Source organism: Papio anubis, chromosome X, assembly GCF_008728515.1.
Source record: "Papio anubis isolate 15944 chromosome X, Panubis1.0, whole genome shotgun sequence".
In the NCBI taxonomy this organism is placed as follows: domain Eukaryota; kingdom Metazoa; phylum Chordata; class Mammalia; order Primates; family Cercopithecidae; genus Papio; species Papio anubis.
In genome coordinates, this window is record NC_044996.1 from 132,796,553 (window position 1) to 132,868,641 (window position 72,089).

Below are 72,089 nucleotides of genomic sequence, written 5' to 3' on the forward strand. Positions count from 1 at the left end.
GCAAACGAATGTAACAAAAACCTTCCTTTGTGTTGAAGGCTGGTCCTCAGTACATACTAGATTTTTCCAGATGAGTCCAAAAGGTCAGATGCCTTGAAAAAAGGCCCCCGATGCAAATAATCAAGTAGTTGACCTGGTAAAAAAGAGGAAAGACTATTCATGCATGCATTGGTCTTTGAGCGGTTCCACCTGCTGTCTTGTAAACTCAGAAGCAGTTTTCCTGAGGTGGGTGTTACTGACAATCTAGCTCACCATCTGAGACCCATAAGTAGATTCATGAGTGGTGAGGTATAGTGAAGACCTTCACTTGTTTGGGATTCAACATACATGGCCAGCCAATGAAAATGTTAACTCACACCTGCATATGCCTTCATCTTGTTATGGAACTCGAGGCGCCATCATTCATAATGCTTGAAAATAAAACACCTGCAAGGCAGCTATTGTTAAAACCTAACTTGCCCACAAGAAAGCTGATGCTCAACGAAGTCAAATCTCTAGTAATAAAACCGGGTTACTATTCATATCTTGACTCTACTGCCCAAGTTCTTTCCGTAAGTCATCTAAACAGCCAGGACCTCAGCAATCTGACTAGATAAAAACAAAAAATTCTTCTTGAGTTTATGATCCTAAGGGTTTCTTTTTCATATTTAAAGCAGGTATTTCTATTAGATGCTGTCACATTTTGCTTATCTCTTGCTGTATAACAAACCATCCCAAAACGTACCTGCTTAAAACAGCAACCATTTTATGTGTTCATGATTCTGTGGTTGACTGGGGCTCTGCTGGGCTGTTCTTTGGTTGGTTTCAGTTGGGGTCTCCTGTGAGGTTGCAATCACATGGCTTTGTTCACATGTCTAGTTCCCCAGTGGGGAAGGTTGAGAGGGCATGATCTTTTCCTCTTTTCTTCCCCATGTGGCTAGCTTGGGTTTCTTTTCATGGTGGTTTGATCCTGAGAGTAAGCATTTCAAGAGAGATAAGCTCCAATGTGCCAGCACTTATCAAGTGTTTGCTTACATCATTCTTGCTAATGTCCTATTTATTGGCCGAGCCCGAAGTTCATATGGAAGGATACTCCACAGGAGTGTGAATACCGGGAGTTATGGTTCATCGGGAACCACCAAAGGAGCAATCCACCACTTGTAGTATATACAACAGAAATGTTAAAAATTTCATATTCAAGCCAAGATCTGTTGTTTCAGATTTTTTTGAAGAATATTGGATTTAAAATATATTACTTTAGAATACTATGCAGCCTCCAAAAGTCACATATTAGAATATTACATGACATGGAAAAATGTACTATGCTAAGAGTAAACCAAAAAAAGTTTTAAAACAAGTATTTGTTTGTATGTATACTCCACTTTTAGCCATTGTTATTGCTGATTATTTTCATTACTTGTCTTTGCATTTATCAAAATTTTGTCAGTGCATATATACTATTTTTAATCAGTAATAAAGTATTTTTGCTATTGAAGAAAAAATCTGAAAATAGTATTGCAATAATAGGTGATAGGTTAACGAGGTTTGAGTATGTTTATACAATATTATTTATATTGCTATATTGCTTTATAGATCCTGGAAAGTAAAATATTTGTAGTCAATAAAATAAAGTTCTTACAGAAATGCAAATAAAACAATACCCCAGTACTGTTAAATTATCAGATTGGAAAAAAGGAAAAAGATGATCAATTCACAGTGTTTGCCAGGATTTAGGGACTTTGGGTGAGAGTGCAAATGGATACAACCTTTCTGGCAAGCAATTGAAATAGATCAGGATTTTAAATGGGCATTACTTTGTAGGAATTCTTACTAAAGAGGAAAATGTTTTAAATTCTCCGAACTGTAGCTACTGACTTGTACTGATTTGTGGAATTAATGGTGGTGCTTTGTTCTTTTATATACTTTCCGCCATTCTTCATACCATCTACACATAGTTTCCCAAAGCTGATACACATAAATGTTGAGAGCAGGCGGCAGAACTTGAAAGCTTCATGGTCCATGACCTTACACTGGAGCTTCTCAATCTCGGCTGCACATTGGAATGGGATCATTACAAAGTTCCTGACTACTGTATTGACACCAAAGGTTCTGATTTAACTACTCTTGGGTGTTGCCTGAGTATTTGGAATTTTCAAGGATGCCCATGTGATTCCAATTGATAACCAACTTTGAGACCAACAGGCATAGTCCAAACTCTCTTGACTGAACTGACCTGAAATTCTGACTGGTTAACCTGCATTCTCCTTACCTTCTGTTGAAAAAAAAAAAGTTGGTCGATTTCTTATTAGTGTCTCAAGTTGATAGGCTATCAGTACATATGTCTTATTGCTCTCAACAGTTGAGTTGTTTTCCTAGAGCCGGTTGTGTCTGTTTCTAAACTTTTTATTCTCTATTTGTTTTGTTTGTTTGTTTGAGACAAGGTCTTACTCTGTCACCCAGGCTGAAGTGCAGTGGTGTGATCATGGCTCACTGCAGCCTTGATCTTCCAGGCTCAAGCAATCCTCCAATCTCAGCCTCCCGAGGAGCTAGGACCACAGGCATGCACCACCATGCCCAGCTAATTTTTAAATTTTTTGTAGAGACAGGGTCTCGCCACGTTGCCTAGGCAGGTCTTGAACTCTTAGACTCAAGCGATCCTCCTGCCTCTGACTCCCAAAGTGCTGGAATTACAGGCGTGAGTCACTGCACTTGGCCCTAAAACATTACTTTTTAAAGGCAATTCTCATATTACTGAAATCATTGGAAATTGCTTAGATATTGGGTGTTTGTTGAATCCCTTATTACAAATGACTTAAGTACTTTTAATTTCAATGTTTTTTGATAATAACTGCATTTTTGCCAATGGAATATGAATAATATAGGAACATTACCTTATGCTTTGTGCTGCTAGAAGACCAGCATTGTCTTTGTCTTTCCATAAAACCAAAGTGTTAGTAACAACTGAAATATCCCAAGCAACCACAACAGTGCCCAGCAATTATAGTTGTTGGTTAAGTGAGTACAAATATCAGAAACTTTTGTTCTAGGTACATTCAAACCTTGAGGTAAGTCAGAAGCTTGTATTCTCTGCCAATGTCCACCAAGTTGGCATAGCTTTTCAGCTGATTTACAAGATTTGCCATGAAATATAATTAAATTCGAGTATAACTTACCAGAACCAGAGCCATTTTTATCAGAGAAGGAAGTGATCTTTCCTTACGCAACAGACAGGGACCATTACATTAGCACCTAGCGTGGACTTACCTATTAGGGTGGTTTTCAATTTTCTCCTAAGGTTTTTGGTGATGCAGATGCTGCTAGTCCAGGGCCTCACTTTGAGAACCACTGCCTTATAGATCACCATTATTTAAAAAATCTCCAGTATACAGTGTTGTTATTTTGGTTCTCATGTTAGCATAATGACCTGAAAAAGGACTAGGCAAATGCAGTGAGTGAAATGAAGACCTTGTTTTTGGAGAAAGGCAAAGGACAACCAAATCAGTGGAAGCAAGTATTCAGGTTCTGATAGAAGTTATCATACCGTGTTTTTGGCTTTTCCTCACTACCCTGAGGTTTAATGATAAGCTTCTTCACTGTTATGCACTAGTGATTAGAATCATTGAAGTTGCCTGGGTTAATGCAAACATCTCTGCTTAAAGAACAGAAAAGCTCCATTTTCTTTTTGTTGTTGTTGTTGTTGTTGTTGATTTGTTTGTTTGTTTTGAGACAGGGTCTCTCTCTCTGTCTCTCACCCAGGCTAGAGTGCAGTGGCTCCATCTCAGCACACTGCAATCTCTACCTCTCCGGTTCAAGTGATTCTCCTTCCTCAGCCTCCCGAGTAGCTGGAATTACAGGTGTTTGCCACTGTGCCCAGCTAATTTTTGTATTTTTAGTAGAGACAGCGTTTTACCATGTTGACCAGGCTGGTCTCGAACTCCTGACCTCAAGTGATCTACCCACCTCAACTTCCCAAAGTGCCGGGATTACAGTCGGGAGCCACCATGCCTGGCTGAAAAGCCCCATTTTCTAACCCTAGCTTTTCCTCTAGGGAACTGTGTAACCTTACTAAGCCGGTTACTTAGTCTCTTTGAGCCTTAGTTTCCTCATCTATAAAATAAGATGGGAATCATTCAGTCATGAATGTTCCATCTAACTCCAAAATCTTATCAATTCCATGACCTTTGACAGATGTAATGGGCTCTGATTTGACCACAGATGACTTTTGCCGTTTTGGCCCATAAGAGTTAAATTACCGGGCGCGGTGGCTCAAGCCTGTAATCCCAGCACTTTGGGAGGCCGAGACGGGCGGATCACGAGGTCAGGAGATCGAGACCATCCTGGCGAACACGGTGAAACCCCGTCTCTACTAAAAAAATACAAAAAACTAGCCGGGCGAGGCGGCGGGCGCCTGTAGTCCCAGCTACTCGGGAGGCTGAGGCAGGAGAATGGCGTAAACCCGGGAGGCGGAGCTTGCAGTGAGCTGAGATCCGGCCACTGCACTCCAGCCCGGGTGACAGAGCCAGACTCCGTCTCAAAAAAAAAAAAAAAAAAAAGAGTTAAATTACCAGGTGACTGGGAAGATGGCCAAATAGGAACAGCTCTGGTCTGCAGCTCCCAGAAAGATCAACACAGAAGGCGGGGGATTTCTGCATTTCCAACTGAGGTACCCGTCTCATTTCATTGGGACTGGTTAGACAGTAGATGCAGCCCACGGAGGGTGAGCAGAAGCAGGGTGGGGTGTCATCTCACCTGGGAAGTGCAAGGGGTCGGAGAACCCCCTCTCCTAGCCAAGGGAAGCCGTGAGGGACTGTGCCATGAGGAACAGTGCATTCCAGCCCAGGTACTATGCTTTTCCCACAGTCTTTGCAACCCACAGACCAGGAGATTCTCTCATCGGGTGCCTACATGACCAGGGCCCTGGGTTTCAAGCACAAAACTGGTCGGCCATTTGGGCAGACACCTAGCTAACTGCAGTTTTTTTTTTTTTCATACCCCAGTGGCACCTGGAACACCAGCGAGACGGAACCATTCACTCCCCTGGAAAGGGGGCTGAAGCCAGGGAGTCAAGTGGTCTAGCTCAGTAGATCCCAACCCCACAGAGCCCAGCAAGCTAAGATCCACTGGCTTGAAATTCTTGCTGCCAGCACAGCAGTCTGAAGTCAACCTGGGATGCTCAGGCTTGGTAGGGGGAGAGGTGTCTGTCATTACTGAGGCTCGAGTAGGTGGTTTTCCCCTCACAGTGTAAACAAACCTGCCGGGAGGTTTGAACTGGGCAGAGCCCACTGCAGCTTGGCAAAGCCACTGTAGCCAGAATGCCTCTCCAGATTCCTCCTCTGTGGGAAGGGCACATCTAAAAGAAAAGCAGCAGCCCCAGTCAGGAGCTTACTGATCAAACTTCCATCTCCCTGGGATAGAGCACCTGGGGGAAGCGGTGGCTGTGGGCACAGCTTCAGCAGACTTTAATGTTCCTGCCTGCCAACTCTGAAGAGAGCAGTGTATCTCCCAGCACAGTGCTTGAGCTTTGCTAAGGGACAGACTGCCAACTCAACTGGGTCCCTGACCCTCGTGCCTCCTGACTAGGAGACACCTCCCAGCAGGGGTCAACAGACACCTCATACAGGAGAGCTCCAACTGGCATCTAGTGGGTGCCCCTCTGGGATGAAGCTTCCAGAGGAAGGAAAAGGCAGTAATCTTTGCTATTCTGCAGCCTTCACTGGTAATACCCAGGCAAACAGGGTCTAGAGTGGACCTCCAGCAAACTCCAGCAACCTGCTCCTCAATGACTAGTGGATAAATAACGAAATTAAGGCAGAAATAAATAAGTTATTTGAAACCAATGAGAACAAAGACAGCATACCAGAATCTCTGGGATACAGCTAAAGTAGTGTTTAGAGGGAAAGTTATAGCACTAAATGTCTTTGTTCTCAAACGAAAGCGGGGAAATACCTGAAATCGACACCCTAACATCACAATTAAAAGAACTAGAGAAGCAAGAGCAAACAAATTCAAAAGCTAGTAGAAGACAAGAAATAACTAAAAACAGAGCCGAACTAAAGAAGATAGAGGCACAAAAAACCCTTCAAAAAATCGGTGAATCCAGGAGGTGGTTTTTTGAAAAGATTAACAAAATAGATAGACCACTAGCCAGACTAACAACGAAGAAAAGAGAGAAGAATCAAATAGACACAATACAAAATGATAAAGGGGATATTACCACTGATCCCACAGAAATACAAACTACTATCAGAGAATACTAAAAACAGCTCTGCGCAAATAAACTAGAAAATCTACAAGAAATGGATAAATTCCTGGACACATACACCCTCCCAAGACTAAATCAGGAAAAAGTCAAATCCTTGAGTAGATCAATAACAAGTTCTGAAATTGAGGCAGTAATTAATAGCCTACCAACCAAAAAAAGCACAGGACCAGACGTATTCACAGCTGAATTCTACCAGAGGTACAAAGAGGAGCTGGTACCATTCCTTCTGAAAGTATTCCAAACAATAAAAAAAGAGGAACTTCTTCCTAACTCATTTTATGAGGCCAGCATCGTCCTGATACCAAAACCTGGCAGAAACACAACAAAGAAAGAAAATTTGGGGCCAATATCCCTGATGAACATCAATGAGAAAATCCTTAATAAAATATTGGCAAACCAAATCCAGCAGCACATCAAAAAGCTTATCCACCACAATCAAGTCAGCTTCATCTCTGGGCTGCAAGGCTGGTTCAACAAATGCAAATCAATAAACGTAATCCATCACATAAACAGAACCAATGACAAATACCACATGATTATCTAAAAACTCTCAATAAACTAGGTACTGATGGAACATATCTCAAAATAATAAGAGCTATTTATGACAAACCCATAGCCAATATCATACTGAATGGGCAAAAGCTGGAAGCACTCCCTTTGAAAACCGGCATAAGACAAGGATGCCCTCTCTCACCACTCCTGTTCAACATAGTATTGGAAGTTCTGGCCAGGACAATCAGGCAAGAGAAAGAAATAGAGGGTATTCAAATAGGAAGAGAGGAAGTCAAATTGTCTGTTTGCAGATGACGTGATTGTATATTTAGAAAACCCCATTGTCTCAGTCCACAATCTCCTTAAGCTGATAAGCAACTTCAGCAAAATCTCAGGATACAAAATCAATGTGCAAAAATCACAAGCATTTCTATACACCAATAATAGACAAACAGAGAGCCAAATCATGAGTGAACTCCCATTCACAATTGCTACAAAGAGAATAAAATACCTAGGAATCCAACTTACAAGGGATGTGAAGGACCTCTTCAAGGAGAACTATGAACCACTGCTCAAGGAAATGAGAGAGAACACAAACAAATGGAAAAAGATTCCATGCTCATGGATGGGAAAAAATGATATCCTGAAAATGGTCATATTTCCCAAAGTAATTTATAGATTCAATACATCCCCATCAAGCTACCATTTACTTTCTTCTCAGAATTAGAAAAAAACTACTTTAAATTTCATATGGAACCAAAAAATATACCATATAGCCAAGTAAATCCTAAGCAAAAAGAACAAAGCTGGAGGCATCACGCTACCTGACTTCAAACTATATTACAAGGCTACAGTAACCAAAACAGCATGCTACTGGTACCAAAACAGATATATAGACCAATGGAACAGAACAGAGGTCTCAGAAATAATGCCACACATCTACAACCATCCGATCTTTGACGAACCTGACAAAAACAAGCAATGCAGAAAGGATTCTCTATGTAATAAATGGTGTTGGGAAAACTGGCTAGCTGCATGCAGAAAACTGAAACTGGAACCCTTCCTTACAACTTACACAAAAATGAACTCGAGATGGGTTAAAGACTTAACTGTAAGACCTAAAACCACAAAAATCTTAGAAGAAAACCTAGGCAATACCATTCAGTGCCAAGACCAGCTTGGTTGGGGAGACCCTAACCCAGCGGCGCTAGAGGAATTAAAGACACACACACAGAAATACAGAGGTGTGAAGTGGGGAATCAGGGGTCTCACAGCCTTCAGAGCTTAGAGCCCCAAACAGAGATTTACCCACATATTTACTAATAACAAACCAGTCATTAGCATTGTTTCTATAGATATTAAATTAACTAAAAGTATCCTTATGGGAAACGAAGAGATGGGCCAAATTAATTGCAGCAAGAACACACCCTTAAGACACAGATCGCTCATGCTTTTGTTTGTGGCTTAAGAATGCCTTTAAGCGGTTTTCTGCCCTGAGCAGGCCAGATGTTCCTTGCCCTCATTCCCGTAAACCCACAACCTTCCAGCTTGGGCATTAGGGCCATTATGGACATGTTACAGTGCTGCAGAGATTTTATTTATGGCAAGTTTGGGGGCCAGTGTATGGCCAGATTTTGGGGGGCTTGCTCCCAACAATTCAGGACACAGGCATGGGCAAAGACTTCATGACTACATCACCAAAAGCAATGGCAACAAAAGCCAAAATTGACAAATACCATTCGGGACATAGGCATGGGCAAAGACTTCATGACTAAAACACCAAAAGCAATGGCAACAAAAGCCAAAATTGACAAATGATCTAATTAAACTAAAGAAATTCTGCACAACAAAAGAAACTATCATCAGAGTGAAAAGGCAACCTACAGAATGGGAGAAAATTTTTGCAATCTATCCGTCTGACAAAGGGCTATTATCCAGAATCTACAACGCACTTAAACAAATTTACAAGAAAAAAAAAACCCATCAAAAAGTGGGCGAAGGATATGAACAGAGACTTCTCAAAAGAAGATATTTATGCGGCCAACAAACATGTGAAAAAAAGCTCATCATCACTGGACATTAGAGAAATGCAAATCAAAACCACAATGAGATACCATTTCACACCAGTTAGAATGGCAATCATTAAAAAATCAGGAAACAACCGATGCTGGAGAGGATGTGGAGAAATAGGAATGCTTTTACACTGTTGGTGGGAGTGTAAATTAGTTCAACCATTGAGGAAAACAGCGTGGCAATTCCTCAAGGATCTAGAACCAGAAATACCATTTGATCCAGCAATCCCATTACTGGGTTTATACCCAAAGGATTATAAATCAGTCTACTATAAATACACATGCACACATATGTTTATTGCAGCACTATTCACAATAGCAAAGACTTGGAACCAACCCAAATGACCATCAATGATAGACTGGATAAAGAAAATGTGGCATATATATACCATAGAATACTATGCAGCCATAAAAAAGGATGAGTTCATGTCCTTTGCAGGGACATGGATGAAGCTGGAAACCATCATTCTCAGCAAACTAACACAGGAACAGAAAGCCGAACACCACATGTTCTCACTCATAAGTGGGAGCTGAACAATGAGAACACATGGACACAGGGAGGGGACATCACACACTGGGGCCTGTCGGGGTGTGAGGGGCTAGGGGAGGGATAGCATTAGGAGAAACACCTAATGTAGGTGACAGGGTTGTTGGGTGCAGCAAACCACCATGGCAGGTGTATACCTATGTAACAAACTTGCATGTTCTGCACATGTGTCCCAGAACTTAAAGTGTATATATATATATGTGTGTGTGTATATATATATATATATATATATATATGAGTTAAATGTTAAATTACCTTGGATATATTGATTCCTCTTCATTCTGGCTTCTCACAGCAGGATGAAAAATAACTGAAGGGCCAGGTAACCCAAAAACCTGCATGGCTCATCAAAAGATCTGCTCTCTTGACTGGGCGAGGTGGCTCACATCCGTAATCCCAGCACTTTGGGAGGCCAAGACAGCAGATTATCTGTGGTCAGGAGTTCGACACCAACCTGGACAATATGGTGAAACCCCATCTCTACAAAAGTACAAAAAAAAAAAATTAGCTGGGCATGGTGGTGGGCACCTGTAATCCCAGCTACTCTGGAGGCTGAGACAGGAGAATCACTTGAACCCGGGAAACAGAGGTTGCAGTGAGCCAGATTGTGCTACTGCACTCCTGCCTGGGTGACAAGAGCGAGACTGCATCTCAAAAAAAAAAAAAAAAAAAAAAAAGTGCTCTCTTGAGGTCACTGTTAAAATTAGGCTAAACTTCAATCATCTCCTTCAAGGTTACTGTTAGTATATTAATTTCTTCCTTTTTTTTTTTTTTTTTTTAATTGGAGACAGGGTCTTACTCTGTCATCCAGGCTGGAGCGCAGTGGCGCGATCTTGGCTCACTGCAACATCCACCTCCTGGGCTCAAGCGATGCTACTCCCAAACCCCCCAAGTAGCTGGGACGAGAGGCCTGCACCACCATGCCTGGCTAATTTTTGTATTTTTTGTAGAGACAGGGTTTCACCATGTTAGTCAGGCTGGTCTCAAACTCCCGAGTTCAAGCAATCCTCCTGCCTCGGCCTCCCAAAGTGCTGGGATTACAGGTATGAGCCTTCATACCAGGCCTAGTATATTAATCTCTTGATTTAAAAAAACCAAAATCCTTGTGACTTATTCTAAGGCTGAATTGTTCTTAGAGGAACTTGAGGGAATAATTTAGTGACGGATTCAAAATCTTGTGCCCAGGTCATGGCAGATGTAGAAATCAGTGCTTGTAGCCCTGCGTCAAAAGGATAATGTGGCTGGGTGCCATGCCTCACACTTGTAATCCCAAGTGCTTTGGGAGACTAAGGCAGGAGGATCACTTGAGGCCAGGAGTTCAAGACCAACCTAGTCAACATAGCGAGACTCTATCTTTACAAAAATATTTAAAAATTAGCCAAGCATGGTGCCGCACACACCACTGCACTCAAGCCTGGGCAACAGAGCGAGACCTTGTCTCTGGAAAAAAAAAAAAAAAAAAAAAAAAAAGAAATGAAACAAAACAAACGACAACAAAAAAAAACAAAAAGCAAAAAAGCAAGGATGATGGGATTATTTTGGTGTAAACCTCATTTTGTACCAAAACGCTAGCATTGAATTTTTAAAAGTGAGGTATGATTGCCGTTGTCTTATCCACTTTGTGCTAAAATGCTTTTTTAGTTGTGATTGGGCCAGGGGCCAGGATGAATCTCCTCTGTAACTCTGACCTGAGTCTTCAGGAAAGAAGATAGAGGAAGAAAGTCTTGGTTAAAATAAATCAGGTTGTCAAGCAGGGGTGATTCTGCCCCCAAGGAACATTGGCAAGGTCTGGACACATCTTTTGGTTGTCACAAATGTGGGATGGGGGCTGCTATTGGCATTTAGTGAGTGGAGGTCAGAGATGTTGCTCACCATCCTACGATGCACAGGACAGCTCCCCCAGGAAAGAATGAGCCAGCCCCAAATGGCAAGAGGGCTGAGGCTGAACAACCTTGAAACATGCTGGGAGGTGAAAGCAGGGAATCTGTCCCTGAGGAGTGTCTGGCCCCTGGGAAAGGCTGGTGCTTGGGCTAGTTTGTCCAACCTCCCTCCCATCTCTCCACCCCCAACACCCTCCTCCAGTTCTTCACATCTCTCTTACCTTCCCCCTCCCCTGTCCCCATTCTGAAATGCCTCCATCAAGGACTTCGGGAAGTTTATTGTGGATAAAATTGGCTCTCGGGAAAATACAAGAGAAACATGAGAAACTAATAAATGTAGGAAAAAAATCCTCAACAGTAGAAGTATACCAGAATTGGCTTTGCAGACAGTGGAGTATCTAGCAGGAAGTTTTTAATCTGGAAGAGATGGGGTCACATACTTTTTAAACAAGTGCACCTTTGTTCTTTTTGCATTTTAATGCTGAATATAGCTGTCTTTGTAGGCTTAAAATATAAATGATTCCGATTTCCAATTTTTTTTAAATACCAAAAGAGTAGGAACACACCAACACAAATACTAAAAGAACAAAGCCTGATCTACCAGAAAATCTGGGGAGGGGGAAAAAGTGTTGGAATCACTGCTGAGAACTGAACCCAGCAGGCCACATTCCTAGCCTTTTCCTGGTCACCCCACTGTTTCACACACTCCAAATAAATTATCCTGCCTACAGCATGGTGCCATCATACTTCTGTGTTGTTGACATCAAATGATTGTGCATAAAGCTACCTGTGTCACCTGGCGTGGTGGCTCATGCCTGTAATCCCAGCACTTTGGGAGGCTGAGGCATGTGGATGACCTGAGGTTGGGAGTTCCAGACCAGCCTGACCAACATGGAGAAACCCCATCTCTACTAAAAATACAAAATTAGCCTGGCGTGGTGGCACATGCCTGTAATCCCAGCTACTCGGGAGGCTGAGGCAGGAGACTTGCTTGAACCCGGGAGGCAGAGGTTGCCGTGAGCCAAGATTGTGCCGTTGCACTCCAGCCTGGGCAACAAGAGCAAAACTCCGTCTCAAAAAAAAAAACAAAAAAACGACCTGTGTCAATTCTGAAGGCTAGATTCATGTAAGCCTTATTCATGTCTTTTATTTATCTCGTACTTATATGACAGCCACATCCTAACACTATGGTATACTAATAGAGGTTTCATAAGGAACTGTTGAGTGAATGAATGAATGAATGAAAGAAACAAGATCAACTCCTTCATTTTGTCTGTGGAAGGACTAAAAATATGAATTTTCCGTTTGACATATGTCTAAGCCAAGATGTTCACATGAGTCAAAATACAGAGAAGCAAGTGGTATTTCTCCAATGTATTAAAATTCCTAATTTATGTACATGTAATGAAACTTCTCCAAAATGCAAGGGTTGAAAGTGTGTTTATGGCTGCACCAGTGCACATCAGTGGAGGATTATTGACTGTTCCAAAATCACTCTTGTGCCAACTGGTTTTCCTCAGAGTGCTTTTTAATTCAAGGACTTTTTCTATGAATTTTGTATTGTTAAAAAAAAAGTCATTCATCACATTCATTGAAGACACTAAGGAAGACTTCATTCAAGGGGGTCTTTGTGATAGGTTTAGGGACCACGGACTGCAATGGGGTCTTACAGTGGGGGAGAGAGATTAATCTCAGCTCTGGCTCCTACAAGGACAAGTGGAGATTTGTAAGCAACGAACAGGGTTGGGGGCAGTGGATGGAAAACCACTAAGGAAACATCAGGGGTAGGAGGGATTCTTGCTAGATCAACTCAAACAGAATTCTTGCTAAAGGCAAGCCTGGGTGATAAGATATTGACGGTGGTCAGATACAAAGGGCAGGAGTTTGTTCGATAAACTGACTTCACAGGATTCTTGCTCAAACTAAATTCCACAATGACAGAGAGGGAAGCCCAAGATAGGCCTGATCAAGGAGAGGATTCAGAGGAGCCTGACTATTGTAGGACAAAGAATGAGCCTTGGTCAGTGTTCAAGAAAGAATTGCCCTTTGAATGCTATGAATGCATTCAGGTGCAGAAATTAATGCAAGGTCAGACCACCATTGCTGTGGAGAGGGATCTCTGCCTATCTTTCTTTTGATTCTTGAGAAGATTGTTCCATAGCCTTGGTCCTAAATACAGAGTTTTCTGAGGCTTAAAGGAATTTAGGGTTGCACCAGACATGGTGGTGCACACCTGTAGTTTCAGCTATTTGGAGGCTGAGGCAGGAGGATTGCTTGATGCTATGAGTTCAAAACCAGCCTGAGCAATATAGTGAGACCCTCTGTCTCAAAAAAAAAAAAAGGAAAGAGAGAGAAAGAGAGAGAGAGGAAGGAAGGAAGGAAAGAAAAGAAGGGAAGAAAGGAAGAAAAAGAAAAGAAATTTAGGGTCACTCCTTGGTTCCTTTGGTGAGTAAAGGTCAGTGGCACATACTGAGCTCATCCTATGGTAAATGTACATTAAAATATGCCCAGAAATAATCATTAGGATGACTTTAAAGAGTGACGTGTTCAGTTTTAGTTCTTAAAATGTGTCCATAATTCATGGTCAGTCTTAGTTTCCATGCAAGAAAATACTAGATTTAGCACTCCTTATATAGGGAAAATCAGAGAATCATACGTCCTCAGACACAGATGGCCATGCCCTCACAAATGTTAAGAATCTCTTAATGTGCGGAAGGACAACGTACATCAGGTACCCTTCAGAGCACTCTGCCTTCTGTCTGGACTGTTCCCTGGGGTCTCTGAAGACCACTTAAGGTGTTAAAGGTAGCTGTGCCAAAGGACTGGTAATCAAGCCAGACTTGAAGGTATTTTCTAAAGGTGCCCCTGCTTTTTCTCTCTGATTTTGTGACTACAGCTCTTGAGCTTCTATAGTTAATTGAACAGATTTTAAAAGACCTGTAATGCCACAGGTCCCCTGTACATTGTTGGGCTCATCACATAGCCTGCTTTTTTGTTTTTGCAACCAGCACAAGATCAAAGCCATGCTCGTGGGATTCCTTACCACGGTGGTGCTGGGGATGCAGAACTATCCACCTTAGAAGAGGGAACAGGAGACCAAATGTCCTGGTTTGCCCAGGACTGAGGGGTTTCCTAAGATATAGGTCTTTCAGGGCTAAATTGAGAAAAGTCCCAGGCAAACCAAAACAAGTTGGTTACCCGATGGAGAGCAACCATCTGTGCCTTCAGTTAGCACTATTCCAACTACATCTAGAATAAATGGCATCGCCTATTAAAACTGCTGGGGACTTCTGCAACCATCTTTCCTCTAATTTTTGCAGAAAGATGCTCATACTCAGAGTGGCGTACACATTTTTCCCAAGGTCACCCAGCTTGCTAGCAGCATATCAGGAACCAGAATCTAGATCGCCACACTCCCAATTTAGGGCATTTTCTACTGCATTATGTTTTTCACTTTCTTATTCTCTTTTTTTATCACTCTCTTAAAATGTAAAATTCATTTAGCCGGCTTTTCTTTTGGCCACAGAACTCATCTGTTAGGATACTGAAGACTGTTCTTCCCATTTATATTGGGCACCACTTTTGGTTGTATTTATGATGGGATGGATGGTGAATGAGGGCTACATTGAAATCAGGTTGTTGTAAATGACCTCAATTGATTACTATCTCTATAATCACCTGGCATTCATTCCTATCTGTTGTTGCTACTGCCCACTGGAAGTATTGCTGTTGTTTTTAAGAGATGGGGTTTCTCTATGTTGCCCAGGCCAGTCTCAAATTCCTGGGCTCAAGCAATTCTACTGCCTCAGCCTTCTGTGTAGCTGGGATTACAAGAATGTGCCATAGCATCCAGCTGAAAGTTGTTGTTGTTGTTGTTTGAGACAGTCTCGCTGTTGCCCAGACTGGAGTGCAGTGGCACAATCATGGCTCACCGCAACCTCTGCCTCCCGAGTTGAAGTGATTCTCGTGCCTTAGCCTCCCAAGTGGCTGGGATTACAGGCATGCGCCACTATGCCTGGCTAATTTTTGGATTTTTAGTAGACTGGGGTTTCACTATGTTGGCCAGGCTGGTCTCAAAGTCCTGACCTCAGGTGATGCACCTGCCTTGGCCTCCCAAAATGCTGAGATTCCAAAAGCATTGTTTTTATTTATAGAGTCCTAACCACTTCAGTAGTAGGGGGAGTGGGAGAGGCTCCTTTTTCAGTCCAGGGACGTCCATAATGGTTTGATGTTACCAAACACACCGGTAAGTGGCATCATGGATTTGGTAAACTAACAACAATGTGAGCGCATCAATCTCTGCTTCTGTATGAATCCCGAATTTAGGATTTTCAACCGTCACTACTCCAACTTCTATTTCTGAAGGTTTGAAATCAATTGATAAAACAGTAGACAGGCATGTAATTGCAGTTTCCACTGTCTGTTCAAATGTCCAATCAAACTTCTTTTTCACTTTTTTTTTCAAGGAAGCTGGTTAACTCAGTTTGTTTAACTCCTGCTGCAGTGGCTTTAAATCACAGCCGTAACCTGGAGGATCACACTTTCACACCTGAGGGCCTTGTTCTTCATCTATACCAGTGAAAATCATACAACAACCAGGAGACCTCACTGTAGCATTCTGAGTAGTATCAGCAATTCCTCTACACAGAATGTCCACAGGAATCTCAGCCATACTTGTATTTCCAGTTAGCTGCCCCATAGCGTGCCCTCTGTACCTGAGATCTGCTGTTAGCTGTCATTCCGGTCATCACAGTGACAGCCAGTGTTTTCAGTTAGAGTAAGTGAGTCACTGTGCTGGAATCCGATAATTTGTCAGGTATTTCTTCTGTATGATAATTACAGCAGTCTTTTCCTCTGGCAGTTACTGATGTAAGGCCACCCTGGTTAACAGCTTTAAAAGCATGTGTATATTCTACTTGGTAGTGCTGGCCCTGGGGCAAAAAAAATTTTAATGTGGTGGGCAAAACCAGCGCTGCCACGGGACATGCTGGTAGAACCACTACTTTAAGCATAATCAAGTTTTTTTGTTTTTAACATGCAACTATTTGTCACCTAAATGCTACCCTTCACTGAGGCAGTCACATGCCAAGACAATGTAGCCCTTCTAAAATGGCAGGAGGGCATTCTGTTCCCTTCTAGGCTTAACACCTAGAAAACGCATGAAAATCTTGCCTCTTCATACCTTACATTCTTTCTAGGGGTAGTTCAGGAGACTCTCTCTAAAAACTGAAGTTAATGTACAAACCGAGCAATTCTAAACACTTCACACTCATTTATTATCCCCATCTCACATGTAAGGACGCTGAGGCATAGGGGTTAAGTAACCAACCCAAGGTCGTTGTTGCTGTTGGTTTTAAAACTCTGGTAAGTGGTGAAGTCTGTGTTCCTGGGCATTATGCTTTCAGAATAGGAAATAGAGCTCAAAGACTGCAATAAAGGAAACCACCCAGGATGTGATCTTGGAAAGCAGGGTCAGAAAAAAGGTGGAGGGATGTGTTCCTGGGGCACAGGGAGATAAATCAGGAAGATAAATATTGGTAGTGAGAAGGAGGAACCTTGTTGATTTCACGCAATTTAGATACAGGATAGCTGAGTATGTTTCAGCCTCTAACTCCCTTCTTCCCTGGGACATCCTTGCTGAAACACATCATGTACCAAACACCCTCTGCTGTCCTGCGTCAGTCCACATTGGAACACACCATAGGGCTCTGGAAAATTCTGACATGAACCATCTAATGGTGATCACCGAGCCCTTCCTGGTCTCCCCAGCGTGATTCCAACCTCTGCATGCCTTAGTACTCCATCTTTCCCTTTACCACTTCCCTGTCCCCTGTAGTTCAGCCAGCGGATTAGACAGGACTTGCCATAGGAAATGAAACATCTCTGAAGAGGTGTGACATCATTATTAAGTGCAATTGTAAAGCTGATGAAGTGTCTTTGGCTTTCACTTCTCCTTCACTTCCTTCCTCCTTTCTAGTACATTCTATCATGTTCTCTCATACACACTGTGATCACCCTTTTTCTCAGATGGACCTAGCTGTAATTCTTCATATTTCACTGTGACTTTAAGACAACATGTTGCCATTCTTAGTGTTACACATACTTTACAGCTGAGCTTCACCAGGAGCACGTAATTATGGCTTTACTTTGCACTCACGAGAGTAGTTTGAAGTACCACTGAACAGGCTGTTCTATGGAGACAGGAATCCTTCTCGGTGCTTCTGAAATCAATGAATATGAACAAGTTTTATGCAGCCTACATTTAAGCTTGGTTTGCTCCCATAGATGGATATTGAACATCACTACTCTGATGTGTGAACACACTGTACCATCTTTAATTTTATGTGGAATTAACAACTTGGACACCTTATGTGGCACAGCTGTTATGCTTTGGGGGAAAGGAGATTGCTAGTAAGTTCTTCAGGAAGAAACACCTTCAAAATGGAAAACAGCTGACATCAATTAACTTCTGGCTCTTCTGTAATTTTGTATGCTGGACTATAATCGTAAAGTAGCAAACATTTTCAGGTACTGCAACACATCACTCCATCAAAAAATATTACTCCACAATGATAATACAAACTATGAAAGCAGTCAGAATGATTTTATTGAAGTTTTTTAGTACAATGTTAGAGGATCTTAAAATCTTATATTTTAAACCAATACAAGCACTGCAAATGATATATTCCTGAATCTAGTTGATGTAGTATCTAAAAAGAAAAGTGATCATATGAATATCTATAAGTTGACTAACGTAATTTAAGATGGAGGCTAAACAACTTTGGTATATTCATATTTCTCTGGCTCCTGTTTTTGGCCAGGAAAGTGCCAAGTCCACCCCCATTCAGTAGAATTGGACAGGACCAATGTATTTGGTGGTCTCACTTAAGTTTCCACGCCAGGAGCCGCAAGAAATGTACAACTTCTGGGATTAAGTTGCTCCAAGACAGTCTTCATCACCTTTGTGAACTGGAAAAACCAAATAGTCAAGGTCTGAATTTCCATTGTGTGTGGCTAAGTCCAGTCTCATTGGTTCATAAAAGTATTCTGAAGGACATTAAAATACAAAGGTGGGGCTAAATAATGATAGAAACCATCAGTTCTTAATTCAGAGAATGACAATGCAGGTTCCTATATCCTTTTTAAAAATCTGAGATCATTATTTTAAAACTAGCTCTATACATTCTTAGGCTTTAAATTTAATGTTAGCTGAAATGATTACCTTTAAAGGTCAATTGGCTTTAGGCCTTGGCGATTGCTCAATATAATTTTGGAATTTTAGGATGCAGCATTTCAGGTAAGTGACAGTTATGTTTTAGAAGAGGTAATTTAAAAAATGATCCAGAACTACACTGTTCTGATATGTCTGATGTATACCCCCCAAAATGTGTCAGTGTCCATATTAAGCTAAATAAAATTTGGTCCAAATTAAGCACAATAACCAAGATGGTTTATATGAAACTGAGTTATCAAAAAAAAAAATTCAAAATCCATGGTATGATAATTATAAATTTTCCAAGGTTCACTCCAAAGTAAAAGGCTAATTAATTCTATACAGGGTTTTACCCAAATGTCCATAGGCATTATCATATATATTTACACAGAAGGTTTTAATCTGAGGTCACCTTTGGCAACCTCGAAATATATAAACTATGACTTCCACAATGAAATTATATACTTGAAAGTTGTCGCCTCAAAGTACTGAAAGAACAAAGGAAGAGATCACCTGTACCCGTTAAAAGTCAAAATGACAAAAACGTTTCTCATTTAAGACAGTTCACTTAAAGACCAAATAACCACCACCATTTCCCCAAAAACTGGAAAGAAATGATCTTGAGCTTTAGAAGGGGAAACAATAAATCTTAGCATATACAAAGATCGGATGCTTTTGCCAGTGATTAACCTATCATTGCTGAGTACCTACAGCTAAACATCCAGAAAACAAAAGCAAGTCAGAAGTCAGAGTAGGCTTGCTGGGCACCTCCCATTCTGGATTTATAGCGGGACATGGCTGAACAGGTAGGACACGGATTCCCCATTGTGTGTCCTTCGGATTGCTTCGGCCAAGATCATGGAAATGTCAATGACCTAAATGCCAACGAGAAAAACAAAGGGAGAAGGGAAGCAGGACATCTTAGTTAGAGTTCTTTAAAAACTGAACAGCTGGAAAGCTGAGAAACAATTTCTGTAGCATACGTGATGTGTTGCTATCAAAACCTCCCACACTTTTGAGAGGACAGACAGCTTTGGGGTATGTCTTCAAATTACAACCCATTGAACCAGACCCGTATGGGATCCTGGAAGGGAGATTTTCAGTGCAGAGACAGAAGGCTTTTCAGGGATACTGTTAACCAGAGACACCCTTTTCCAGGGGCATTTGTTATTTTAAATTAACTTTAATCATCATATGGAAGGTTTTTCTTTCTGTTTCTGAAAAGGCGCTGACTGCGTCATTTAAAAGCACAACTGTGATCTTCTAACTCAGGGATTAGCAAACTATAGAGGACCAAATAGTTAACATTTTTGGCTTTGGAAGCCAGAGGGTCTCTGTCACAAATACTCAACTTCCCCATTGTAGCGTGAAAGCAGCCACCGGCAATACATATATGAATGGGCATGGTTGTGCTCTGATAAAAATTTGCAGAAACAGATGACAGGCTGGATTTCACTTGTGAGCCATAGTGTGCCAACTCCCATCCTAAACTACTGCTAATCAGGCATGAAAATATATGACATCGCTATTCTGACCATTTTCAGACTTACTGCTTTGTGTCAAGCAAACTGCTTTTCTCTCTGAGGAATCAGAAATCATGAAGCAGATCACTGTGATGCACTTTCACGCTCTGCTGATGGGAGATGAGGCTTTGGAGCAATGAAATGACTTGCCATGGCCGGGCTCGGTGGCTCAAGCCTGTAATTGCAGCACTTTGGGAGGCCGAGATGGGCGGATCACGAGGTCAGGAGATCGAGACCATCCTGGCTAACACGGTGAAACCCCATCTCTACTAAAAAATACAAAAAACTAGCCGGGCGAGGTGGCGGGCGCCTGGAGTCCCAGCTACTCAGGAGGCTGAGGCAGGAGAATGGCGTAAACCCTGGAGGCGGAGCTTGCAGTGAGCTGAGATTCAGCCACTGCACTCCAGCCTGGGCGACAGAGTGAGACTCCGTCTCAAAAAAAAAAAAAAAAAAAAAAATGACTTGCCAAGGTTCACAGAGACATAGAGGCAAAATGGAGCTCAAACCCTTTGACTTATTTCAGGCCAATTGCTATCTATATGATTATCAGCTCTCTGTTGGCCCATGGGCATCCAATCAGCAGGGAAAGGAAGGAGCAAAGCTCTGAAGATCCTCCGCTCAGCCTGCTGCTCCCACCCCCATTTTTTTTATTGTGTGAATGTGTATCTATCTATCTATCTATCTATCTATCTATCTATCTATCTATCTCACTAAGATCAAGTATAGTGTCTGTTCTTATCAGTTTAAAATTTACATATATAACATCAAATTTGCCATTTAAGTATATAATTTATTGGCATTAATTACATTCCTAATGTGTGTAACTATCACCATTATTTATTTCCAAACTGTTTTTATCGTCCCAAACAAAAACTATATAGTCATTAAACAATAGCTAACTCCCCACCGCCCCCCTTATCCCCAGACCCTGGTAGCCACCATTCTACTTTGTCTCTATGTATTTTCCAATCTCAGGTACCTCCTAGAATTAGAAACACAATATTCCTCCTTTTGCATCTGGCTTTTTTTCACTTAGCATGTTGTTTTCAAGGTTCACCCATGCTGTAGCATGCGTCAGGATTTTTTTCCCTTTAAAGGCTGAATAATATTCCATCGTAGCGATAGACCACACTTTGGCCGTCTGTTTGTCTGTTGATGGCCATTGGGTGGTTCTACCTTTTGGTTATTGTGAATAGTGCTGCTATGAACATGTCTGTACAAGTTTCTGTTTGAATATGTTTCCAAATTTGGGGGGCATATATCTAGGGGTGGAATTATTGGGTCATATGATAATTCTAAGTTTAGCTTTAGCACAGCCCGTTTCTGACCGTTTTTCTATTGTGATTTTATTCACTCTCTACTTCTAAATAGCGAACGTTGACCTCTGCTGGTCCCGGCCTTTTTCAGGGATCTAATATGATTTATATCCTGCCATCATGAGAAGCTGCTGCCTCTGCCAAGCATGTGCCTTAGCAAGGAGCCACACACACAGAAGACATGATGCTATTTTTAGGGATCTAAAGTAGGTGCCTGGCTGCTTGGCTGCCTGCGGTATAGACACTACCTGAATCTTGGTGCAGTGTTTCATTTTGTCCTCTTGCGGAATTGTGTTTGTGACGACAACAGCCTCAAAGGCGGCATTATTTATTCTGGAAATAGCTGGTCCAGAGAAGATCCCATGGGTAAGGATAGCATACACTTTGGTGGCTCCAGCTGACAGCAGCCTGTAGAACAGCAGAAGATAAAAATTAAGGGTATGCAAATATTCTTGGCATACTCTCCCCTAGTATGAATGGTAAAAGCAAAAAGTGTGCTCTGTAAAAGAAAAATGCAACACATTTTACTCACATTTATTAACCTAAGATAGGATCATTCAAGCATAAGCAAAACACTTTGTATTCCATTAAATCGGGGACTATCAACCTTGGCACTTGAGCCAGGATAATTCTTTGTCATGGGGGCTGTCCTATGCATTATGGGAAAATTCAACAGCATCCCTGGCCTCTACCCACTAACAACACCCTACCCCTCAGCCTTGACAACAAAAAGTGTCTCTAGACATTGCCATATGTCTCCGAGGGGGCAAAATCACTCCTGCTTGAGAGCCACCCGTTTAAACCAATATAGCCAAAACGTCATTGTTTTGATGTGTAATCAATATAAAAACATATATGTAAATGAGATATTTATATTCATTGATTCATATTAAGTCTCCAAACCTAGTGGCCTTTTTACACTCTCAGCACATCTCAAGTCAGACTGGCCATATTCCAAGAGCTCCACGGCCATGTGTGGCTGGGGGTTTCCATAGTGGACAGCAGGTCTACAAATCCTTCAGACACCCATGTGGCCGAGAAGGCTGGCACGAAAGCCAAATGGAAGGAAGCAAGGGACTGAAGAAGCCCGAAAAACCATCTTTCCTTTTGTGCTCAGGGCAAAGGGAAGCACCTTCTTTGACCCTTTTTCAAGTACACTACAAGGTCACCCTGGCAAACGAAAAGGCCCATGCTTTCTTTTCTACCCGAGAAAGAAGTATAAAGATAAAAGGGCCTAGAATCTCCTTTGGTCTAAAACTCCACTGCCAAGACCAGCAATAATCAGGAGAATAGAGCCCAATTTCTAAAAGCTGATGTGCTTCCCTTTCCTAGTGAGAAGTCCTAACGCTTTCCCCACCGCCCTGCATACTTGTCCGCAGCATGGCAGATGGTGCCGCATGTGTCAGCCATGTCATCCACGAGGATGGCCACACGGTCCTTCACGTCGCCCACCAGGACCATCCGGTCCACTTCATTCGCCTTCTTCCTCTCTTTGTGGATCAAAGCAAATTCCACATTCAACCTGTCTGCAATTGACGTGACCCTGGCAAAGGCACAAATGAACATGTTCATACAGAGTCAACTAGAGATCTCTTCTTTAAAGTAGTATTTTAGGAACGTAGCAGGCAACTACACTCGAGACGATGCAAGAATCAGGCCTCTCTTGATCAGCCCAGGCATGGTCTGGGGCAGGCACTTACCAATCCACAGGGAGAAATGTGCTAACGGCAGACCTTGCAATTGGGGTGGCTGGGAATGACTGTCCGGGCACCCTGGCCACTGGATCAAACTACTGGATAAGAATTTGATATTCAATTTGTTAGTATTTGTGGGTAGCATTTTAACCATGACAGGCACAACTTAAAGCAAGTTATTTAGGAACTATTTGCCCAGTCTGTGGCACAGATAGTGGGGACAAAAGTCCTGGTTAATGCAGCCATCTAATATGTAAGCTAGTCAGGATGGGCTTCATTGCATTCAAGGTTTAAGGAGACTCTAAACTGTGAGTCCAGCTCCTCTGCTCATCTAAGGCAAATGCTCAGACATCAATGGTGCCAGGTATGGCATTGTGCCTGTAGGCCTAGCTACTCAGGAATCTCAGGTGGAAGGATGGCTTGAGCCTGAGTTCAAATCCAGCCTGGACAACATAGCAAGATCCCATCTCTTTAAAAAAAAAATCACTGGCTCAGGAGGAGTTGAGCTGCCAACAGGAAGAGAAAGTGGGCAGGCCTCGCTTGTTGGTGAGCCTGAGGCATTTCAGATTTTCCTGTGAAGAGTGGACTTAAATGGTAAAACTGATTTTAAGACAATGCCACAGGCATAATGTAACATTAAGATTTTTCCTATTCCAGTTTTTTAAATAACAGTCATTATGCAATTTAGCTGAAAAAATGCTCTGGGGACCAATACACATATAGCCCAACTTAAGACGCAGTACATGGAGGATAAAACCTCTATACACTAGTTTTAAAGTCCTAGTCCTACTCATTGTGTCATCCTCAGATGGCGACCAGGAATGGAGCTCCTCGCGTGCTCTGATGAAGGACAGAAGGGGCAGTCTCTGGGGCTGAGAGGGCAGTGGGAGGGAGGGGAGGTGCTCCAGGCTCCCCTCCCCATTTCTGAGGACTTTCACAACACAACCAGTGTTTCTTTTCTTTCTTCTTCTTCTTTTTTTTTTTTTTTTTTTTTTTTTTGAGATGGAGTTTCACTCTTGTTGCCCAGGCTGGAGTGCAATGGCACAATCTCAGGTCACCGCAACCTCTGCCTCCTGGGTTCAAGCAATTCTCCTGCCTCAGCCTCCCGAGTAGCTGGGATTACAGGCATACACCACCACAGCCGGCTAATTTTGTATTTTTAGTAGAGATGGGGTTTCTCCACGTTGGTCAGGCTGGTCTTGAACTCCCGACCTCAGGTGATCCGCCCACCTCAGCTTGCCAAAGTGCTGGGATTACAGGCGTGAGCCACTGCACCCAGCCAGTGTTTCTTTTCAACTGTGGTAAAATATACATAACACGGAATTTATCCTTGGAACCATTTTAAAGTGTATTAATTCAATGGCATCAAGTACATTCACAATATTGCACAACTATTACCTCTATCTAGTTTCAGAACATTTCATGACACCAAAAGGAAACCCCACATCCCTTAAGCAGGCACTCCCTATCCTCCCCTCCCCCCAGGCCCTGCCAAGCAGGAATCTATTTTTTGTCTCTATGGATTTACCTATTCTGAACTTTTTGTATAAATGGAATCATAAAATACGTGCACTTTTGTGTCTGGCCTCTTTCAATGAGCATAAACTGTTCACAGTTCACCCACATTGCTGCATAGATCAGTACTTCATCCCTCTTTAAGTCTGAATAACATTCCACTGGGTGGATACAGCGCATTGTGTTCATCCATTCATCTGTTGGTGGCCACTCAGGTTGGTTCCACCTTTTGGCTATACTGAATACTGCCGCTATGAACACTGCTGTATAAATATCTGTTTGAGTCCCCGTCTTCAAGTCTTTGGGGAATATACCTCAGAGTGGAATTGCTGGGTCATATGGTAACTCTGTATAACTTATTCGGCTAATATTTCCTCTTTTTTTTTTTTTCTTTTTTGAGTCGGAGTCTCACTCAGTCGCCCAGGCTGGAGTGCAGTGGCGCGATCTCGGCTCACTGCAAGTTCCGCCTTCCGGGTTCACGCCATTCTCCTGTCTCAGCCTCCCAAGTAGCTGGGACTATGGGCGCCCGCTGCCACGCCCGGCTAATTTTTTGCATTTTTAGTAAAGACGGGGTTTCACCGTGTTAGCCAGGATGGTCTCGATCTCCTGACCTCGTGATCCGCCCATCTCGGCCTCCCAAAGTGCTGGGATTACAGGCGTGAGCCACCGCGCCTGGCCTTCCTTTTTTTTTTAAATGAGAAATATCTTTCATTTCGTCTAAAGAGGTGAAAATAAGATGTTTTTATATTTCTCACTCAAAAGATTTTTAAACTCTTAAAACTGCAATATCCTCTTTTCAAAGCACATGCCATCTTAAAAAAAATCTTAGCAATGTACATTTGCACTCAAAGAAAAACATGCAGCACCACTGTCTTCTGACAAAATTCTGCATAAAAAAACCCTATGCAACTTTTTACAAATATGTTCCTTCTTTATCATTCAGGGACTTCAAACCACAAACATTCAGTGCAATATTTATTGTTTCTTATTTCTGTAGGAAACACAGGACCAATGATGTCTTCTGACAACTGTTTCCTGATGATTTGTTGGGTTTATAGGATCTGAGGATCCTCAGATCCTATAAACCCAACAAATGAATTCCCAAACAATCTTAACAAAACTATAGAAGACCAAGAAAGCTTAAAAGAGACAAAGAATAAAGACGAGTCACCTAGAAAGGATGGCCAAGTCCTCAACTTCCCCAATGGAAGCCAGAAGTTATGGAGTCATATCTTCAATGTGATATGAGAAAATAGCTGTCAGGCTAGGACTCTACACTCAGCAAAACTGCCTTTCCAGAAGGAGGGCAAAATAAAGATAGTTCCAGCCAAACTATACAACCTGAGAATTTATTTCTAACATATAACCACCTAAAGAATGCAACTTAAGCAAAAGGAAAATGACCACAGATACATTGAGATGTGGTGGGGGGCAGGGGCGGAGAAAGGTGAGCAAAGATATTGATCAATCTGTGGACAAATCTAAACAAACGTTGATTGTACAAAACCAAAATAATAATAATGTCTACTTTGTGAAGAAGGAAAAACTAAAGCATATAATAGCTAAGCATGGTGGCTCACACCTATAATCCCAGCACTTTGGGAGGCTGAGGCAGGCAGATCGCTTGAGCCCAGGAGTTGGAGACCAGTCTGGGCAACATAGTAAAACCCCGCCTCTAAAAAAAATACAAAAATTAGCCAGGCATGGTGGCATGTGCCTTCAGTTCCAGTTGTTTGGGAGGCTAAGGTGGGAGGATTACTTCAGCCTGGGAGATTGGGGCTGCAGCGAGCTGTGATGGCGCCACTGCACTCCAGCCTGGGTGACAGAGCAAGACTGTCTCCAAAACAAAAAAAGCACATGGTAAGGTGGTGGTCATAAATCCAAATATGTCAATTATCATAAAAGAAAAGGGACCAAACTTTCCAGTTAAACACAGAGACTGTGAGATAAGAGAATAAGACATCAACGTCCTTGAAGCAAAGGGAAGTATTACTACGTTGAGGTCCATGCTTCTCCTACCCTTAAAACACTCATCCTACCCTTAAAACACTCATCCTTCAGGATGCAACCCAAACCACAGTAGCCCTAGCAGATACCCTTTGTTTGTAAACTTGTCTAGCTGTCAACAGTTTCCTTACTTAAAGATTTAATTTTAAAAAATCAATTTAAAGGCTAACAAAAATTTTGCTCCATAATCACCTTAAAACACATACAGTTCAGCCGGGCACGGTTGCTCACGGCTGTAATCCCAGCACTTTGGGAGGCCGAGGTGGGCAGATCATCTGAGGTTAGGAGTTTAAGATGAGCCTGGCCAACATGGTGAAACTTCATCTCTACAAAAATACAAAAAGTAGCCAGGCATGATGGTGGGTGCCTGTAACCCCAGCTACTCGGGAGGCTGAGGCGGGAGAATCGCTTGATCCCCGGAGGTGGAGGATGCAGTGAGCCAAGATCGCGCCACTGCACTCCAGCTTGGGCGACTGAGCGAGACTCCATCTCAAAAAACAAACAAACAAAAAAGCACGCACAGTTCTACTATCTACATGCCAATGTCATAAAAGTCACTTAAACTTCAGGTAAGGAAAGCTACTTTCTGGGAACATGAGACAGGTTTTCCCAAGACACATGAACACCTTGCACAAAATGTCCACATATATTACCGCCTGCTTATTTGGTAAAGACTAGGCAGATATGGGCATGACAGGACACCAATACACAGCCCAGCACTGGGAAGCACTGCCCTTTGTGGCAGAAGTTCTATACCGGAGAAGTTGAAGCAGAACCTGTTTTCATCCCTCTGCCAGGTGATGCCTGTTCTCATGAGCCTGCTTACAAGCAAACAGCAGGGTAGGCATGGAAGTCGGACTGGGAAGGAAGGTGAGCTCTGTGGTTCTTGGCAGTGGGGGACACAGACATCTTACTTGAGTGGGGAGGCCTAGCCACTTAAAGGTATCCAATGGTAATGTCAGAAGAAGAAGATAAGGGAAAATACATACCCCTGCAAATAGCTTCCTGGGTTGTTAGAACACTATGATTTCCTGAAAAAGCTATAGATAACTCTTCTTTTCCTTGTATATCTTGGAGACCTAATACATACTCCTAACAAATGATGTTGACACAACGTACCACACTGAAATCTTAGGCAGAAAAAGGCAGAATGAAAATTATATTCATACAGTTTTGGATTTCTTCTGGGCACATATTTACAATCTTTTCTCTGTGGGTGCGTGGGCCATATCAGCTCCCCCAGGAGAGACAGATACATAGTACACCAAATTATTCATAGTGGTACTACTGGTCGAGATATAAAGTCGTTAAGATTTTCTTCTTTCTACCTTCCAAATTTCCTATAGAGCATCTCCAAAAATTATATAATCAGAAAAAAAAGTTAAACCTGAGTTATCCAGTTTTACCCTCTTCCCATACCACTTTTAGGTTGACACTTGCTATCTCAGCAGTGGTAGGTAGGTTTCTTAGGTTTAATTTGTTTTCCATGGGTAACCCAACCAAGCTACAAAGCCTACCCAAGAGTGACCTCCTGTGGCAACATTCAGTTTTATCTGTAACGCGTCAACTTTCAAAGCTTTTTCTAAAGCAACAAACTCCAATTGGTCAGACAGAAATGTACAGTATTTTCCTTTGCTAAATGTGACTTTTTGCATCAAGCAAAGAAGCCACAGATAATGTCAACCGCATGTGTCATGTATTACCTGCAAGGCTGTTCTGAGGAGACTGTCAGTTGGGGGCTAGAACATGAAGATGACAATGATGTGTTGTGGAAACACTTGGAAAAGAGAAAGGAGGTGACAAAAAAATCTGAAATGTATGTCCCTAAAAAGCTTGATTTTCCTGACAGAGGGAGCAGGGGTGGTTGAGTGCAGATTGCTTGAAAGGAGGTCTGAACAAAACAAAACAGCATCTGAACCCCAGCCATTTACTCTGTTTACTTTATTCTGCATTTTTTAAAAGTAGGAGTTGGCAAATAGCTATCTATTTGAAATGGGGAAGTCTGTATATGATGAAAGATGCCATTTCAAATCAACAGAGGTGGATTATTTAATAAACAGTTTTGGAAAAACTAGACAGTAGGGTGGGGGGGGCTGGATTCTTATTTCATTCTTTATTCCAAAATAAATTTCAGATGGAAGTAAACTTGGGACATTAAAAAAGAAAAAAATATACAAAATCATGGGAGAAGACAAATTTTAAGAGAAGGATGACTCCTACATAAACTCAGAAGCCATAATGCGAAGAAAAAATAAACATGACTATATAAGAAGGTTTTTAAAGTCCTGCAGAGAATAAAAGTACAAAAAAGGAGAAGAAATGAAAAAACTTGGAGAAATATTTGCAACACACATGAGAAACAGCTGTGATCTCTTGTCTATGCAGAACTATAGACAATCCACAAGAAAGGTCCCAGCCAAGAGAACAATAGGCAAAAGATCTGAATAGAGACCCCTTTCATGGCAAATCAACATGCCCTGGTAAGGGCACTACCCTCACCCACAGCAACCTGAGCTCACAGGAAGAGGAGGCCATAGATCACCTACCTGATCTGGAAGTAAACTGCCTGATAACCCACTGTGTGAGCAAGGTTGTGTAGAAAGTCACCGGCATCCATTCCTGATGGAACGTCAACTGGTATATCTCTTGGAAAAGACCATATTTTGGCACTGCCCATCAAACCTAAAATGGCTCATGCCTTTTGACTTGGCAATTCCACTTCTAGGAATGTATCCTACTTGCACATGTGTACAACATGTCAAAGCAATGATATTGCTTCAGAACTGCATTTAAGAGTGCAAACAATGGCACCTACAAATGGGTAAGAGGGGGCCTGACTCATAGGAGCTGTGGTACAAGCACACAAGGGAATATTGCACAGCTGTACAACACAGCTATGGAATCATTGTTAAGATACAGCAAGTGAGTTTTTTAGAAAAGCACAATGAAGAACTGTGTACATCACATTGCCATTTGTGTGAAATAAATAGGCAGATATATGCTTAAATAACACAATTCTGACACTGGAAATAACAGTGGCATTTAAAGAACGGGGATGGGACTGTACTGTCTGAATTTCTGCTAAGAGCATGTATTATATTCTTACACTATGTATATAAAAACAAGGCTGGGGGAGGAAAGAAAGATGGTCAAACAAATTTGTGGAATCTACTATTCTTTGGGCTGAGTAGCTGCCAAAATAATATTTTCTGGTTTACAAAGATATCTGCCAGACAGAAAGGCCATGTCCTATACTACCAATTGATATACAAAGCCTCCAAAAGATAACCCCAGAAAGATAGAAAGTAGATTCCTGGCTGCCAGGAATAAGGTTGGGGGAAGTAAATGAAGAGTGACTGCTAATGGGTATAGGGTTTCTTTTTGGGGTGATAAAAATGTTCTGGAATTAGACAGTGACTGTTGCACAGATCTTTGAATATGCAAAACACTGCTGAACTGGACACTTTAAATGGGTAAATTGTACATATTTGGAGTTTTTTGGTTTTTTCTTTTTCTTTTTTGAAATGAACTCTCGCCCTGTCACCCAGGCTGGAGTGCAGTGGCATGATCTCAGCTCACTGCAACCTCCACCTCCCAGGTTCAAGTGATTCTCCTGCCTCTGCCTCCTGAATAGCTGGAATTACAGGCGTGCACCACCAAGCCCAGCTAATTTTTGCATTTTCAGCAGAGACGGGGTTTCACCCTGTTGGCCAGGATGGTCTTGAACTCCTGACCTCAAGTGATCCACCTGCCTTGGCCTCCCAAAGTGCTGGGGTTACAGGTGTGAGTCACCACGCCCAGCCAATTGTACGTATTTGAATTACACTGTAACAAAGCTGTTATTATAACCCAGTTACATCTGAGGCTAGCTCCTGTACCCCTTTGGCTGGCTTCTTTGCCTCTAACCTTCCATCAGGCCAGTGCATTTGCCTCATTGAACGCAGATTCCATGTGACTTGCAGAACTTTCCAAGTCAACTGCAAGTAGATACGACTCCAAAATGTTGCTCACAATCTTTTGCAGAGGACACTCAGCGTAATTCAACCTTGATTTTTGGCCAAGGGCAATTTTGTGAACATTACACACCGTACAGTAATAGGCTAAGTGACACAGCGCTGCTCTCCACCCCGTGACTGCCCATCTAGGGTCTTTGCAAGTTAACTTTCTGCTCCCGTTTCTTATATATTTGTGTCTCCTCCCTGGCCACAGCCACTTCCTGCTGCTGACAGAGGCTGATCTCCAGCTGTATGGTCTGTTCCTTCTCTTCTGTGCTGGGAACCCAAGCAGCCGTTGGAAGGCAGCTTTGAGCAGAATGAACAAGGCTCTTCTAAGAATCAGGGCCTGTGTTTCCCTGCAAGAGTGTTAAGACAACTTTCTGGGCTACTTCTAAGCTTTTGCGTTTGATCCTAGGTCCTCAGCTGGGTTGCAGGCAGATGAGGGTGCCGAATGAGGGACAGGCTTTTGATGTCAGACATGCCGAAGGCTGATCACTTGTCACTTTCATCACACCTCTATTAGTGCACATTTAGAGCTTCCTCGCTTCCTCACTGGACTGGGGGGTGGGTAGAAGTCTCTCCTACCTCTCCCTTATAGAGGTCTCTACCTACACAATAAAACTCCCCTCCCAGCCTTTTTTCTTCCCAGACAGCATCTGCAAAGCTCTACAAGGTCATTGGGTCACCAAGCCTCAGTTTGCAGCATTCTCTTATTGTGCTCATCCTTGATTGTGAACACCCTGTACCCCGATTGCTTGTTAACACCTGGAGTATCTCTGCCAAGCCCTTGAGATGTGCTATTCAGTACCACGTTCTCACACCACTAGGTGCGTCATCACTGCCATACTCTTACTACCAGGTTGTTAACTCTCCTTCACCTCAGTTTCCTTTTAAACTTACTTATTTGATAGTCCAGTAATTGTTCTTTTATCCCCAAGTATTGGCTGCCTGCTGCCCTGTTGTCTGCACGTGCTGGGTGTGCGTGGACTGTGTTCTCTTGGTTTTCTAACTTTGGATCAAGCATCGGGTCACGTTGAGCAGGGAGCACTCACCGAGCAGCTAGGATTGTGAAATTCTCCCTCTGCAGGGGCTCTGCAGCCTGGAGCACATTTCCGTGTGTATTCCACTCCACATCTGAATGTGGCACAGGCTCACAGGCTCGTGGTTTGACTTCTCATAGGTGACTATTTCCTCCCCTAATCCAAAGGCCGAGGTAAAGACGGGCTTTCCCCTGGCTTTTGGCTAGAAATCTGGCTTTCAGCCCTCTTCTCTTCTTCTTCTTCTTCTTTTTTTTTTTTTTAGAGTCAGGGTCTCACTCTGTTACCCAGGCTGGAGTGCAGTGGTGTGATCATAGCTCACTGCAGCCTGGAGCACCTGGACTCGAGTGATTCTCCCGCCTCGGCCTTCCAAGGTGCTAGGATTACAGGCATACATCACCGTGCCTGGCTTTAGCTCCCTTCTTTATGGGGGTTTCCACGTGAGCATTAAAACCCAAGCCACCAGACTCTTCCTGGACCTGATGCCCATCCCCCAAGCCACCTGGCCATGGCTTTCAGCCTCTGCTTTATTTCTTGGTCTCAGATATTTCCCTTTCTTGGTATTCTATGTACAGAGATTTCTTTTAAAAAAATTTGTTCTATTTTGGCTACCATTTCCAAGTGCTGTTAATTAAAAGACTTATTTTCCAATTAGGCCCATTACTTTTATAATCAGAAAACAATAACTTAAAAAAACCTCAAACACATCTACCCTTTGCTGAAAACAAAGAAACCAACATATACCTATTGTGTATGTGTGTCTCTGTGTATATTTTCTTCTTTCCTGAATGATGAAATATTAACAAAGATGATGGGTTTCTGCTCTGAAAGTGAAGCCTGTGGTCTACCTACTTGCTCATTAGCAAAATAAAGTTTTAAGTAATTTACAGCATGCTTCCTTATCTAATACATGGCAAAAGGAAAAACCAATCAGCAGATGGAGAAATCTGCAAGGTGTAGCCTGCATGATACCTTTTGGCTCCCCCTGCGTCAGGTGAAACAATGATACAGTTCTTCCACTCGGCAATGTTTTCCCGAATCCACTGCAGGACTGCGGGCTCCGCATACAAATTATCCACAGGAATATCAAAGAATCCCTAAAGGGAGAAGTGAGTGTCATGTTGCAGGGTTTTGTTTTGTTTTGTTTTTTCCTTTTTTTTTTAAAACAATAATTGCTTTCATTAAATAACATTTGCATTTTTTGTTCAAAAGAAGCTTTTATAACAGACGCCCTTTTGTTAATTTTAAACAGAATTAAATCAAAAGACGGATATGTTATAGGGGCATATTTCAGTCCAATCTGTCTTTTGGGACATATTCTATTGTCTTATGATGGCCTATATTCTGAGGAATAGAATGGCTATGCAGGACAGTGAGGGAAAAGGTTTGTTGTCTCTTAGGTATTTATTATAAATCAAATACTTCACGTTCATTATATAACACAAAGTGGCACAGTAAAATTTGGCCTGTTTTAGAGACAAAGAACATAAGTTATGAAGAAGTTAAAAAATGTATATTATGATATTATGACTCCGCCATTCTAATTATTTTCCATAAGCTGAGATGGAACTACATAGAGTTTACTACCAAAAAGCCATCCCCACTCCTCCAAAACTGATTGGGCGGCAAGGTGCTGATAGAGACTGGAAGTACTAATATCAAATTATATTTCCAAGTTTAGTAAAGACAAAAATCCAAGAGAGTAGCCATATATAAACTCAAACACAAGTAATGTTACCTCTTCTAAGATTATTTAATTTAACAGACTTGATTTAACCATTTGCAAAAGGAAAACATGGATACCTGTATCTGAGAGGCATGCAGGTCCATGGTGATGATGTGATCCGCCCCGGCCACCGACAGCATATTGGCCACAAGTTTTGCAGAAATTGGGGCACGACTCTAAAAATAAGAACATTAATTTTATAACAGGAAAAGATGGATACTGTTAGATTCCTCCCATTAGGACGTACATGAGAAAGATAAATCATAGATGCAATCAACGAAGCATCAAAAAGAAAATTATACATGTTGTAACAGCAAAAGATATATTCGTTCCATCTTATTCAGCAAACATTTACTATTTACATATACCACTGCAAAACTAAGTGCTTGACGCTGGGTATAGAGAACAAGTATAAAAGAAGCAAACAGTTCAACACATGTACATGTAATGTCACAATATGTATAACTGAAATCATGATAAGTGTGTAGAAATAAAAGGTACCGAGAGAGTAAGATGATAGTAGTAGGAAGGACATAAAGTTTAAACAAGATCATTATTAGCGGTCCCTCTGAGGAAATCGTTTCTAAGGCAAGTTTAGCAAAGGTTAGGAGAATAGTGTTCTAGAAGGACCGAGTGGCACATGTGAGATCACTGAGGCCAAGAGACCCTCACACAGCCAGAGGCTAAAGAAGTCCAGCTATTAAAGAGGAATTCATGTGCCAACAGTTGGATGTTAACACTATTACAATGGAAAAAAACAAGGTCAAAGAATGAATACTGTAAGGGGATTGATAATAGTTACTATTTAATTTCATACTTAGTGTCATTTACTGACATTACATTCTTTGTAAAATTACCTAACTTCTCTATAGCTTTGGTTTCCACATCACAAATTATGGACAATACAACTGCCCACATCGAAGAAATTCAAGCGATTATACAGACACATGATTAGACCTAGGTGGCGTTCAGCATTTTGTTGTAAACAACAGTATTTCTATATATCAGCCACAAAAAAGAAAAGCTTAAAAAAAGATTTCATTCAAATGATCTTTGTTACACACACACACATAAAAAATACATTCATGTAAAAACACATGCAGGAAGGAATTACATAAAAAATGTTAACAGATTATTTGTGTTTTACCGAATATAGCACTTTTTAAAAAGAAATATATATTTTATCATTAAAAATAGGTATATATGGGGTACGGTGGCTCACGCCTGTAATCCCAGCACTTTGGGAGGCCGAGGCAGGTGGGTCACAAGGTCAGAAGATCCAGACCATCCTGGCCAACACGGTGAAACTCCGTCTCCACTAAAAACACAGAAAATTAGCCAGGTGTGGTGACGCATGCCTGTAGTCCCAGCTACTTGGGAGGCTGAGGCAGGAGAATCACTTGAACCCGGGAGGCAGAGGTTGCAGTGACCGAGATTGCGCCACTGCACTCCAGGCTGGGCGACAAAGTGAGACTCCGTCTAAAAAAAAAAAAAAAGTATATAAGTATGTTCAAAACACAAAGAAAAGAATAAGAGGAAAACACTCTAAAAAGTTAACAGATGTTTCTAGAACGTGAGATTATAGGAAAATATATTTTTCTTGTTTTTTATTTTTTCAATCTTCTCCACTAATTAGAGATCATAACTCATGTTTTCATCATTTAACTCCCCTGTACTACATTCCACGTTGCCTTTGGGATAAAATCGAATTTTCTCAGCTTTATTCTCTCAAGTTCTCCAGCTAGTCTGGCTGCAGCCTCCTAGGAACAGCTCCTTTCCTACACCTCTGCTTCAGGAAGCCTCCCTGAAGTCGGCCTTGGGATTGCTCTTCCTCCTCTAGAAAACACTTGAAGTCTGGCCATTATACCCACATGCCTGCCTTGTCCCTATTCCACTGCCTCTGCCGAGCCAATGTGTCTGATCCTCCAGGTCTGGTTCAAATCTCCCAATTTTAAGGCAGCACTCCAGGAATCATCTCTCCTTTCTAAGGGGGCACAGAATTGGTAAGCATTTGGCCCTACCATTTGGGACTGCCTTGTGATACCTGCTGAAAGATAGATGTTCCGATATATTATATGTACAAATGTCATAGTTCACAATTAGAATACATCCCTCAAGGGCAAACAATTGGTTTTGGAGATTTTCACATCATCCGCAGAACACAGTTCCACACTCTGCATTTGATAGTTCTTCAATAAATATTTACTAACAGATTAACACTAAATGTCCAAGGCTTACTCATTAGCCTCACTAATTATGAGAATTATTTAGTGTAACAAAGTTCCAGGACAATAAAAAAAGCAAATCAGTTGCTACAACTGCTTTGTAATAGAACCTGATTTGCAACGCTAATCAATTTTGTGCTTTTCCTACAATTGTCGAATCAGTTACTACGGGTTGAATGGTCCCCTCTAAAATTCAGGTGTTGCCAATGTGATAGGATTAAGAGGTGGGGCCTTTAAAAGGTGATTCGGCCCTGAGGGCTGCTCCCTTGAGAGCGGGATTAAGGTCCTTCTAAGGGAGGCTTCAGGCAGCATTTTGCAAACTTGCCCTTCCGTCTTCTGTCATGTAAGGACACAGCATTCTTCCCTCTGGAGGATGCAGCCCGTAACAGACACCAAATGCCGGTGCTTGGTCTTGGTCTTCCAGTCTCCAGGACTATGAGAAAATACATTTTTGTCCTTTTTCCCCCCCTCCCACGACACACGTTCGAAGAATATTTCTTTCTTTTTTTTTTTTTTTGAGACGGAGTTTCACTCTTGTTGCCCAGGCTGGAGTGCAATGGCATGATCTCAGCTCACTGCAACCTCCACCTCCCAGGTTCAAGCAATTCTCCTGCCTCAGCCTCCCGAGTGGCTGGGATTACAGGCATGCGCCACCACGCCCGGCTAATTTTGTACTTTTAGTACAGATGGGGTTTCTCCACGTTGGTCAGGCTGGTCTCCAACTCCCGACCTCAGGTGATCCGCCCGCCTCGGCCTCCCAAAGTGCTGGGATTACAGGCGTGAGCCACCACGCCCGGCACCAAAGAATATTTCTGTTCTTTATAAATTACCCAGTGTGTGGTATTTTGTTACAGCAGCACAGACTAAGGCGCCAGCAAAAAGAATCCTCCCTTCTCATCTCTCCTCAGTGGCATCCAGTGTTTCTTAACTTCTGGGATCCAAACCACAGGGTAATTTCTAAATTCACACTTTCTGATTTTCTTCTTCACACCTTGTTTACAAGTTTGGTTTTTGTTCTGTGTCTCAGAGTTCGGCTCATACCCAACTGAATCTTGCAGGAAAAATGATTTACTAGTTAACTGACTTGCTAGCCTATACAAAGAAAAGTACAGCATTGAAACAAAGGTAGAGTCAAGGTACAGTAGCCAAAAGTAAAACACTCAGCTCCCCTAGTGAAAAATGCATAAAAGTCAAATGTTTTGCAAGTCAGCCCAATCATGACAGAGTCCCAGGCTATTCCAGATGTTATTCAATGCATCAAACATCGCCTTTCGAAAAGTGTAAATTTGACAGGCTTTTAAAAAAATTACAAGACTGTAGAAATTCACATCAGGAAAAACTGTTCTCAATTTCTCTGGTACAAAAAAGGAAACAAAAGAAAATTTTATTGAAAAGAGAACATGATCTTGAAAATGATTTTGAAAAAAGAAATCCCCAAACTACAAGTCCTTTACCCGCCTCAGAAGTCATTATTCCCAGCCTTGCCCACAATCTACTATTTTTTTTTTTTTTTTCTTTTTGAGATGGAGTCTTGCTCTGTCACCCAGGCTGGAGTGCAGTGGTGAGATCTCAGCTCACTGCACTACAACCTCTGCCTCCTGGGTTCAAGCAATTCTCCTGCCCCAGCCTCCTGAGTAGCTGGGATTACAGGTACATGCCACCATGCCTGGCTAATTTTTGCATTTTTAGTAGAAATGGGGTTTCACCATGTTGACCAGGCTGTTCTCGAACTCCTGACCTCAGGTGATCTGCCCACCTCGGCCTCCCAAAGTGCTGGGATTACAGGTGTGAGCCACCATGCCCAGCCCAACCTCTTGTTTTTACCAGGGAAGGGAACCAGCAGTTATTGAGTGTGTTCTATAGCAGGGACTGGCAAATTAGAATCCATGGGCCAAACTTAGCCCACGGACTGTTTTTGCATAACCAGTGAGTTAAGAATGGTTTTTACGTCTTTAAATGGTTGAAAAACAATCAAAAGCAGAACAATATTTTGTGACATCTGAAGATTATATGAGGTTCAGATTTCAGTGCACATAAAGTTTTACTGGAACACAGCCATACCGATTCATGTACACATTGACTAACGGCTGCTTTCACACTAAAATGGCAGAGTGGAGCTGCTGCAATAGACCCAGTGGCCCACTGACATTGACATCCAAAATGGCATCCAAAATGACATTCAGCTCTTTTCAGAAAAAGCCTGCCCACTCATGTATTATGATATGGTAGGTACTTCATAAATAGTAGCTAGTGCTGTACTTAATTTACAGATAAGGAAACTAAAGATACAGACAGTTTAAGTAACTTTTACAAAGGACAAACTGAGTAAATAATGGTGCTGGAATTCAAATCTGAGCCTACTTGATTCTCAATGCCAGAGCTCAGACCACTTGGCACCATGTCTTTTACAATTAATATTACATCATCATCATTTTTCTATGTTAATATTATATTGTATGGATGTGTCCTAATTTATGAAACCATTCCTTCGCCATCAGAATCTGTCCCTGGTGTCTTGTACATACAACGAAAACCCCAAATAAAATGTTACGTGTGTGCAGGGCTTGCTTAAAAAGCAGCAACAAGGTTTACAGTAAAAAACAAAACCAGCTTTGAATCTGGTTAAGAGCTTCTAGATTTTTTTTTTCTGGGCTTCTTTGCAAGGAATTCCAAGTAGAGCAATTACACAGAATTTCATTGTCATTAGACGTCATAGGTAATACAGTCCTAAGGGAAGGGAAAAAGCACAACAGCAAGTCTCGGAGGGCTGCCCAGAGCTCCTCCTGTGGCTGCGCAGGAGAATTTTCTTTCTGGGATGAGAGATCAAGTGTAGCCACAGCTTCTCATCACAATCTAACACCACATGGCTTTATGCCTTCCTAAATGAAGCAAAAAGGTAGAAGTGCATTTCCCCTACCCCTCACCCCCACCCCAATCATGCTTGGTCTCCTCATCATTAACCTGTACTGGTAAACAGTAGCACTTGTCTAAGAGATTCTAAGAGATGAAGTATGCTAACAGGCTGCGGCCATCTCTCTTAGGTGCTTACTAAATACCTGTTCCCCTCACCGAAGTACAGTTTCTCAGTACAAAGCCAAGCCATGTGATCCAAGGTAAGGAAGGAATAGTTGGGAAAAGTATTATCAGTCATTTAAAAAATGCAAAGGTGGGCCAGGCGCGGTGGCTCACACCTGTAATACCAGCACTTTGGGAGGCCGAGGTGTGCAGATCATTTGAAGTCAGGAGTTCGAGACCAGCCTGGCCAACATAGCGAAACCCCATTTCTACTAAAAATACTAAAATTAGCCAGGTGTGGTGGCACATGCCTATAATCCTAGTTACTTGGGAGGCTGAGGCAGGAGAATTGCTTGAACCCTGGAGGCAGAGGTTGCAGTGAGCCAAGACTGTGCCACTGTACTCTAGCATGAATGACAGAGCGAGATTCCATTTCAAAAAAATAAAGCAAAGGCATACCTCAAATAATAGATAAAATTAAGAATTAAGAATTCCTCTTTCAGAAGTTTGGGGAGAGAACAAAATTGTCTCCTCACTACAATATGAGTCACACTGACTACACAGACATGTAAGAAATAATGGTGTCAGGACAGCTTATGTGTCTTGGCCACCTCCAAGGTCAGTCCAGAGGCTATAGAGAGGGTGGCCCTATGTCACTTGCCCAGGACAGTCTAGGCAGACACCTGTTTCCCAGCACAGTTATCCATAGAGCTCCCTTTCAATCTTGAAAGCATCCTGGCCTAGATGATAAATGATATGTACTAGCTCAAAGCCCAAAGTGTCCTTAAACTATTTGTCTCTTAACACATCAGTGACTTCCTTTAAGACCTCCTGGAGTGAGCTGAATGGTGGCCCCAAAAATATCAGAGCCCAATCCCTGGAACCTGTAAATGTTACCTTTATTTGGAAAGAGGGTTTTTGCAGATGTGATGACATTGAGGATCCTGAGATGGCGAGATTATCCTGGATTATTCAGGTGAGCCCTAGATGCTACCTCATGTATCCTTTAAAGAGAGATGCCAGGTGTGGTGGTCATGCTTTTAATCCTAACACTTTGGAAGGTCAAGGCAGGAGGATCTCTTGAGCCCAGGAATTCGAGACCAGCCTGGGCAACATAGTGAGACACGCCTTTACAAAAAGCAAAAAATATTAGCCAGGTGTGGTGGTGTGCACCTGTAGTCCCAGCTACTTGGGAGGCTGTGGTGGGAGGATCACTTGAGCCCAGAAGTTTGAGGCTGCAGTGAGCTAAGATTGTGCCACCGCACTTCAGCCTGGGTGACGAAGTGAGACTCTGTCTCTAAAAAGAAAATTGAAAATGAGAGAGTGAGCGAGAGATCTGATGGAGACAAAAGACGAGGCCATGCGCAGATTCCAGCAGAGATTAGAGTGATGTGGCCTCAAGGCTGGCAGTCACCAGGAGCTGAAAGAGGCAAGGAAGGAGGAGCCTCCCCTGAAGCCTCCAAAAGGAATATTCCTCTGCCAACACCTTGATGTTGGACTTCTGGCCTCTAGCACTTAAGAGAACATATTTCTGTTGTTTTAAGTCACCCAGTTTGTGGTAATTTGTTATAACAGTGCTAGGAAACTAATACACCCCACTGTGATTACTTCTTTCCTAGCTGTGTTCTCTAACGAGAAACCACACGACTTCCTAAGCCACTACACACACTGTCTCTCAAATGTTACCAGTGGCCCTGCTTATGTGTGGTTGATGATGAAAGACCTCTCTTCCATCAGCAGTTAAGCTCAGAAAGTCATGGAATTGTCTGACTGGGATAAAACATTAAAAGCAGCTACAATGTTATTACCAAGAAACACACTTACAGCAAAGTGATTAAAGAAAGGGTAGAAGAAAGAAAATAAACATGTTTTCACAACGGGCCAAAATGGAAAACACATTTAACTGTCTAACATCGGGAAAACTGCTACTAGCTAGTTAGACAACACAGTTCCACAAAACGGTTAAAGCCGGCTAGGTGCGGGGCCTCATGCCTGTAATCCCAGCACTTTGGGAGGCTGAGGTGGGCAGATCACTTGAGGCCAGGAGTTCCAGACCAGCCTGGCCCACATGGTGAAACCCATCTCTACTAAAAATACAAAAAATTAGCCAGGCGTCATGGTGCATGCTTCCCAGCTGCTTGAGAGGCTGAGGCAGGAGAATCCTTAAACCTGGGAGGCAGAAGTTGCAGTGAGCCAAGACGGCGCCACTGCACTCCAGCCTGGGCAACAAGAGTGAAACTCCATCTCAAACAAAACAAAAAAACAACAGTTATAGCCACTGCAGTCCCAGAAATCCATAGGACTCTTCTTGTTAGCGGTGGCTGGGAGCACTACGTGCAACTAGGGGATGGAGGCTGGACTGCATCACACCTCCTACAACAGAAGGAGTGGTGAAAAAACAGTGCTAGTTTTTCCAACTCAAATAAGAAAACATTTTGAAAATACAACTTTGTAAAAAGAGGTCACCACAAATCAGATATGTGCTAACAAAATTGTAGAGCTTCCAATATTTTATCACTTAAAGAGGAACATGGGGTTACAAATCACCTAACAGTGGAGGAGGGCATGTATAATGATAAAAGGAGTAATTTTCTAAAGAAGTTACAATATATTCAATATCTTAGGGCCAAATACAAAATATAAAATCTATTGAGAGTGAAAGAGCTTGATTAAAAATACAGCTACAGGCTGGGTGGTGGCTCACGCCTGTAATCCCAGCACTTTGGGAGGCCAAGGCGGGCAGATCACTTGAGGTCAGGAGTTCAAGATTAGCCTGGCCAGCATGGTGAAACCCTGTCTCTACCAAAAATACAAAAATTAGTCAGGCGTGGTGGTGCACACCTGTAGTCCCAGCTACTCAGGAGGCTGAGGCAGGAGGATCGCTTGAACCTGGGAGGCGGAGGTTGCAGTGAGCTGAGATTGTGCTACTGCACTTCAGCCTGGGCAACAGAGTGAGATTCCGTCTCAAAAACAAACAAACAAACAAACAAACAACAAAAAACCAGCTACAATGTGAGAATTTACTAAACCACAAGGAAGGAAGAAATAATGGCAGAAAACTAGCTCTTCTATGACATGGACAAGGAGAAAGATGCTAAACAATCCTGTGGAAACATACAGATGGGAAGAATAGCTAGGACAACAGATTATACCAATGGGACAAAATTAGAAAATTGAAACTTAACAGCTAAAAATACACATAAAACTCTAGAATCAAGTTTAAAATAAAAGGAGCTATACGAATAGCTAGTGGGAGGATACCGCTTCATAGCAGTGCATGTGACCTAAGGTTTTGGCTGCCCAAGGTCAAGTTTAGATCATAAACACACACACACACACACACACACACGCACACACACACACACAAAATCTATCAGTGGTCTAATACAGTGGTTGGCAAACTGTGGCCTATAGGCCAAATCCAGCTAGCCACCAGCCACCAGTCACTTGTTTTGGTACTGCTTGTGAGTTAATAATGGCTTTCACATGTTTAAATGGTTGAAAAAAATTCAAAATAATATTTCAAGGCACGTGAAAATAATATGAAATTCACATTTCAGTGTCCATAAATAAAGTTTTATTGGAACACAACCATACCCATTCATTTACATATTGTCTATTGCTCTTTTTGAAGTACAACCAGAGTTGAGTAGTTGCAACAGAGACCATATAGCCATTTACAGATAAAAGATGTGGACCCTTCTAATTAGATTTTAGGTGAGAAATTAACTCATTGGCCATCTTCAAGACAGGGAATGGAAACCATGACTTGAGGAGGCTGGGATTAAAATTCAGGGGGACTTTGGTATATGAATTCAAATTTATAAAGGGATTTTTTTCAAATATGAGGGGATCTTGTGTGCTACTTCAGAAATCTGTGTTGTTTCAGAAGTGAATTATGGAGATAAAAAGCAGCATATTGGGGAAAACTTCTCTTGCACTGAGTTACCAAATCAGAGAACAGCAGTGTGTCTTGCAAACTGGCAGGATTCTCTGAGCCCAGCTGAACATCTATCTATCCATAAATTATGGAACGTACAACAGCTGGGAATTGACCACTGTAGTAGGTCAAACAATATCCCCCTAAAACTCATGTCCACCCACAACTTCAGCATGTGCCCTCATTTTGGAAATAGGGTCTCTGCAAATATAACCAATGTAAAGATGAAGTTGAGTTCATTCTGGATTAGGTTAGGCCTGAAATCCAATGACAGTGTGCTTATAAGAAACAGAGAAGAGACACAGGGAAGAGGCCAGGTGAAGAGAGAGGCAGAGACCAGAGTGATGTAGCCACAGCCAAGGAATCCAAGGAGACACCAGAAGTTAGAAGAAGTGAAGAAGCATCCTCCCTTACAGACTTCAGAGGGAGCGTGCCCCTGTCCATTCCTTGATTTCACACTTCCGGGCCTCTGAAACTGTGAGGGAAAAATGTCTGCTCTTTTAAGCCACGCAGTTTGTGTAATTTCTTATGACAGCCCTAGAAAACTAATACAATCTCCTTCAAAGTTCTTCTCAACCTCCGATTTCTCTGTTGCTCTCAAAGGCAAAGGCCAATCAAATTTTCTTCAATTTTTTTCTAAAGACTCACAGAGCCTCCTCTGATGCTAATGTTGTGGAAAACATAATTCAATGATACTATTTCTACTCTTTTTAAAAGGTTAAAAAGAGATCATGGGTTTTTTTTTTTAATTAAACTTCTTATTTTGGGGGAATTGTAGATTGACTTGCAGTTGTATAAAACAACGCAGAGATCCTGTGAACCTTTTACCCAGTTCCCTGTGGTAACCTCTTGTAAAACTATAACAGTATCACAGCTAGGACCCTGAAATTGATACAATCCAGTGATCTGATTCAGATATGCTCCAGTTTGACTTGTACTCTTATGCATGTGTGTGTGTGTGTACTTAGTTCTATCCACCACCACAAAGACATACAACAATTTCATTATAACAAGGACAATAATGGTATTTTAATACCTGCAAAAATATGCATTACCTGTTTATTTGAATATTAACGTCAGGGTAGGTTCAAAGCCAAACCTTCAACAAACGAAATGAGGAAGCATATTTACTTGATCATCAAAGGAAAAAGCCAACATTTTCCAGATAATTCTAATCAAATGGATAAATGAGGAAAAACAACATTGACAGTGGCCCAGAGCAGGTTTCTAGGGCAGGACACACCTCTCCTACCTTGTCCTTTTTATCTTGTCGGGCATATGGGAAACACGGGATCACAGCAGTCACCCTGGATGATGACGCGATCTTGCAGGCATTGATCATGATAAGGAGCTCCATCAGGTTGTCGTTAATTTCCCCACAGCCACTCTGGATGATGTAGACATCTTCCCCTCTCACACTTTCACCAATCTCCACGCTAGGAAAAGAAAACTGCCATCGGTTAATATTGAAGCATATTTGCATCTTGGGCATCCCTGAGACCACCCCCAGGTTTGGTGATCACCAGGATGACTTATAGGACTCAGCCTAATAGTTGCACTCATGGCTGTGATTTATTGCAGGGAAAGGACACAGAGCAAACTCAGCAAAGGGAAAAGGTGCATAAGGTGAAGATGGGGGAAAGAGGGTGCAAGCTTCCAAGACTCCTCCCCAAGGGGAGTCAGAGGTAGAGCTTAATGCCCCAGTAGTGAGCTGTGACAACACGTGTGAAGGGCTCTCTACCAGGGAAGCTGCTTAGAGACTCAAGTCCCAGGGTTTGTATTGTGGGCTGGTCATATAAGCACCCTCTGCCTAGCACATACCAAAATGTCAGACTCACAGGCATTCAGCATGAACCACATTGTTTATCAATTGTTTAAGAGTTTATGCAGTGAGCCATTCTTACTGGGAAACGGTGGGTACCCTCGCAAAATCTAAGCTCCCAGAGGCCAGCCAAGGGCCAACCTTGCAAACAGGCCTAAGTCTCAGGCCTGCTATGTTAACTCTTTTCTGCAAAATACTATATTTAGTTTTAGTTTTTTATTAAAGTTATACAGTCATATTGCTTAAAAAATTCAAACCATTCTGTAAGACTTATAACAGACAAAGTGCCCAGAGGCCACCAATTTCAACTCTTGATAGGGTTTTTAGATATTTTCCTTCAAGTCTAGCTAATATGTGTGTATTGCCGTGTCTTGATTTTTCATTTTAGGCAAAGTGTATTGACTTCTCACTATGGAAGATGAGGATTGAACTCTATTTCCATTCAGTTCCATCACTTGCAATGCAAACTTCCCATCTCGCCGTCGTCCCAATATAGATCAATATACACATTAAAGATTGACTCTACGTTTTTAACTGCACAAATGCTGCTCAGAGCTCTGCCATGCAATAAACTTAAACGAATGTTTATATTTTCTTTTCATGCACATCTTTTCTTTCTATTTTCCCTGGAGGTCATTCTCTTACCTTTTTATCTGCTAAGTTTTCTGAATCCTGAATCCAGATTCCACCCTAAACCCTTCACTAACAATCAAAATCTCCCAAGGTCAGAGGCCTCAAGTCCCATCTGCATTTCATCATCTTGCAGGCATCCCTCCCAGGGGTGGCAGGCCTGGGTTATCTCTCTGCCTGTGCACAGCGGCCATCCGGGGATCCCCTGCCCCCTCTCCTGCACTCCATTTGCCATTTTCTGTATCCTCTTTCTTGGTATACTTCCTTGTTTTGCTGGTTGGCATCCTCACATAGCTTCTGGAGAAAGAGTAAATAGCAGCTAAGTTTTTGAAAATTGCATGTCTGGAAGTTTCTGTATTTCCAGGTACAGAATTCTGGATGTCCAACATGAGAGGGAGAGCCAGCTCATCCCTGGTATATTCCTTTGGTGGGAAGAAACAGAAAATAGTGCTGTGTGCTCAGGCACGTCCTTCGCAGAGCTCTGCATCCAAACCAAGACGATGGTCAGCTCTGCTATGTTTTGAAAGGGGAAATTTCTTTCAATGATTGATATTATTTGGAACAACTTGAGCATAGCATGAATTTCGTGTCTTCTTATGCACAACCTCTTATCCCGAGACTGCAGAAAACTGCACTGCACCCAGGTGAATGAAGCCACTTAGAAATACACAAACATACCCATGTACACACCTCAAGGACAACGAGCCACACTCATTCACATTTGGTGTCACAACTTTTCACGTCATTTCAGAGAACCCTAAACCTCAGGCATTTTTTCAATGGAAAATCCCATCTCTGTCGTAGTATTTATGTAATTTTTTTTTTCTCACTTTGTTGCCCAGGCTGGAGTGCAGTGGTAACATCTCAGCTCACTGTAACCTCTGCCTCCCGGATTTAAGTGATTCTCCTGCCTCAGCCTCCCGAGTAGCTGGGATTACAGGTACACACCACCACACCTGGCTAATTTTTGTATTTTTAGTAGAGACAGGTTTTGCCATGTTGGCCAGACTGGTTTCGAACTCCTGACCTCAAGTAATCCGCCCACCTCAGCCTCCCAAAGTGCTGGGATTACAGACGTGAGCCAATGCACCCAACCAATATTTTTTGAACATGTAATACATGTCAGTGTTTTATCATTTTGATAGGATCCCTAATCCGAAATTCTGAAATCTGAAACTTTGAATGTCGACATCATGCTCAAAGGAAATGGTCATTGGAGCATTTTGTATTTTGGATTTTTGGAGATTTGGAATGCCCAACCAGTGAGTACAATAGAAATATTCCAAAATGCAAAAAAAAAAAAAAATAAAAATTTAAAAATCTGAAATACTTGTTGTCCCAGGCATTTCTGATAAGGGATACTCAACCTGTATAACATTCCTATGATTTTTTAATGGGTCACTGAGGAAGTTTTTAAACATTATGTCCCTAACTCCATTTTTCTCATAAGCCCTGTGGTTTTGGATTGCCTGATTTTGCATAGCGTGGTAATTTTTAGGAATACATATGTCACGTTACAGCAGAATTGTCTGTAAATGTATTCATCCCAAAATGAAATATTTTAAAATTACAAATGAGGAACATGAATAATTATCCTTCTCCCTTCTCCTGCTATCAGATACTCAATACAATTGTTTTCTTAAAAGAGTCAAATAAGGTCGGGTGCAGTGGTTCACACCTGTAATCCCAGCACTTTGAGAGGCTGAGGTGGGCGGATTACCTGAGGTCTGGAGTTCTAGACCAGCCTGACTAACACGGAGAAACCCCATCTCTACTAAAAAATACAAAATTAGCCAGTGTGGTGGTGCATGCCTGTAATCCCACCTACTCAGGAGGCTGAGGCAGGAGAATCACTTGAACTCAGGAGGCAGAGGTTGCAGTGAGCCAGGATGGCACCATTGCACTCCAGCCTGGGCAACAAAAGTGAAACTCCGTCTGGAAAAAAAAAAAAAAAAAGAGCCAATTATACCTAATGAAAATTTAAAAACAGGCTGGGCATGGTGGCTCATGCCCATAGTCTCAGCTACTTGAGAGACTGAGGCAAGGGGATTGTTTGAGCCCAGGAGTTCTAGTCCAGCCTGGGCAATGTAAGCAAGACCCCGTCTCTAAAAAAAATTTTAAAGGAAAATAAAAATAAAGTTTTTCAAGTTGACATGTTGTGAAAATTGTTTTGATAACATTCACACATTTTCTTGCATGCCTTCTACTATGGATGAAAATATGCCAACCTCACAGGATGAGAGGGACAGAAAGAGTTCTATGTGCTCCCTCCTATTTCAAGATCTAAGGAGCTAAATCTAACTGCTTTGTGAACATTACATCAACTATGAGATGAACTTAATTTGGAAATTGCTGTGGTTTAAATGTGTTCCCTAAAGTTCATGTGTTGAAAGCTTAATCCCCAGTATAGGAATATTGACAGGTGAGACCTTTAAGAGGTGATCAGGTCATGAGGGCTCTGTCCTCACAAATGGATTAACGTCATCATTGCTATAGTGTGCTCACTATCTTGAGAATGGGTTTATTATATTAGCAAGTTTGGCCCTCTTGCTGTCTCTCAAATGTGCTCTCTTGCCCTTCCACCCTTCTGCCATGGGATGATGCAGCAAGAATGCCCTTGCCAGATGCCAGCCCCTCAATATTGGACTTCCCAGCCTCCAGACCTATGAGAAATAAATTTCTTTTGTTTATAAATTAGCCAGTCTCCGGTATTCTGTTATAGCAGCACAAAATGAACTACAGCAGAAATCAAGTACAGTATTATATAGCTGAGAGGTCGACAAAACACAGCACACAGGCCGTTTTTCTATGGCCTGTGAGTTAAGAATGGCGTGGTGGGCAGAATAATGGCCCCCTAAAGATGTCTACATCCTAATCCTTTGAATATGTGAGTTTATATGGCAAAGGGGAAATAAGTTTGCAGATGGCATTCAGGTTGCTCACCAGCTGACCTTAACATGGGGAAATTATCCTGGATTATTTAAATTGGCCCATTGTAATCACAGGGCCCTTAAAAATGCAAGAGGGAAACAGCAGAAGCAGGGTCAGAGCAACATTTTGTTGCTGAAATTGAAGGTGGAAGAGGCCAATAGTGAAGGAATGTGGGCTGCCTCTACAAACTGGAAAAGGCACGGGAACAGATTCTCCCCTAGAGCTTCAGAAGAGAATGCAGCCCTGCTAACCTGTGACAGACATTACTGAGGCAAGGGGATTTACAGAACTGTAAGACACAGCAGCAACAGAGACTACGCGTGCTAGCACTGCCTAAAATATTTACGATTTGGCCCTTTACAGAAAAACTTTGCCAACTCCTGGTCTTATGACGTTTATCCCACAAGATTAGATTCTTTGGCCTGTTTTTCCTCAGGAACCTCAATTCTCATATGACTAGCAGTCCAGGGGAGGACAGAGAATATCATCACCATGGCAACTTTTCCCCTAAAGCTAGTCCTGCTTCTACTCAAAAAGATGATCATGACTACCTTTATTCTAGGTCTTTAAAAAATTGTGGCCAGAAGGCAGCATCCATTTGCCGTTCCGCCAGAGGATCTTTATTGACCCCCAAATAAAAAGGCTGAAAAGCATCACTGACTCAACAATAAACTGGCATGGTAACTAAAAGATAGCCACAGACTCTTAACACTTTTCCCATCAAGGAGCAGGGTCTAGTCTCCCGCCCTTGAATCTGGGAGGGCTCTGTACTTGCCCAACAGCTTATGACAGAAATTATGATACACCAACTTTCAAGCCCAGTCCTTAATGGACTGGTGGCTTCAATGTCCTGTCTTTTGGAACATGTGCTCTTAGAACCCAGCTTCCATGCTATAAGGAAGCTCAAGCAGCCCCATGGAGAGGTCTACAGGAAGAGGAGCTGAGGTTCCTAACCAAGCTCCTGGGCAAAAGCTAGTAACAACTTTTGCTACCAGTTTTTACCAGTCATGTGAGCCATCTTCAAGAACCCTCCAGCCCCAGTTAGCCACCTCAGCTGTGACCATATGGGGCAAAAACAAGTTTTCTTCACTGAGCCCTTCCCAAATTGCAGATTTGTAAGCCAAATCAACAATTACTGTTTTAAGCCATTAAGCTCTTTATTTATTACATGGTAACCGATAACCTCGTATAACTTTGTATAACCTTGTCTCACAGTATAGCTTAAGATTCTGCCAGCAGGTTAACTGACCAGGGTAAAATGTTACAACAGAGACATCTAGACACCTGCTGTCCTAAGATGTCACCATGGAATTTCCATGGTCTATAGTGAAGCTGGAGCGGACCTCTCCCTGCATATCTGAAATGATTTAGGGATGAGAAGGTAAAATTAGAAGGCTCTATGTTCAGTTAAGTAGCGTATAAAAAATGTAAAATGGGAGGATTGATGGCCAGGAGACAGCAAACCAGATTTCTGATTCTAGTTCAGTGACAGATTCAAGAAGGGGCCCTTACATGAACTGAATGAATTTTGTCTTCCTTTTGCCCTTCAGTTTCTCCTCTCTACAATCACACAGTTAAAAGCTGGATTCCTAGCACAGTACCCAGTCCAGAGAGGGCTGTTTATAAAAATTAAGCTCTGTACTTGTACAGTTCATGGAAAAGAGAAAAATCAGGCAGTGAACCTTCTATATTCGATATATTAAAAACATAAAATATAGCTATATAGGCAATTCCCAAACTTCATGCTGAGTGGTTTTTGAGGCCCCACAATTTCTAATTATCAAGTGATGGTTATAAAACACCAAAAACGAAATAAAAGTGAGTCTGCTTTATATTTGAACCAAATGTATAAACAATCATACCTCAATGTCTGAGTGAGTTTTGCCCAACGGCACATGCGGTATTTTTAGGAGAAACTCAACACTGACTTAGCAGTGAACTGATCTAGATTAACCATGCTCCTTAGCAAAAGATCATGCAGCACTGAGTACATGGAAGGGCAACATACTTGCTTTCAAAATTTACTTCACCAAGAAATTTCTCCTTTACTCATATGACAACACCTTCTGAACAAAAACTATTCTTCTCATGTTCCTAAAGCGACTGAAACTTGAACAAGACTGGCAAAATATTGCAACACTCAAACCTAGCTCTATCCTTCTCCAGAGCCCTAGACCATCCTCTCAGACTTCTGCATTAAACACTGCAGAGCGGAATTCTTTAGCCAAAGTCCACCTGCCACTCATTCACAATGTTTCTTCACTTATATTATCATCGGAGCCATAACTGGAATTTGCCACCTGGAGGAAGTCACATAAGATTCACATATCCTAAAAAGCCGACTTGCCAAAAAATAGTACCTTTCCCATCAGTATTAACATAACTCCTCATTAAGAAATTTTTGCCTGACCCCAAGTCATCAAGATTTTCTCCTAGAAATTTTATAGTTCTAGATTTTACACTTAGGTCTATGATCCACTTCAAAGTTAATTTTTACAAATGGTGAAAAGTATGGATGGAATTTCTTATTTTTTGGGCATATGGGTGTCCAACTGTTCTGGCACCATTTCTAGAAAATGCTGGTTAAATTGGATCTTTGCCAAAGATATAAAAATTATCAGTAACCGTGGACAGTTAACGGTACTAGATATTGGAGGAAGAAGGGGGAAAAATGAGACCAATTTGAAATGAGTCAAGGAGCTGTGTGGACTCAGGCAGGTGGACAAAGGAGCCCCCCAGGTCAGCTTCCGAGGATGGCCACCACCTGACCCACAGGCAGAGGCGACCACTTCTCCTGGGCTTGAGAAATGGGTGTAAGTTACAGTCGAATCACGGCATTGTTGCTGTACACAGCAGAGTCCCAGAACAAGAAGGAAGCGGAAAGTCCATCATCTTTGAAGCAGCAAGAGTAGTGGGAGCAGAGGGGAGCCCAGCACGTGCGCCCTGGGGTTCTCACAGTCTTTCAAACCTTGGCACAACTCCACGCTCTGGATAACGCAGTGGTCTGCGCCCTGGCTGCTCGGGAGAGTCAACTGGGAAGCTGTAAAATCGCTGATCCTCCGCCCGTTGGATCAAACCCTTGGGGGCAGGTGGGGGAGGCAGCGTTCAGACCGTCCCCAGGTAAACCCACTGTGCAACCGGAGTTGGGGTCGGGAGAAACCTTTAGTCGCACGCACTGGTCTGAGGTTCAGCTTTGCAGGGACGCGGAAACTGGGACCAGCCAACCCTGGACGTCCCTCCACCGCGCGCTGACCCGATGCGGTTCCCGCCCGCTTCGCCCACTCTCCCCGACGGTCTGTGACCGCCCAGACGTCTCCCTTCCGGGATGGGGACGCCAGGCCCTGCAGCGCCGCTGGGAGGCCGGGAGCGGCTCGGGACCGCGGAGTCGCCGCGGTCCCAGGACCGAAGGCCCTGCCGCCGGGGGTACAGCCGGGGCGCGCACCGGGACGCGCGGCGCCCAGCCTCGGCTTCTTCGCAGGCGATGGCGCGGGGGCGCGGAGGCCGCGTTGCCACCGTCCCGCCCCGGAAGGGGGAGCGCGGCGGCCGCGGAGGTGGCCCGGGCAGGCGCCGGCCCCCAACCCGGCCCCGCAGCCGCGTGCCCTGCGCTCTCCCTAGCCCGGCCGCCGGCGTGGCCCCCACCTGGTCTCCTGGTTGCTGAACTTCTTGGTGACCACCTTGCCCAGCTCCAGGCCCAGACGGTCGGCCACGCGCTGGGACAGGTCCTGATGCGAGCTGCCGCTGAACAGCACGATGTTGGGCATGGTGGGGCGCGGGACTCCGAGGGGCGCGCGGCGGCGGAGGAGGTGGCGGAGGCGACAGCTACAGCGACGCGGGGGGCTGCTGCTGCGGGAGCGGGAAAGCGCGGCGGCTAGATGTAGGGAAGGGGAGGAGCGGAGGGGGAGGAGCCAGAGGAGGAGCTGGAGGGGGCCGAGAGGGAGGAAGAGCGGCAGTGGAGGGGGAGCTGGAAAGTGCCAGGGGGCGGGGGCACAGCCCTGGCAGCAGTTTTGGACGCCCTGGGTGGTCCTGAAGCCCGAAGGTGTCCTTGCTCCGCGAGAGAGCTCCGAGCCTCATTCTTGACCTTCCAGACCTGCCTCGCGGGGAGAGCCAATGAACCGCGGTTAGCTGGGCTCAGAGGGAGAGTTCGGGACGGGGCGGGAGGCTGGGGGGATCCCTCGAGGTGCTTCGCAGCCCGGAGCGACTTCCCACCCCGGAACATCGCAAATCCAGTGTGGGCGACTGGTGTTCAACTATGGCAAGGGTCTGCAAACTACAGTCTATGGGCCAGATCGCGAGAGCTCCCTGTGTTTGTACCAGAGAGCTAAGCATCGTTTTCATACATGAACATTTGCACTTTATGTGATGATAGCAGACACCGCCTTTGAACTCCAATGAAGAGAACTATCCCCCCGGCAAAAGAATTCCTTTTCTCTTATTAATAGATGTGGGTTGCAAATAATTGTACTCAAATATTATTGTATTTTGGATTATATCAATAAAAACATTGTGACAATTTTTTTTCTCTCTTGTTATGTAAGTTCCTGCGTAATATCTTCCCTTTTGTTGCTTGGTCTGCAAAACGTAAATATTGGCCATGTGGTCCTTCATAGTTCAAACTTGATGACCCCTGAACTACAGTTGCCCCCGCACCATGTGTCCTTAAAAAAATCCAGCCACTATGTGAGTCCTCATCACAGGCTGAGGGGAAGTGTTGCTCTTGATGGCTCACTGGATCAAACCAAGTCCCCCACATTCACCATTTTTCGGTAGATGTGATGGTCCTTGGGCCACTTCACAACCTTCCGCCTGTCGGATGCTCAAGGGCCTGATCCCAGGAACACAGATCTCCCTAGACAGTCCAGCTCAGTCCCTCCACATCCCTGGAGTCAAGGCCTCCTTCCCCTCTTTCCTGCTAGAAACCAGCAAAAAGGTTTTCTCAAGATGCCAATGCAGTACCAGAGCCAACTTCAGGGCGCAAACCAAGTGTAAGAGAAAGGAAACCAGTCCCTGTCTATAGAGGGCTGGTTGGTGATGCTAGTCACAGTTTCACACTCCTCAACAAAGGCTGATTCAACCGGGTAGATAAATGGCTTGGTTTTACTAATGTTTGCCAAGAACTGGCTCTCCATCAACAGCAAAGCCCACTTGCAATTGGGTTGTAGCCTACACTAATCAGACTTCATAATGGGATTTGGGAGATTGCTGGGGTGATTCGTATCATTGGGATTTTTCATCTGGGTCCTTGTACTTTGCAAGGAAATTACTTTGCATATCGAGTGTTTCTTGTAAACTTTTGTATCTGCCAACCTATCAAAAAGTTATTTAAACTAACAATTTTAGCAACATTTCTGGCCCTTTTTCATTCCGCCTAGAGATGTGTATGTGCCCTATTATATGAGAAAACAAACAAAAACCCCTATCTGCAATGGTTTATTATCTATGTATTTCACAGTTAATTACCATAGCAATGAGATTTATACTTGACCACTATGTTTAAAATTTTTATTGAGTGAGTCTGCTAATGTAGTTATATTTAAACTCTTCTAATAAAGTTTACTATCAGCAAATTACTATAATTTTTATATACTTAAAATTTCTCTCATAGATAAAATTGACTAATAATGGATTCCTCTAAATATATACATGCTCTTCTCAAAGGGAAAGTGGCATCCGCTTAGCATGATGGGGCTGTGGTTCTTTGGTAACACAGAACCAAAGCTGATGGACTATAAAACAGTAAAAGTTAAAGCCCCTGGCCTTTGGGTGGGTAAATGGCTGCAGATTTGGAAGCTTGGATTGAATTGTGACAAACCATGGCCTTGATAGCACCAAGGAGAAACAATATCTCAGTTGGGGCATCTAATACAATGATTGTTGGTTCAATAGTTTGATGAGTTACTCTGCTTAAATGCTGAATGTAAACAAGGTGAAATGTGCCATTGGGGTTGATGAGAATACTAATGGGAATCATTGAAAAATCATCATGAGTCACAGACTGTTCAGAAAGCTGTCACTTGTAAATGAGTAGCTACAGATGATTTTATTTAAGTGCGAACACTTTCTCTCCCAAGTGCCTTTATACTTGATCCATAGGAGCCAGGTTGTGGGAAACGTTGGTCTAGAGCAGGTTTCTGAACCTCAGCACAACTGATATTTAGGCTGGGTAATTCTTTGTTGTGGGACTGTCCTGTGCATTGCAGGATGTTTAGCAACCTCCCTCGCCTCTACCCACTAGATGCCAGTAGCACCTATCCACCACTGTGACAACCAAAAGTGTCCCCAGACATTGTCAAATGTCCTACAAGGGGCAAAATCACCACAGGTTGAGAATCACTAGTCTGAATGAACCCCTGGCCCTTCTCTCCTCCATGTGGGCCTTTCCTCGTGGTTGCTTGGGCTTCCTTACAGCATGGCTGCAAGGTTCCAAGGAGTGTTCTAAGAAGGTAAGTCTCAATGAGCAAGTGCTTATCAAGCCTCTGCTTTTATCTTGCTTGCTAATGTCTCATTGACCAAAGCAAGTTACATGGCCAAGACCAGCCGTCAACATGGTATGGGACAACAAAAGGACAAGAGTACTGTCCACCAACTGTCTACCACAGTGCACTTCTTGAACAACATTTGAAGTTGGGGAGCCTCTGGAAAAGAGGAACACTTGTTCAAAGACCCAAGACTTAGAAGAGAAAAAGAACATATACTCTGTGCATATGTGATCCAGGTCTCAGACTGTTTATAAAATATACATTATCTTAAGATGAAATGTTAGTTTAAAAAATAAAAATGATGAGATATTTTCCATTGTTGATTTCTATCTTCATTGACTCATGGATAGAAATTAATGGTAAAACAATGATTTGAATTTATGAACAGTTTCACGTCTTCTATTTCCTACATCATCTGGCCAAGTTCTTTGTATGTAGTAAGAAGTCTAAGTATTTGCTGAGTGAATTTATCCCTGACTATTTTAGGGCTGAGAAATGGAAGAAATGGCCCAAAGACACATGGCTAGTTGAAAGCAGCAAAGAAATTAGAATGTGGATCTTCTAGCCCAGTCCTTTTCTCTCTAGAATGGTACTGTCCAAAAGAAATGTAATGATTGTTTCCTATATGATGCTATGAAAAAATTTTAAACTTTTTTTAAAGAAATATAATGCAAGCCACATATGTAATTTATACTTTAGGAGCTGTATTTTAAAAGAATATAAAAAACAAGTGAAGGTAATTTTAATAATACCTTTAACCCAATATCCAAAATATTATCATTCCAACATGTAATCAACATAAAACATATTAATGAGCTATTTTGCATTTTTTGTATCAAGTCTTCAAAATCCAATATAGATTTTACACTTAGAGCACATCTTAATTTGGACTTGCCATATCTGAAGTGCTCATCAGTCACATGTGGCTGATAGTTGCTGTATTAGAACAAGAAGTTCTAGAACACTAGTTCCTAAGAGCAATGCCAAGACACTCTGACATAACCTTTTTCTTGTATGTTTTTATTAGGGGTGTGGCAAATAATTTATAACTTATTATGAAACACTAACATTTACAAACAATTTATTTTAAAAATAAGCCAAAATAGATTCAACTTTAATTCTGTATTAATAACATTTTCACTCATAATCAAGTATTTTTTCTAATTTTTATTTCTAAAACTTTACCTTTTACTTCTATTGTTTAAAGAAAAATTCAAAAACAGAGATGAAAATATAATGAACACCCATGTACCCACCACCTAGATTTTGTAGCTGTCAAAAATTTCCCATGTTTGCTTTATCTATTTTTATCTAAAGTATTTTAAAGTAAATTACAGATGTTATATATTCACATCTAAATTATTTAGCCTGCATATATCTGTAAAAAGATAAAGACATATCACCATATGCAAACATTAATTTAAAATTGATCAAAGACCTAAATGCAAGAGCTAAAACTATAAAACTCTTTTTCTTTTTCTTTCTTTTCTTTTTTTTTTTTTTTAGCAGAATCTCACTCTATTGCCCAGGCTGGAGTGCAGTGGTGTGATCACGGCTCACTGCAGTCTCGACCTCCTGGGCTCAAGTGATCCTCTTGCCTCAGCCTCCCGAGTAGCTGGGACTACAGGTGCACTCCATCATACCAAGCTAATTTTTGTATTTTTTGTAGAAATGGGATCTTTATAAAAAATACAAAAATGTTGCCCAGGCTGGTCTCAAACTCTCATGCTCAAGTAAGCCACCCTCCTTGGCCTCCCAAAGTGCTGGGATTATAGGCATGAGCCACCGCACCCAGCCTAAAACTATGGAATCCTTAAAAGAAAACATAGGTATGAATTTTCATGACTTTGGATTAGGCAAATATTTCTTTAATATGACATCAAAAGCACAAGCACCACCAACAAAAATATATAAACTGGACATCAAAATGAAAAACTTATGCTTCAAAGGATACCATCAAGAAAGTGAAAGAAGTCCAGGCATGGTGGCTCACGCCTGTAATCCCAGTACTTTGGGAAGCTGAGGTGGGCAGATCACGAGATCAGGAGTTCGAGACCAGCCTGACCAACATGGTGAAACCCCGTCTCTATTAAAAATACAAAAGACATTAGCCGGGCGTGGTAGCACGCACCTGTAATCCCAGCTACTCAGGAGGCTGAAGCAGGGGAATCACTTGAACCCAGGAGGCGGAGGTTGCAATGAGCCGAGATTGCACCACTGCACTCCAGCCTGGGCGACAGAGCAAGACTCCTTCTCAAACAAAACAAAACAAAAAAAAAAAAAAAGAAAGAAAGAAAGAAAGAAAGAGAAAAACAACCCAAAGAATGGGAGAAAATGTTTGCAAATCATGTATCTGATGAGGGTCTTGTATCTAGGATATATAAAAAATGACCACAACTCAATAATAAAAAGACAACCAAATTTTAAAATGATCAAAGGAGACTGCACATGAATGTTTATAGCAGCTTTATTCATAATTGTTAAAACTTCAGAGCAACCAAGATGTCCTTCAGTAGGTGAATAGACAAACTGTGACACATCCAGACAATGGAAAGCTATTCAGCACTATAAATAAATGAGCTATTATGTCATAAGAAGACATGGAGGAAACCTAAATGCATATTACTAAGTGAAATAAACCAATCTGAAAAAGCTACAGACTGTAGTATTCCACCTGTATGACATTCTGGTAAAAGCAAAACTGCAGAGATGGTGAAAAGATCAGTGGTTGTCATTGGCAAGAGGCGAAGGACGGATGAATTGGTGGGGCACAGAGAATTTTTAGGGCAGTGAAACTACTCTATGATACTACTATGGTGGATGCATGTCATTACATATCTGTTGAAACTCATAGAGTGTACAATATCAAGAGTGGACCTTGATGTAAATTATGGACTTTAGATGATAATGACGTGTCAATGTACGTACATTGATTTTAGTTAGTAGGAGAGGCTGTGCGTGTGTGTGGGCCGAGAATATATGGGAGGTCTCTGTACTTTTCACTTAATTTACTGTGAACCTAAAACTGCTCTAAAAAATTTAATCTCTTAAAAAATGAAAAATATGTGGGCAAAAGATCCGGTAGACATTTCTCCAAAAAAGATATCCAGATGGCTAATAGACACTTGAAAAGAGGCCAGCGCCATGGCTCACGCCTGTAAATCCCAACACTTTGGGAGGCCAAGGTGAGTGGATCACCCGAGGTCAGTAGTTTGAGACAAGCCTGGTCAACATGGAGAAACCCTGTCTCTACTAAAAATACAAAAATTAGCCGGGTGTGGTGGCAGGCATCTGTAATCTCAGCTACTTGGGAGGCTGAGGCAGGACAATTGCTTGAACCCATGAGGCGAAGTTTGCAGTGAGCCAGGATTGCACCACTGCACTCCAGCCTAGAAGACAGAGTGAGACTCTGCCTCCAGAAAAAGAAGAAGAAGAAAAAAAGATAGTCATCATAATTAGCCATCAGAGAAATGCCAGTGAAAACCACGAGGAGATGCCACTTCATACCCACTATGTTGGCTGTGATAAAAAAGAGATAATGATGACAAATGTTGGTGAAAATGTGGAGAAATTGGAATCCTCAGACACTGTTGATGGGAATTCCAAATGTTGCAGCTGCTTTGGAAAAGTCTGGAAGTTCCTCAAATGGTCAGAGCGACCATATGAGCTGGGAATTCCACTCTTAGGTATATACTCAAGAGAGTTGGTAACAGGCATTCAAATGAATAGTTTACATGAATGTTATCAGCAGCGCTATTTGCAATAGCCGAAAGATGAAATCAACCCAGATGTCCATCAGCTGATGAGTGGATAAACAAAATGTGGTCATCTGTACAATGAAATATTATTTAGCTTTTAAAGAGAATGAAATTCTGATATGTACTACAGAAGCTTTGAAAACATTATGCTAAGTGAAGAATGCAGACACAAAAGACCACTTAGTGCATGACTCCATTTACATGAAATGTTCAGAATAGGAAAGTCTATATACAGAAAGTAAATCAGGGTTTGCCTAGGGTTAGTTAGGGGGATGGGAAGATGGAGGGATGGCAGGGCTAAAAGCAAAAGGGTATGGGATTTCTTTGGGGTGGTAATAAAAATGTTTTAAAATTGTTATGATGAGTGCACAACTCTGTGAACATACTAAAAGTCATTGAATTTTACACTTTAAGTGGGTGAATTGTATGATATATAAACTGAATCTCAATAAAGCTCTTAAAAGGAGAGATAAAGACATTTTTCTTTATGATTCCAAGACCATGATCACATCTAACATACTAACATGTCAGGTTGTCTTGATATAATATTGAGATAGATCACTGGTTTAAGGTGCTGACAGCCTTGTAAGCCTCCATTATAAGCCTGCATTTTAGCCTTGTAAAATGCAAACTTTCTAATTCTATTAATCTTTGCTGTGTACAATATTAGCCGGAATTCTTCAGTACAAAAGAGCTTCCCTTCGTCTTCTGGGCTACTTGATTATCCTAAAATAAGGTTTGTACTAGAGAAAGAAGAGAAAAGTTAAATTTTCTTCACTTTCATTACCACTTTCCAGAATCAGAAGTTTGGTTTTTGAACACTGTTTTCCATGGAAAGGAATCAAGTATTCTTGCGATTTGACCAATTCAAGGTCTGGATCAGGAACGGACGAAGTGAACCAGAACATCTTGTCTCAGATATAGCAAAGATGATGGGGAATACGTCAGAAGGATAAAGGTGCCAGTTTAAAATGATTACTATTGCCAGACATGGTAGCATATCTATAAACATGGTGACTCGGAGGCTAACACAGAAGGATCACTTGAGCCCAGGAGTTTGAGGTCAGCCTGGGCAACATAGTGAGACCTCCGTCTCTCAAAAGCAAAATTAATTAATTAAAAAGTGGCTACTATTGATTAAAGGTAGGACAGTGTGAACATCAAAAATTAATGCAACTTTAGTTGCTTGAAATGTACCAAATATGTAAAAATCAGTGAGTCCATAGTGATACTCAACAGAATGAAAACCTGAAAAAAAACAAAACTCGCTTGAATTCAGTGAAGATGAATATGAAACTGGCTTCTTTCTGTGAAAATTGGTCATTAAAGCTTTCTTCAGAGGCAAGGTGAAGATGTAATTACACTGATTTCTCTTGGTAATTCCATGTAATCTGATGCTGCCAAGGGGAATGTCCTTTTCATGCAGGTTGTATCAGTCACTTCTAGAAATAGTGGACATGGAAGATTCTTAAAGGGGGTAAAGGATTTGCATTGCGGGGGAGGAGGCGGGATAATATTCTGATGTACATGAAGTAATTGAAATTAGGCTGAGCTTAACTTTGGTGTGAGTGTCTAAATTAAGCAAGGGTCAATAAAAGCGAGTTGTCTCAAATCCTTTCTGGAATAAGGTAGCAATTAAGAGAAGAAATAACAATATTGTGTATGTATATAGCACTTACTATGGCAGGGCTTTGCAGCAACCCTATGAGTTCAGTTTTATTACTCTCATCCCCATTTCACAGGTAGAGAAACTGAGAAACAGAGAAGTTAGATAACTTGCCCAAGGCCACACAGCTACATAGTGGAGCCAAGCAGCTCTTTACCACTACTCTCTCCTGCTCCCCACTTCACTCTCCCATGTAAGTGTAAGCAGTTGAAGAAGGCTTTCAATTAGAGATAAACGTAGTGTATAAAGAGTCCTTCTCCTTCCTTGTGATAATGTTTTCTACTTCTAAACAATCCCAGTAACACAGTCTTGATAAGGATTATCCCACCTCGCCAAGAAATGTTGGGATGCCTCCAAGCGTGACCCTGGGCTTTCTTGTCTTTATTCTTTCTACAAACTCTCCTTGATGTCATCCAGGCCCATGACTTAATCTTGATGACTTTCATGTTTGTATCTTCAGCTCAGACCTCACACTTGAGGTCCAACTTGAACATACAACTCTACAACAGGGGTTGGCAAGTTATGGCCCATGGGCCAAATCCTGTCTATAACCCATTCTTGTAAATCAAGTTTTACATATTTACACATTCATTCATCTACATATTGTCTGTGGCTGCTCTTGTGCGACTAGGACAGAGTTGAGGGGTTGTGGTAGAGACTCCATGGCCTTCAAAGCCTAAATATTGACTATTTGAACCTTTAGAGAAAACACTGGTCTTCTCCAATGGGAAGTCTTCATGCTCTTGGTCCAGCCTGCTCTTCCCTGAATACGTGGCACCTCCAACCACTCAGTTAATCAGACGCAAAATGTGTGAATCACCCTCGATTCTGTCTTTCCTGTCACCCTTCCATCCTAAGACTGTTGATTCTGTTTGCCAAATCTGGACTTCTCTCCATCGCCATGGCCACCAGGCAGCCCCTGCATCAGCCTCCTTGAACCCTCAAGGAGGGCTCTCTTCTAAAGATCTTTGTCTCCCTCTAATCCCTTTCTATACCACAATCAGAATGATTTTTTAAATTTTTTATTATTTTATTTTATTTATTTGTTTTCTTGGAGATGGAGTCTCACTCTGTCACCCAGGCTGGAGTGCAGTGGTGCGATCTCGGCTCACTGCAACCTCTGCCTCCTGGAATGAAGCCATTCTCCTGCCTCAGCCTCCCAAGTAGCTGGGATTACAGGTGCCTGCCACCATGTCCAGCTAATTTTTGTATTTTTAGTAGACACGGGGTTTTGCCATGTTATCCAGGCTTGTCTCAAACTCCTGACCTCAGGTGATCCACCCGCCTCAGCCTCCCAAAGTGCTGGGATTACAAGCATGAGCCACCGCGCCCAGTGTGACTTTTTTTTTTTTTTTAAATCAAAGCTAATGAATTACTCTTCTCCTTAAAACCTGTAGATGGCCTCCCATAATACTCGTTAATTGGCCCTGCTTAACCCTCCGAGTTCATATCACCTTCCCCCACTGACCTTCAGCTTCTCTCCTCTCCTTTCTAAGATGCACAGAACCTGTCTGGCCATGGGAACTTTGCACATGCACCTTGCTCTCTCAGAAAACTCAAGATGGCTCCTCTATCACAGGCTTGGTTCATTTAATCTTTTAGTCTCAGTTTACAAAGATCACTTCTTTAACTTCCCTCTACACAACAATTCTCTGTCCTCCCCCAACCCCCAGCTCAGTTTTCTTGATCTCATTACTCTGTCTGTTGATTGCCCTCATAGTATTTATCTTCATCTGTAATGATCAATTTGCTGCCTTTAGTTGCATGTTGAATATCTTTGCCATTGGTGACTAGAACATAAATAACGTTAGGTCAGGGATTGGATCAGTCCTGGTCATAGCTTTATCCTCAGAGTCTAGCACAGAGCTAGCCAGACAACAAATACATGCAGCTTTGTGGGTCAGCTATAGGGTCTTTGTTACAACTACACAAGTCTTCAATGGTAGCACAAGTAAATGATTGGGAGCGGTGTGTTCCAATAAAACTTTGTTTATGGACATGAAATTTAAATTTCATTTAATCTTAATGTGCCATGAAATATTCTTTTGGTTTTTTTCCCCCAGCCATTCAAAAATGTAAAAACCATTATTCGCTTGAAAGTTGTATAGAAACAAAGCTTCTGTGATTTGGCCTTAAGTAGTTTGTCAATCCCTCATCTAGCATATTGCTTGGCAGAGTCTCATAATTTTTTCAAATAAAGAAGGCATGCAAGCAAGAACTTCAAAATTAGAAATATTCTCCAACCGATTCTCCTTATATTAGAAATCAACGTGATCCATGCAGATAGCAACCAAGAGTTCATTAATATCTGGCATCTTCCTAAACACCCACTTCTCCTTACGTTGTGCAGACAAAGTCACTCTCATAAATAACCCAGATATGGAAAGGAATTAGTATTCAGTGACTCTCAGAAACTTTTTAGAGTAATAAGGAATAACTCTAACAAAGCATGCCTTTCTGTTCATTGTATAATAAGGTACACACACACACACACACACACACACACACAGAGCTAACTTTTTCAATTCTACCATTGGTTTTTTTGTTCTCTGGATTCTGAATTATCTCAACCTTTTTCTTCTCTTCCCTGAGAATACTGAGGCACTTTTCCTTCGAGAAACTGGTAGTAAACCAGAGAATAGTGTTTGCATGTATGTGTTCTTAGTTTTCTTATTCTTGACTTAGATCTTTACCACCATTTTCTGTTCCCACCATCATCAGGTCTTTAGGACTGTGATGGTAACACTGTTTCTCTTTATTCTCCTACCTTCAGTATCTTTTGCTCCCCACGGATCAGAGGTGTCAGCTAAAAAAATACAAATTGCTTATTCTACCTAATTAATTTAGCCAAGGTAGTAGAGAAACGTTGAAATCAATATTTTATTGGTGTTTTTTTTTTAAACTGTTTATTTCAAAAGCTAGTGTTTTTTTTTTTAAAAAAAGAGAAAACGAATAATTTTTGAAAACATTTTTTTTTTCTTTGAAAACAGACCTCTAAAGGAGGTGAAAGAGTTTGGCATGTACTTTCTGATGGCTTATCATATATAAGAATCTGATTGATGACCATAGATTTTTAACCAAAAAAAGTTCTTTTCCATGAATGCCAACTTACCATAACAACTATCTACATATCAGTTCTCAAAAGCATGACGTAATTTTCTCGATCTTTTAAAAGAAGAATTATGTGACCTTATTCAGGCTTGAAAAAGCCTCAACTCAAGTGTCTTTGGGGAAAAAGCCACACTTAGTAAATGATTAACTTGCTTGGCATTCCTTCAAGGTCACTCCGTCATAGATAAGAGGACTGTGCCAGCCACCATCAGGAATTTAAGATCAAGCACACTTCTCTCTACTATTTAGACCCTCATTTCCAGATACCTTAAAGGAAGCCAATGAGATACATTTAATAAACATTCATATTGTGTGAAATACAAATAAATATAAATTGTATCAGTTTAATATAGAAAAAGGTTGCTTGTTTATTCAATAATTGATGGGATCCCAAGAAGGGAACATGAGTTCCTACTGTGTGCCAAGCTCCTTGTCATAGATTCACCTTTCATTCCCACAATAACCCTGTCGGATAGTGTTTCACTAGTACAGATAAGGAAACTGAGGCTCCTGGATAGTGATGCATCCAAGGTTACCTAGCAAGTAAGAAGTGTGCAAGGATCCAAACTCTCTGTTTTCTGTTTATAAGTTTGATTTTTCATATTGAAACACAGAAGATAATTGCTCACTCTTCTCTATTGGATAGGGCGAACTGTCCCTAGGGAACCAGTGGGTTTCTAGACATCTGATGATAGACCACGGGTGACAATAAATATATTTACAACTGGAATGGGAGTAAAATTAACATAAAAATCAATACACATATAAAATTATAAACATCCTCCCTCTTATTCTCTAAACTGAGCTATACCAATCCAAAACTGCTTACCAAGTAATCTAAGTTGTAACATATTGCTCATTGAATATTCTAATAATTTCTAAATCGTTTCTTGATTTTTAGAAATTGTTGCTGCTCTGTTTTGTTTGACACAGCTATGACCAGATGAATGATGCCTCTGTCTGAGCCATGATTTGATGCAAGGTGCCAAATCCAACTCATCCAATGATGTCCCCCTTAAATGGAGTGTCATTAGGGCCCCAATGCCAGCTCTTGGATTTGTTGCTGCTCAGGGGCCACCAGGATGAGTACCCAGGTCTCAGCTGGCTGAGCCTTTGTATATGAGAACTTTCTACATGGCATGGACTCCAGAACTATGGCTCTGCAAACCATGGGGCCACCAATGTCCCCTGATCCAGCCTGCTCTGTTCCCCCCTTCCGAACACCAGCGCTAGGCTCCCTACATTGGCACCACCCCCATGTCCCATGACCCACCTTTGAAGCTGTTAGAGGGTCATGTCCCATGACCTGTGCCATGTCCCACGGCCCGCCTTTGAAGCAGTCAGAGGTAACATCTTATCTAATCAGCAGAGAATATATGTTAAGAGTAACAATACTATTTTTCAGTGCTGAATTTACTTTCAGTTTCTGATGAACCAACAGCAAATTAATAAAAAAACATTTTCCTGCCAATTTTCCTAGCTGGTATGTTAATATATTTAATATTTTTATAATTTTCTGAGTCACACAGCTACCAGAAGATCATATATCATCATTGGTCATCATGACATTCAGTGACATGGCAATTACCTTAAACTAACAAGTTCATATTATAATGCAAATTATAAGTTGTTTTTACCACTAGTAACAATTGCTATTTTACTATTTACTGATTCATATAGAAATACATACATTTCAGGTTGAAACTTATAAAATCACTGATGTTCAACCATTTTTAACCTACAAAAACAGTAGTTTCATATGGTCCCACCAGATAGTTCTAACAACTTGAGTGGCAGTACTGGGTTATACCTGTGGAATATACTCTGATTTAGACAATTATACTTTTCTCTTCTTGGCCAGTGGTTCCCAGCCAAGGGGCAATTTTGCCAAGGGACATGTGACAATGTCTGGAGACATTTCTGTTTTTCACAGCTTGGGAATGTTACTGGCATCTAGTGGGAAGAGGTCAGGGTGCTGCTAAGACATCCTACAATGGATAGAACAGTTCCCACAACAAAGGATGATTCAGCCCCAAATGCCAATAGCACCAAGGTTGGGAAGCCCTGCTATAGGCAAATTGTACAGACTAAATGGCCACATGTGTATATGTGTCATTGTGGTTTAGAGTTCTCTCCCTTTCATTTTCATCTAGACCTTTATTTGTGCTTAACTTTTGCTTGTAAATACCTTGTATTTTGTTAACTGTGATCCTCAGCTGAGGGGAGGCTAATTTAAAATTAGCAGCTGGGAAAATAGTACACCATAGATGAGTAAAGAAACCTTACTGTGATTGATTTTACAACAACATTTAAGTAAAGAGAAAATAAATGAGCAATGTCATTGTCTACTCTCTCTACATGAAATTCAGGTTTGTAACAGTTTGCTCTCCTTTTCTTTCAGATTTTCACCTAAATCCTCCCCTCCCATACCCTCTGACTTGCTCACATTGGTTTACCGATTGCCTTAAGGTATCTCATTCTTTCTGGCATTTTTACTCCCCGCTGTTCTGTCCCCAATTCCATGCCTGGACCTAGTTGTGCATTCTTCTTTAGTTACTGTAAACTTACTATACTTACTATGGTGATGTTCACAGAGAACTTGCTTAATGTGTGTTTTATGATTTAATTGATGGGCCATATTTCACACATATAGTTCTATATAGTTTATTTTAACCTAAACTTTTTATTTTGGAATCCTTTTAGATCTGTAGAAAGGCTGCATAGATGGTGTAGTTTCTACATGTCTTTCACTTAGTCTCTCCCAATGTTAACCTCTTACACAAGCACAACACATTCGTTGAAAGTATGAAACGAACATTGGTTCAATACTATTAACGGAACTCTAGACTTTATTTAGATTTTACAACTTAACCACTGTAAGTTTTTTCTGTTCCAGGATCCAATCCAGGATCCCACATTGCATGTAGCATAGAGGTTTATTTCTTTGATATTTCCTTTAAAGAAGAGTGTTTGAAAGAATGACATTGGTCTCAATTTCTACTTTGGGGAGAAATGCAACCCTGAAGAAAACATCATACTCTATGCCACACCCCAGCCTGTAGTGCGTCCCCCAGGCTGGAGTGCAGTGGCGCAATCTCGGCTCACTGCAACCTCTGCCTCCCAGGTTCAAGCAATTCTCCTGCCTCAGCCTCCTGAGTAGCTAGGATTATAGGCATACACCACCACACGCGACCAATTTTTTTTTTTTTTTTTGTATTTTTAGTAGAGACAGGATTTTACCACGTTGGCCAGGCTAGTTTCAAACTCTTGACCTCAAGTGATCCGCCCATCTCGGCCTTCCAAAGTGCAGGGATTACAGGCATGAGCCACTGTGCCTGGCCAGGTTATTAACTTTTAAAATATAGAAAACTCCATGTAAACACCAAATCTTTGACATCTCTTGAAAAACCAGAAGATCTGGGAACATAGATCCTGCCTGCACATGTAGCCATAGTTGTCTGCCTCTGGGTAGAGGCTGCCCCCTTTTCCCGGGGCAACATTCTCTTCTCTGCCATCTGCCCCAGCGGTCTCTATTTTCTGCCCATGGAAACCAAACGTCGATTGTCCTATCCTCAAGACTGTGCTTGGGTTTGCTGTTAGACCATGCCCTAAGCACACCTTTCCATTTGTTCTGTTGGCTCTTCTAGGTGTCTGATTTTGCTTGTATGCCTCTCAGCCTTAGGACTCATTTAAATTAGAGGGCAAATAGCTGCCTGTCTCCAATTAACCTGGGCCTACAATGCAGATCAGGGCGTGCATGGGGCTGGAGAAATTTAATTATCCTCCTGGAGAGGGAGTGTGCTTTTACTGTTGAAGAGAAAAAACCAAAGAGCATATCAAGTAGGTCTGTACAAATGTTGCCTTAAGATGGAGGCTATTCTGAAGCTCTTGATCCTGAACTAGGCTCAACAGAGCATGGCCGGCAGCGTTGAGGTCAGGGATAGAGACCCATGAAGTCAAAGGACTTGCACTCTTCCACATGGCAAAGTATCTGCTTCTTGCCTTATATTTTAGAGAATTAAAGAAATTTACAATTTTAAAATGAATAATGCAGCCCTAAGAAAACAAGTAACAGTGGAATTGTCTAACTCTAGATTTATGTTTCAGATGCTGTTGGTTGGAAATTTTATTTTTCATATAAATTGTAACCACATGTGGCTTGAGATTTGCTGGTTTAGCTTAACCTCCCAAATAATACTTATTTTAGAAATATGTTTATATTTCCATTTTCTTCTGGAGAAAGGTTTTTATTGTATCATCATTGTTTTGGTATTATTCTAATTTTTATTGTGCATTAAAAAAAAATAACATCTTATTTTATTTTTTGAGACAGGGTCTCACTCTGTTACCCAGGCTAGAGTATGGTGGTACGACCCCAGCTCACTGCAGCCTCTGTCTCCCAGGTTCAAGTGATCCTCCAGCCTTAGACTCCCGAGTAGCTGGAACCACAGGCACACATCACCACACCTGGCTAATTTTAGTATTTTTTTTGTAGAGATGGGATTTCACCATGTTGCCCAGGCTGGTCTCAAACTCATGAGCTCAAAGCCATTCACCCACCTTGGCCTTCCGAAGTGCTGGGATTACAGGTGTGTGCCACAGCGTCCAACCTATTGTGCATTTTTCCTATATTTTGGAAAAATTAAAGTATGGGAAGTGTATCGGTCTCATGGCAAAGCATCTGGAATGGAAAGAACTAGAACTTACTATTTTAACCTTTTGAAATAGAGCAACTTCCAGAGAACTTGTCTTTCTAAAAGTGAAGGAAATTTAAGAATATATTTCTTCTTGATCAGTTTATTGAGTGTGTGCTGAGAATCTGTATTGGTAATTTTTATTTTTGGAAAAAAAAACTTCCAAAACAATTTTGCAGTTTTGAATGAAAGATGACTGTATGCAAATCAAATGTTCAACTATTAATAAGTTAGTGTTTGAGGGCAATTACATTTCAAAGATATAAAAATCAGAAGAAAAAATTGGGAAAAAGTTTGAAGAGAGAAATAAGGTGTTTTCTACAATATTTTCTTTCCATAACCCCAGACCTTTTAATAAAAGAGAGCAATTTGAATTGTGCCTGTTATTTAGAAAGATGATAAAATAGCCAGTCTCATATATATGTGTGTGTATATATATATTATTTTATTTTATTTTATGTTCCGAGATACATGTGCAGAATGTGCAGGTTTGTTATATAAGTAAACGTGTGCCAAGGTGGTTTGCTGCACCTATCAACCCATCACCTAGGTATTAAGCCCCGTATGCATTAGCTATCAATCCTGATGCTCTCTCTCCCACTGGCCAGTCATATATTATGATCCAGCTTTCTTCTGGGAAAAAAATTATAAAACTATACTTATCATATTTGGCTCTAATATGTTTTGCACCCATATTGTTCATTCCCCAAGCACTGTGCTAAGTATTCACATTTATTAATTCAATTAATCCTTATAAAAGCTGAAAAAGTATGAATTACTATCCCCATGTTACAGATGAATAAACTGAAGGGCAGAGAGAATAAGCAAGTTGATTGATAGCTGCTAAGTGGCAGAGCTGGGATTTAAACTTAGGTGTGTATGATCTTTCAAGCCTGTCAACTGAACTACTGCACACACTGCCCCTGCTGATTGCTATGGCGTTATGTCCTGTGATTCCTATGTGATAAGAAATAGGAGAGCAAAACTGTCTCTCTGGCTTCAGCCACCCCTGCTGTTGCCGTGAGCAGGAAGCAGGATTCAGGGGTCTCCCGGCCTCTGGTTTCTCTAGCACCCATGTCCTGACCAGATTTCAAAGGCTTGGAGTTGCAACTACATATTTTCCAATTTGTGTGTTTTTTATTTCCCTTCCTAAAGGGATTTGGGCCAGCTTGAAGATAAAAAACACAGAAACAAGCAAACTGGACATACTAACACAAGATTAAAAAGACCAGGTGGATTTAAAATAATTACATTAGAAAGTCAAGTTAGGGCCAGGCACAGTGGCTCACGCCTGTAATCTCAGCACTTTAGGAGGCTGAAGTGGGTGGATCACTTGAGGTCAGGAGTTTACGATCAGCCTGACCAACACGGAGAAACCCCATCTCTACTAAAAATACAAAATTAGCCGGGCGTGGTGGTGCACACCTGTAATCCCAGCTACTTGGGAGGTTGAGGCAGGAGAATCGCTTGAACCCAGGAGGCGGATGTTGCAGTGAATAGAGATCACGCCATTGCACTCCAGCCTGGGTAACAAGAGCGAAACTCCGTCTCAAAAAAGAAACAAACGCCAAGTTAGAAGTGAACATTTGAAACCCCAAAGAGTGCCTATGTTCTAGGCAGCCAAGAGAAGCAGAGAAGGAAAAAGTAATCTATGTGATACCCGGTGGTGGTGGTGGTGTGGGGGGATATTGACAGACTCGGGATTTTTTTTTTAGTTTTATTTTTGTTATTATTATTTGGTATTTTTAGCAGAGACAGAGTTTCACCATATTGGTCAGGTTGGTTTTGAACTGCTGGTCTCAGCCTCCCAAAGCGCTGGGGTTACAGGTATGAGCCACTGCACCTGGCCAGACTCGGGATTTTGAAAGATGGCTTTTAGCATTTGCTGAAGAGCTAGTTGCAGTAGGAAATGTAAGGACTACCCGCCATGATGAGTTTAGCACCTCTCTTCCTCACGGATCCGTTTTTATGAGTTCTCTATTCTATATGAAGGTAAGCAATCCAATTGGACCAAGACCCCCTTCTCTCCCAAGGAGCTGCGTGTGATCCCCAGCTGAGGAGAGGCTTGCACTCGCAAGTAAGTACACTTCGAAGGTGATTTGAAACACAATACTGATCAGATATTTCAGAAGAGGTCAAACATGAATGTGAATACAAGCGGAATCAGCATTTGCTCAGAAGAATAAAGGCAAGTATGATACTGAAGGTTCATAAAGGGTCAGGGAGTAAACACAAACATTACGTTCTTTCTGTTAGCTGAGTTTTTCAAGTTTAGGGTACAAGACATGAAGGTCTCTTGAGTACGGATGAGTTTTTAAAAAAACAAATCTTTTAAAAAAATGTTCTCAGAGAAAGTATTTTTAAAAACAAAAGAAAGATATGAATTTTATATGACTTGAAAAATGACCTAGAACCAGCACAAAGCTATCCCAGGAGAAACAGCACTGGCTTTGAAGTGATAAATGTTAGGTTTGGCTGTGGGGTGTTTCACGACAGAGCTGATGGGTCACCAGCACTCATGTTAGAAGCACAAGTGAAGGCAGGCATCTGTATTTCTTCTGCCACACCTAGCACCAGAGCAGTCCCACCTTGTTGCATAAATGAAGGGCTATGATTCACATTACTGTCCACATGGTGTGTGTCTCCTGAAGTTGTACAGTGCACAACCTGTGTACCCGTACACAGCAACCCTGAGAGAGGGGCATCTCTTTGGGTTTTGAAAAGTTTCTCTTTCTGTTTTATTGTCTGCTGGATGGGCAAGTATAAAAATGTAAAACCAATGGCTTGGATAAGTATTTCAGTGTGCTTAGCTTCGACCCAAAAACGATTGCTGAAGAAGATGAATATAGAATTGAATTTTTAAATGGAATAATGTAAAATATAGAAAATGGGTTGGTTATCTTCAGAAATTCTGTGGTGATTCTTTTCTTAGAGAAAGGAAGCTTTGCTGGACGCAGTGGCTCACGCCTGTAATCCCCACACTTTGGGAGGCCAAGGCAAGTGGATCGCTTGAGCCCAGGAGCTCGAGACCAGCCTGGGTAACATGGGACCTAAAAAAATAGTAGATATGGGGTCTCTACAAAAAATCAATAAATGAAGCGGGAGGATCTCTTGAGCCTAGGGACAGAGGCTGCAATGAGCCGTAATTGCGCGACTGCACTTTCACCTGGGTGACAGAGTGAGCCCTTGCCTCAAAAAAAAAAAAAAAAAAAAAGGCTTCTACGAAGTAAATAATCGTTTTATATAGAAATATATTAGAAAAATTCGGATATGTCTACATTCAATTTGCATGAAGGGCATTGCAGTGCATGGATCCCAGGTCTGTGAGTGGAAAGCACACGCGGAGGGCGCTGCTGTTGCCACTGCATACCCAAGAGCCCACTCAGACCCTCCAGCAGAGGGCGCAGTGCGGCCTCTGTTGTGCACAGCTGTGCCGCTTTAAGGAAATGAGAGCCTCTGTCTCTGTCTTTAGAAAGCAGAGGTAATTAATCAGTGGGGGCACTGTGTGGGGAATGGGGCTTTAGTCCCCCATACTCTTGGTCAGCTTCCCCACCCCAGTCACCTCAAGCAACCATATAATATAGGGAAGAGGGCAGGCTTGCTGTGCCAATGTAGCTCCCAGATGACTTCCCAACCTTTCTGGAAATTTAGGAGCCACCAGGGAAATTATTTTATTTATCGCACAGGGATTATTCTTACTTATAATCCTAATGCACAAGGATTAGATGAGTTAATCTAGGCCAAAATGCTCTTGTAAACTGCTCATGTAAGATACCATTGCACGGATGTAAATGCTAGATACTCATAGTCCCATGATCCCCATACATGAATGTGTATTTGAATCTGGGAGCTTCAAAAATACTGATGCCTGGGCCACTCCCAGGGATTGTGATTTAACTGGCATGCAATGTGGTCTGGGCTTTGGAATCTAAATGATCTCCAGGTGATTATAAATATGCAGACAAATTTGGGAAACTCTGCTGTAGTCCATTTCTCCCCTTCTCTCAAGGTAAGCCTATTGTTGGCCCCTTTTGTCTGTGTAATGATAATGATGATGACCACGATGATGAAGATCATGAGTGTACATAGAATAATTCACCATACTTGGACCTTCTGAGATTTCTCTTTGGAGAGATCCCTACTGGATTATAACACACTGACAATAGAGCTTAGCCATAAATATCATAGGATGTCTGCTTTCTTTCATTTCTTTGTATGTCATAGACCATATCTTGAAACTGTTGGTTGAACTACATTTCACTTTTGCATTAAATATTTCTGAGTATTGGCTCTACATTAGGCATTGTTCACTTTTTAATTTTTTTCTTCATGTCATAAGTTTATTGACAAACATATCTAGTATGCCATATGAGTTCGAGTTTGATCCATTTCCAGAGGCTGCACCTCTTAAAATGCTCTTCATATCTGTTAAATGGATGAACTGAAACATCCTTATGTTTTAAGCAGTTGGTGTCTTGCTATAAGGAAGGGTGTAGCAAATGCAGATCCAAAGTACAAACACATCTTAGCTAGTAACCACCACTTGTTTTCCACTGAAAATGG

General features: G+C 41.9%; 2 protein-coding genes and 2 pseudogenes across 3 annotated transcripts in view; 1 reads left to right on the forward strand and 3 right to left on the reverse strand.

Annotated features, from left to right (window-relative positions):
- Nucleotides 1-127, forward strand: part of LOC101019992 — a 1,487-nt pseudogene extending 1,360 nt beyond the window's left edge.
- A 15,170-nt stretch (nt 128-15,297) lies between these two features.
- On the reverse strand, nt 15,298-17,705 carry LOC103880647 (annotated as a pseudogene).
- Nucleotides 17,706-17,817: 112 nt separating this feature from the next.
- PRPS2 (phosphoribosyl pyrophosphate synthetase 2) lies at nt 17,818-51,719 on the reverse strand. Of its 2 annotated transcripts, none has more exons than XM_009197195.1 (7): nt 51,461-51,719; nt 43,691-43,874; nt 33,336-33,434; nt 32,505-32,629; nt 22,654-22,827; nt 21,533-21,692; nt 17,818-19,320 (listed from the first exon to the last, which is right to left on the reverse strand). In XM_009197195.1, the coding sequence occupies exons 1-7, from the start codon at nt 51,580-51,582 to the stop codon at nt 19,228-19,230; spliced, it is 957 nt and encodes a 318-aa protein (XP_009195459.1). In that variant the 5' UTR covers nt 51,583-51,719; the 3' UTR covers nt 17,818-19,227. The 2 variants fall into 2 exon arrangements, with proteins under 2 accessions (XP_009195459.1, XP_003917454.1); XM_003917405.3 differs by having other exon boundaries at nt 43,682-43,874.
- Nucleotides 51,720-71,852: 20,133 nt separating this feature from the next.
- Nucleotides 71,853-72,089, reverse strand: part of LOC101019295 (cytochrome c oxidase subunit 7C, mitochondrial) — a 1,645-nt gene continuing 1,408 nt past the window's right edge. The window contains exon 1 of the mRNA XM_003917404.4: nt 71,853-72,089. This exon is cut by the window's right edge and continues 1,408 nt beyond it. Coding sequence (XP_003917453.1) covers nt 71,979-72,089 — 111 coding nt within the window. The 3' untranslated portion in view covers nt 71,853-71,978.

What these genes read in the sequence shown, in the direction of transcription:
- PRPS2 (XM_003917405.3), bottom strand. Translation starts at nt 51,582, where the DNA reads ATGCCCAACATCGTGCTGTTCAGCGGCAGCTCGCATCAGGACCTGTCC. An exon ending in AAAAGGACAAGGTAGGAGAG is followed by an intron (nt 33,435 to 43,681) that starts GTGTGTCCTGCC and finishes TCTTATTTTTAG; the next exon opens with AGTCGTGCCCCAATTTCTGC. An exon ending in GACGCAGGGGGAGCCAAAAG is followed by an intron (nt 22,828 to 32,504) that starts GTATCATGCAGG and finishes TGCCTTTGCCAG; the next exon opens with GGTCACGTCAATTGCAGACA.